General features: G+C 40.9%; 2 protein-coding genes across 2 annotated transcripts; one reads left to right on the top strand and one right to left on the bottom strand.

The window, feature by feature from the left end:
- Positions 1-28,330: 28,330 nt before the first annotated feature.
- Positions 28,331-58,377, bottom strand: tsc1b (TSC complex subunit 1b). Its single transcript, XM_074616772.1, has 22 exons — positions 58,273-58,377; positions 51,028-51,242; positions 50,677-50,780; positions 49,185-49,337; positions 47,546-47,690; positions 46,900-47,054; positions 46,725-46,798; positions 46,463-46,641; positions 45,814-45,932; positions 43,287-43,452; positions 43,058-43,179; positions 42,170-42,263; positions 41,050-41,157; positions 39,722-40,361; positions 38,303-38,346; positions 36,747-36,913; positions 35,381-35,563; positions 35,075-35,185; positions 33,088-33,210; positions 32,286-32,473; positions 32,009-32,182; positions 28,331-31,011 (listed from the first exon to the last, which is right to left on the bottom strand). Exons 2-22 carry the CDS (start codon positions 51,134-51,136, stop codon positions 30,315-30,317), a joined length of 3,855 nt encoding a protein of 1,284 aa, XP_074472873.1. The 5' UTR covers positions 51,137-51,242; positions 58,273-58,377; the 3' UTR covers positions 28,331-30,314.
- A 2,889-nt stretch (positions 58,378-61,266) lies between these two features.
- Positions 61,267-67,232, top strand: gfi1b (growth factor independent 1B transcription repressor). Its single transcript, XM_074618059.1, has 7 exons — positions 61,267-61,453; positions 61,805-61,905; positions 62,254-62,436; positions 62,542-62,795; positions 63,779-63,916; positions 64,490-64,655; positions 65,874-67,232. Exons 2-7 carry the CDS (start codon positions 61,812-61,814, stop codon positions 66,050-66,052), a joined length of 1,014 nt encoding a protein of 337 aa, XP_074474160.1. The 5' UTR covers positions 61,267-61,453; positions 61,805-61,811; the 3' UTR covers positions 66,053-67,232.
- Positions 67,233-72,089: the final 4,857 nt, after the last annotated feature.

Here is a 72,089-nt window from a genome sequence, read left to right as displayed (position 1 = left end):
AGAGTGAGCCGAGACTGGGAGGGAATTATGTAGACAGCAGCACACTCGCATATGTACACACACATACACAAGCAGATGCAGTCACATATATTTACACACACACACACACACACACACACGACTTCGCATTGCGGGTGAACCGGGGTCCTTCCGCTGTTTGACAGGAGGAAGCGTCTCCCCGGAGCAGCAGGTACGCGTGGCGACGGTGATGGTGATGATGATGATGGTTGTGGTTGTTAGCGTGCCGGAGTCTGTCCTCCTCCTGCTCCCCTGGTCCCTCCTGCTGCAGCCGCTCCTCATCAGTCGAGAGGAGAGCCCCGACCCTTCTAATGACTCCCATCGACACTGACGCCCGCCATAAGCAGCCGGGGCAGGAAGAAACAAGCGTGAAAGTGAGATCATTATTATTTTCATAATGTTTTGTGCTCTCAGTCGGACCCCTGGTGCATCGCCGCGCTGCCCGCAGAATCGTAATGAACTCGAGAACGAGGAGTGTTTTGTGGGCCGAAGGGAAGAAGTTTATTTCAAAGATGGCGTGCCTTTTTAAAGAGTCAGTGCACCCAAATTACAAAAACAATATATCTTCTCATATAGTGTTAGTGGTATCTAGCCATGCAGATAGTTCTGGCTTTTTTTGCCCACATTTTGAGACATCCATCTCTGAGATTTCTTCCAAAGGGACTATTACTTTGGTAGAAAGTAGTTCCAAAGAAAACCACTGCACTGGTTTGTGGATTCTGCAGAGTAAACAGGACTCTTTCAGGAAAGAGTAAGGCCGGACACTTAACCTAATAACTTTGAGTATCGAGCTTTGAAAAAGTGACAAGTTTTAAAAGTTGGTATTGAATGCTTAGTCAGATTTGTAAGCTTATTTAAGCTTTAAGGTTTTAAGATATCGGCCTCCAAGATTTCTGCCTCGACCCCAATATATTTGAGGTTAATGGAATTTATATACGTGGTGCTCAAAGCATTGAAATATGATGTAAGATTCAAACAGCAACATCTGTTTTCTAGGGCTGAGTATCAGCGCCAATACCACATCTGTTTCGGTACAGATACCAAAACAATGCTTTTGTGATCTTAGTTAGTTATTTAAACATGTTTAAATGCCTTTTTTTCATTTTATGAAATATGGTAACCTGCTCAATGCACCACTGACTACGTTTACATGCACACTAATATTCCACTATTATTCAGAATTCTGACAATATTCTGAATAATAGTGGAATATTAGATATTGATCATGTAAACAGCACATTTTGTTTGGATATTCTGAATTAGGCCTTATTCCCAATGGAGCATTTTCCGATTAAATCATGTGGGATTTGCTGATATTATTTGAGTTTTGGGAGCAATCTTTAGACATGTATACAGCGCATTCAGAATCCACATCTCAATTGGCGTTTTTACAGCAGTTTGCGACACACTGCCCCACGGCATGTTGCCTGTTCACGGCCAGCTCTGCACGTTGTACACAAACCAACTAGCCGACAGTTTGCAGACATGCATGCCCAAAAGAAAAGCCCACATTTCTGGAAGGAAGGAGTAACAACCCTACTTTTAAACATTATGAAAGACTCGGATATCAACAGGTTTTTGGATATGCGCAAATATTGCAATGTTGACCTTTTCAAGAAGGTTGAAGGAATAGGAAGAGGGAGGCTGTTTTTGCACGGTCGAACCAGTCCGCCATCAGTTACATTAATTGACTGAATGGAAGTATTAGTGGAATATTCAATTTCTTTAGCCATGTAAACAGATTAGTATATATTGTCTTTTTCGGAATAAGGGCAAAAAACTGAATATTTTGTGCATGTAAACATAGTCAGTGTTAAATAAAGAACATTTTCTGATCTACATCAGGAAACATATATAATAAATAATAAGTAAAAAAGCTAAGAATCTGTCTGCATTCAATGTCAACTTTTTATACTTGACACTTTTCCATATATGTTGTGTCAGACACAATTCAATTGGTACCAAAAAGTATTGAGGCTCAATACCCAGCGCTACTCCAGAAACTATGTCCTGATAATCCACAGAGCTCATAGTGGACACTTTTTTCCTTGGAACACAATGCTGTGAGCACCACATATAAAATTGTATTCACTTTCATTGTGTCGGGTTGGAGGTAGAAATCTCAGAGCCAGATATCTCAAAACTTGGGCAAATAAAACCAAAACTATCTTCATGGCTAGAGACAAACAGGAAAATATATTTTTCGTAGTTTAGGTGAACCGATTCTTTAACGCTCTGTCCTCTGGGCGGCATGCTTGTGTGTTTTCAGAAAGAGTGTGTGTGCACATTTGGTGCATGTATGAATATGTGTGTGTGAGTAGCACATCTCATTAGGCCCGCGCGGTGCTGTTGTCTGCGAGGGTACATAAGTCCACACCGCTCCGTCTCTGTGGGATGTTTATTAAATTAATAAAAAGTTGCTCAAGGCGAGCTGTACCGGGAAATGCCCAGGGCTCGGCTGTGATTGGCACTCTCCGCCGCCCTGCGTTCCCTCCAGGGTCCGCCTGCGTTTGCTTTAACTAACTGGCCGTGACTGAGGAGAGCAGGCTGCCATGAAGCCCCTCTCCTCTCCCCCCTCTGTACTCCCCTCTTCCTCCCATCCATCTCACCCCTCCTCTGTCTGACTGGGCCCTGTTCGCTTTAAATGGGGGTACAGGGAATGAGTGAGCCATTGCTTGTTTTCTTGCTACTGTTTATCTGCTCATTTGAAAAGTATCAATTAGCCAACTTGAAAATTTGACTGGGTAGGTCCTGGGCAGACATCATACAACGTATCCTCATACAACGGTTCGTATGATATCTTATTCCTTATTTTTCATGCGTTTTCCTACGAATGTCCAGAAACAAGTGACATATGTGTCAATTTCCACTCCAGTCTTTTCAAAATAAACTTCTGTCTTCACAGGAAACAACTTGGTTAGGTTTACACACAAAAACTACTTAGTTATGTTTAGGAAAAGATCGACACACTACACGAGAATCAAGCTGATTTTGGGCCAGATTCCCCCCTCCCGACAATCGTCAGCAAAGCCCCGATTTTTTGATGGTTCTAAAGATTATCGTTCCAGATATTCCTGTGGTGTGAGGTATGTTAAGAGTGTTTAATACATCCCCCGATCGCCAATTTCAAATCGTAAATATTAATCATGTTCAATATTTATGATCTGATATCCTGTTTTGTGTAGGGAACCCAAAGGATCGCCGATGCTAATGCATGAGCTAATGCAAAACGTGAAGCATAAAGGAGTAGTAAGATAGACCTCCTGCCCGTCATCCGCCATGTTTGTTACACTAAAGTCACGTTTGATCGCGAGAGATTTTTTGAGATTTGCAGTTTTTGAGAGTCGGGACTCTTGTTGTTCATAAATGAAATCTGTTAGTGTGGTGTTTGCTGTTTTGGCTAAATTGTTGCTCATCACACACTATAGGAACAAAACTGTTAAATTTAACATAACATGCTGTTATGTGTGGGGTCTCTCACATTTTCAAAATCTGTTAAGATTCGAAAAATCTTTTAGTGTAGGCCAGCCTTTAGTTAGGTTTAGGCACCAAAACTACTTAGTTAGGTTTAGGAAAAGATTGTGTTTTGGGTTAAAATAACTCCGGAAGTGGCGTAACTTAAGTACGGAAGTTATGTGGCAAATAAATCAACGTTGACTTCTGGTTTCACACGGGGTACGAACACCGATCTCCTGGGCAAAAGTCTGGTGTTTTTTGACCCACCCATCGACCACGACGTCCTCCCTATATGGTGTTTGTCGCTCTTTATGCTTCCTGTTTCACGATTACGTGGATATAGGAATGACATTCGTATACATCCCGTATTACTTTTTGTAAGTATAGCTACAAACAGTGTATGAGAACATCATGATGCTGTGTAAGGGCTACTACTCATTATCTTCAACTTCCTGTTTTAGATCCACATGCTTTTAATTTCTGAACAGATCTTTTTTTTAGAGCAGAATTATGTTCTGTTTCCATTTAACCCGATTTATAACTAGTAGCTTGGTCTGCCTGGTGATGTGACGTAAAACCCAACAGGGTGGCTGAGCAAGAGACAAACAAGACAAAAAAAGAGGGAACCAGACAGAGCAGAGGTCATGGAGAGGAAACAGTATTTATATAGAAAGAGAATAATCAGACAGACAGGCGGAGGAGACTCCTGAGGGGAGGATGAGTCTTGTTTGTTGGAGAAAAAATAAATAAAAAAATTAGTCATTATACAACCATTTCTTACTTCACACAAACACTTTATTTAGACTACCGGCATTATGTTCCAATTAAACACAAAAGAAAAGTCTGGCATTTCAAACTCTTCAGAGAATCTGCATATCGCCTTTCAGGAAGAAAAAAAAAAAACAAAGGGAAAAATTAAAATATATTATCATCTTTTAAAAATCCTTTTAAAAATAAACAAGACAAACACAAACAAAACACAACAAAAAAGCCCCACTCTGTCTCTTTCACTTTATATCTCTCTGTCTATCTCGCTCTCTCTAGCTCGGCTGGGCGACTCTCTGAGGAGGAGGAAGCTGAGAGAACTCATTTGCATATAAACTGTGAGAGGCAGGGATTGTCATCGGCGGCACATTAGACGCAAGGAGCGCGAAGGGAGAGGATTTTCATGTGCAAATTTCAGCCTCGCCAACTCCATGCATTATTATTTCATCAGCGCCTGAGAAGGAAACCCCTCCGATCCCCAAACCCTGCCATCATCCCCACGGACACTTCAAGATTCAGACCAAATCCCCCCGCCGCGCCTCTTCCCCAGAAGGCCCCACTACTGAGTAGCTGTTTACACCGGGGCCCGCGCCTCTGAGACGGCCGTGAGATCAGATGAGAGGGAACCGCAGGAAGAGGGAACAGATATACACCAGTTGTGACCAGCACTATTGGTGTTCCTTGCATTAATTGCTTGTAAACTGCGAGGCTGGAGGCTTGCTGGCTTTCAAGTTTAAAAAGGAGATTACAGCCAATTAGCAGGGCCTCTGAAAACCCTTTACCGCCTGGGGAATAGCGGCTGATCCCTAATGTGGGACAGCTGTGAGCAACAAAAGAACAGTCGCAGTCCTGCTTTTGAAAACACACTTGCAAGCAGAGCAAAACACACACATATTGTACGCACTCACGTATATAATCTCACATGCAAACACAAAAAAAGGACCTGATTGATAGCAATAGCTGCTAAGAAGCACTATTACGAGCATGAAAAATGAATGAGTACATAAATGCAAGCATTGCAAACAGACACAAACGTTCACAAAGTACGCACACGTTCCCAAAGTGACAAAACGGGAACAGACGGGGAGGTAAATATGTTTTAAAAGGTGAGGGGAAAACGTTTGTGGGTTGGGGAACGTATTTCATCCTTTTAAATCAATTTGTCAGGTTCTTCTTAGAGACGCGTTACCAAAAGAGCCGAGTGTTTCCCTGTAAACTGCCATCTTTAATTTCTTTGTCTGACATGCTCCGCTATACCACGACACACCAGAGACCGAGCATGAGGTGAGCAAAAGGTTCAAAGCCCAGATGGGAGCAGAGCCTGTGTACCCCTGAGCACGGTGGATTACCTCATTCACTCTCATGTCAAACAGAAGGCAGGAAGAGGAGGAACACAAGTCAAAAGATCTCCACAGGCTCCGTAATCTACCGCGATTTATGCCGAGCCCCGCGACTCCCACTTACGAGTCGCGCTCAATGATTTCCTTCTTCCTCTTTATCTTTCCTCCCCGCGTTTCATTCCACTTTCTGTCTGTTTTCTGCCTGTGTACCTTTCTGTCACGTTCGCTGTGCACCTGCACATCCTCGGCTACACCCCGCCATCTTCCTCCTCCTCCTCCTCCCTCGTACCCGCGAACACATTAGCAAAAACAGCTGTCTGCCAACTATTCCGACTTCAGGTAGACATTCAGATGCTCCACATGTACTGAACAGCTTCACCTAAAAAGCCTTGTGAATGTGTCTAAGATAGCTTTGTTAAGCAGTTACACCTGTTCTGGTATTAGAAAATGTTCGCTAAAGTACAGCGGATTGTTCTCCAAATTCCTTCACAGTCTTCATGCTGTGGAATTGTATTTATATAATCTGGTGGTGTTAAAACTTTTTAATTTAGTGGAAGCTAACAGGAACATCAATAAACAATGGTTTAGAGTAGGCTAATCTCGGAAATTGATGAAACTATGAAACTTCTTAAGGATGAAATAGCGCATATTTTTTTTCACTTAGCTCAGAGCTTGTAAAGACACTATCCTCAACAGAAAAAGTACAACATTGTTTGTTTGTTCAAATCAGTAGCTTTTGGCAGTGAGAGTCATCTTAGCCATGATATAAAGTACTATATCTTACTTTGTGTTCAATAGCTTACTGAAGACTGTGAAAGTCACAGGAACAGTTTTGGCGAATGATGCATACAGGTGGTGGTGCTCATATTGTTTTGTACTGAACTCAACAAAATGTTAAACCACCAGCAGCAGACTGAAACTACTACTGAACTAAAGACGGTCAGAAGCAGCGTGACGTTACAGCATTAAGGACAGTGATGCTTTAGCTTAGAAGAAAAACATGAATGAACTACATAGTTCAGTGCATCCCAGTCACACGGTAAGGTGTATGAATGACACGATAATGCGCAAGGCAAAAGCATGCAATAAAACAACTTTTCTTGCTTTGGGCGTGCCATTAGTACACCATGTAGTCTTTCCTGACTGCAATGTAAATGCATTCTCGTGAAAATGCTACGCTCAGAGCTAGTGATGTAGAATAAAAAGTGAGAAAGACTGCTTATGGCGGGCGGGCCAAACAAACACAGGACTTTCAACCAGTTTTTCAGTGACGTTTGTGACATGTTTTCCGTACTTATGTTGTTGTTTCCGTACGTACTTAGTTTACATACTTATTTTAAGGCCAACCATGACGTTTTTCCTAAACCTACTAAGTGGTTTTGTTGCCTAAACTTAAGTGAGTGGTTTTGTTGCCCCCTGCTAGTACTGCACCTTCATACATGCGTGTAATGTTCACTCCTCTGCGAGGCAAAAACGTGACGCTCACACGCAATCCTTTGTTGGACAGGTGGGTCTATTACATGCTTTGACATGATATCGGATTGTTCAGTGACTATCCTTTGATTCAATCATAATTTTCACCTCTCACCTCCACTTCTTCCGTTCTTACCTTTCACAATAAAAGCCCTAGACATATAATTTTCACAGGCGAGTATTTCACATTTTCGTGTCATTTATTCGTCAGATCCCCGGTGTGTAAACGCCTTGACAGATAGGATGCTCACTGTTTTCTGATTTGCCACCTTTGCTATGCATCTTCAGAGCTGCAATAATTTACGAGGTGGATGGCCATAAAAAACATTAAAAAAAAAATTCTTGTGAAAACTTTTTCAATCTTCAACCAATCTTTCCCTATAACCTTTACCAAGTGCTTTGAGTTGCCTGAACATATCAATAAAAACTTGTATTTCTCACGAGCAGATTTTGTGGGGAAACACAAAAAAACATTGTCATCAATCATTTTACTGATACATTCAGTATGAACACTTTGTGACTTTGCACATTCATTCAATAATAGGTATTCATATAATGTTGATAAAAACTGTAATCCGGGTAGCATTATGTATCTTTATATCATATAAACCTCATTTTTAGGAGACACGGTACAACAGAAGGTTCCTGTAAAGCATTTTGTGGTCTAACATATTTTGAGATACACCCAATAGTATGTCCAAGAAATTAAATATAGGCAGACAATACCATTTCTTTCCAACCACACACTTCAATCACCAATGTTTTTTTCATTTTGTGCCTTCATTCATTTTGTACGAGTAGTTGTCCCATCCTCTCGCTGTGCTCAGGGGAGTATTTGTTTATAGCGTGACCCTCTCAGGAAAGTCAACAGCTGTTTCCAGTCGGGCTTAGCGGCGACACCGCCATCCTTCAACATGATGGGTTTCGCCTTTTAATGCATCGCAGTTAACCACGTCCTAATTAGAACTAATGACTGGCTCGTTAAAGAGCTCTACAGCTAATTGGAATACTGAACTGCAAGCAGGGAAACGCCACAAGGAGGTCAGGAATTTTTAAAAAATAATATGAAAATTGTAAAACGGAGCGAGGCTGACCAGAGAAAGCTGCTAACCTTCTTATCAAACGGCATTTTTAATTAGAGATAATCAATATTCAAGGCAATGTATTTTACCACAGTTTATATATCCATCAAGGATCATGAATACTTAATGCTTTAAAAAAACATTTCAAACCCCAACACACCCAAATTTTTATTCCCCGAGTTTATGGCAATCTGGCAAATCAGATATTATTAATTATAAATTGAACCATTACAGCACGCTTCAGAAGCTCACGTTCACAAATTGCATCCACAACCGGGGTTGAACATGAATTTGCTCTCCTGGTATTTCTGAAGCTCGTATGCAAAGTCGCCGGGTCTGATTCACATGCAGGGTCCGTTCTGCACCCTGTAGTTTCATTTAGATCAAAAAGACTCAAATAGACAGAGAATCACAGGATATCCAGAATATCTGATCATCCCCCCCCCCACCTCACCTTGCCTCTGAGAATCTCAGCGGCTCCAGAGACGATCTCGTTAAATCAGAGATGTAAGAACCAGAGAGAGAAATATACAACGGAAACACTCCCTGCTATTGTCTGTGCTATAAGACACAGTGAATCCAGGTTAAGTGCTTCGACAGTCCTCCATGTTGGTCCGTTCAGGAGAACGGCGGACACAAGTGGAAGCTTTGACAGTCACACCACATTAGTGCAGTAACTGTAAAAAAGGCCTTCCTGGGATTTGTCCACTAAAAATACTCTTAGACCACGGGAAGATGGAGCCTCTCAGGAGCCTGATTTGAAACCTTGCAGCCTGAGGACAAAGCAAGCAAAGGCGGCAAAATAAATAAAGATGAAAAAAACATGCCCCCAAACCGCTCCTATTACAGACACAACATGGCAAACAGTGGAAAACAATAGAGTTATTTCAGCGCAGAGCGGGACGGAGAGCGATGGCATCTTGGGGCACAGGGCTGCAGGGCTAGGTGGGGGCCTCCCGGGCGGAGGTGGAGGGAAGGGTGCTCTAATGGGCTCGGGGAGGCTGGCTAGCCCTGCTGGAGGCCCACAGGAGGCCCTAGCCTGTGGTCTTGCCTTGGGCAGGCCTGCCACGGCAGCAGTCAGGTGGGCTGACAGACTGAGGGAGAGGAGGACCTCCCCATGTGGCCTGCCATCAACCCCCCACCCCACGTCCCCTCCCTCTGCACAGATGTTCGGGGTTTGGGGAGCAACAAGCTGTGCAGAAACAAACAAAGACGGAGATTTAACATCTTCGAGTTGCATCTGAGTAATATCTTTCACTGGATTCCTCTAATTGAGTCAGTCGGTGGTAGTTTTAAATTCAGACTAAAGCATGTGTCAACATCTCTGCTGCCAGATTAAAAGTTAAACGCTCGCTCATGCAGCATGGAGAAGTATGAGGTTTATTAATTAATGGTCATTTACAGGGTTGAATTAAACATCGACACGAGCCCTCTGCGTCCACACACATTAGCACAAAGTTTGTTTTTGCACCGTGTGTGTAAAAGAGAAGACTTCAATGTGAATCCGAGCATCAACACACACAAGGCTTTTCTTTCAGCTGTGTTGTGGAGCTGCTCTGTGCTTATACAGTCGACCTTTGGCCCCAGAGCTCCCCGAAGCCCCATCCATATAGCCCACTGTAGGAGGTAAAGATCAGGGCGGCCCGGCCTGGAGTCTCCCCTCCTGACCGGCGAGGCGTGTGAAGCCTCTGGCATGACTCTCAGCATGGGAAAAGTGCAGCTTTATCACCGCTGCTCAAACATTCATCACACAGCCTCTACTGCAGAGAGCTCCAAAGGGAGACAATAGCGCCTCCATCAACTCCCATCTGAAGTTGACGATTTAGGCAGAAGGTGGCAGAGAGGCAACTTCAAAGTTTTCCAGGGGCCCGGGTCGACGCACACATCACACCAAAGAAGAAGAAGGAGAGGAGAGGAGGGACAGCCGAGGAGGGGCAGCTCTCCCCAGTCAGAAGGGAGGTCATTATCAGGCCATGTTTACGCCGGCACAGAGCACACTGATGTGTGCTGCTGTTTTAACATTTGGAATATAGTACTGCAGCCATCACTGCAGGCAAAATAGTTTATGTTCCTGTGTTTGTCTGTGTATGCCTGTGTATGCCTGTGTATGCGTGTGTGTGTGTGTGTGTGTGTGTGTGTGTGTGTGTGTGTGTGTGTGTGCGCGCGCGGTTGTTCCAAAAGTCTACCGAGACGACACTTTAAAAGGTATTTGCATTATTTTCTGCATAGAGAGGTGGAGGTCAGTGTTTCCCCAGCGAATATCAACATCTTTGCACAAACAGCAAAATAAATACTTTATACAATAAGGCAGCAGGAGAATACACTGCTGGAGTATCAGATTTAACAAGTCATTTGGTTTGTTATGGGTCTTTTTTTTTCGGCAATAGACAATTTAGTTCCTGGTTCCAACAAATATCAAATTGATTCAAGAATTATGTTGACGGGAGCGCATTGATTTGTCCTATTTTCTCTTGTTTCTAACTATTAACATGCGTTGCTATAAAATTCTAGAAACAAGAAAAACTGCACTCAACTGAATGGCAGTATGTTTATAATTGTATTAAATTCTGAGATAAGATAAAATGAGCATTACATGCCTCATTTAATAAATACATGTTATCAGTTATTGTTCACTACTTCATCCTCCTACACACCCGCCTAACATGTGTGCATTAGACAATAACTATGAATATGAGACCGAAGTATGTGAGTACATTTTATTAACGAAAAAAACCCCGTAATATAATAATTACAAGATCCGTATAAGATCTGTTTTACATAATTATAAGATACCTACATACATTCCAATAACGAGAAGGAGTCTCTGCTTTATGTTTCTTTGGTGAATGTAATGCACTTTTGTACCAAAGTAGTTATTAAGATTACATTTTTTTTGGAGTGTAGAAGCAGACAATTAATTAATTCCCTCAGTCACATTCACTTGCCTGAAACATGACATTGTGAAAAGGTTTGTGCTCTTAAATTTAGGTTTCTCAACAAGTAGTATCAGGTGTGTTTATCCAACTATCCCATGCGCACTGACTAACAACTTGAAGAGGCTCTTCAGAGGCTAGAAAGGACCAATTTATTACATATTCAAAAGGTGACAAATGCCCTTAAAAAGCTTTTTACTTCAGGCAATTCCATTTACACAAAAACCATAAAAGTGGTGTTCATTTGTGGAGATTATCTTGCTGAACAAAACATGTAAGTATCATAAACGTGTGTTTGCCACAGAGCTTATTTTCTGCAATAATCCAAAACACAATGGAAAAATCCCATTAACTTTTTGCCGAGGGAACCCAGAGCGATGCTAACTTCCTGGTTGGCCTACAAAAATACGTCATTCCTGGAGCACCCTACATCCTCGACTACTGCAGGATCATTTGTTGATAGTAACCTTTCCCACTGAAGACAAAAGCCAGATGTTAGTAGGTGTTAGGGGGTATTTGTCCAGTGGGAAAGGGGCTCATGTGTGAAAAAGTGAAAGAAAAGTGAATGTTTTGGTCAAAGAACAATTGTCAACTTACGTACCATGTAATTCTATAAACTTCAATAGGCTATCAAACATCTTTTGGATGTGGGATAAATTGATCTTTCTTGACGACTTGAGCCCGATTTCAAGCATAAATGTTGGAACCCCTGACTAATTTTGCTATCGGGCTGATTTTGGAAAGGTCAGGTCGGCTGTATTGCAGTTTGAGCAGATCCGATATAAACTGCAGTGGACTTCAGTGCGAGTATGTGTGTCGTGATGGGTATATTAATTCATCCGTACAGTGTGTGACATTAAAAGTGGTATGTTTTGGCAGTGCAGAGAAGCCAATTACAATGTGTAGTGTGAGTTTACTTCACATAGAGGATTAATAAAAGTGTACAGTGTCTGCCCACCATTAGGATGAGTAAATTGCTCTGTTTTGCACTATATGGGCATTAAATAAAACAGTTGGAATCCTTTTAACAATCAAGAACAATAAATGTGCAGTTATTTTCTCTCGCTCGCAGAGATGTTTACAGACCTGCTGTGCCTCCTCTTGTATCTACACACCAGTTAACCCATATTTCATAAACATACAGTGTGACTGAAAATAGAAAAACAAAGTCAAACTATGCCATATCACTGGTGTCAAGTGAAGTATGATTGCACATTTGAATTGGAAATCTGGCAAAGTGACGATAACAACCTCGTGCACTCTCTCGGAAGGCGAGAAGAGGGTTAAATGAACAAAGCCTTGAAAAAGAGTCCAATCCTCCAGCTCCTGCCCCAATCCTCGCAGTTACCCCCACAAAGTACACAAGAAAAAAGAAAATAGTATCATGCATATCATTCATTAGCAGCAAATAAAAGAAATTCTCTCTAATAGTGCCCCCAAATCCCCGAGCTCCCAGCACCACGGAGCGGGGAACTAAAGAAATGGGGGGAGAGAGATGCAAAAGGAAGCCGTCTCCCTCAAGTGCTTGTTAGGCCCAAATTATTATGGCGATGAATAATTTTAAAAATAAATAAGAAAATAAATAAATAAAAAAAGAAACATTTATAGATCTAAGTATTATCAGAGGAGCCGCGGGTCTGTTGCCAAGCTCTCTGGGCCCGTTTGAAATCCGCCTTTGTTTTTCACTTTGATCTTTAACTGCTAACCTATCCATCGCTTCACCTGATCCCCTGTTAGCGCTTCTTCACCCACTTCCTCCCGTTAAACTTTTCTCGACGTGGCACGACACTGCCCGCACTAAGTGGTAATCATAACCGCATCAGCATCATCATCTTTCTCCTCGTTGTCGTCATTAACTTTCTGTTCTTTCACAACAATAATTAACATACTGCACAGGGAGCAAGATTAGGCGGAGAGATGCAGAGAGTAAATGAGGGAGTATAGAGGAACGCAGAGCAAAGAGAGACGAGGGAAGGAAGCCATGTTGGAGGAAGAAAGAGAGGAAGGAGACATGAGAGAGAGCTGCGACCAGCTCCTCTACTCTTGCTTCCTCTCATCTTATCGCAATTTCTCTAATTTACTTTCCTTTCCTTCCCTTTTGTCGGAAATAGAAACAGAATCTGGTTTATTGTTTCGTCTCTTTTCTTCTCATTTCCTTTCCTCTCATAATACTGTATATCGTTTCTCGTCTTATATGCCCTTTCCTCTCCTTCAATGTCATTTCCTCTCCTTTCCTCTGGTCTCCTTTACTTGCACCCTGTCTCTTCTTGTGTACTTTCCTCTCCTCACATTTTGTTTCCTCTTGTTTCCTCGTTATTTTCCTCATGTCCTTTCTCTCTTCTCATCTACTTTCCACCTCAGCTCTCTGTCTCCTATTCCTTGCCTTCCTCTTGCTTCCGCTCCTTGTTTCCTTCCTTTAGTCGTGATTTCTCTCATCAACGTTCGTCTCATCCCCTTTTCCGTTCCTTTTGTCTCATTTCCTATCTTCTTGTTTCCTCTCATTTCTTTTTCCTCTCATCTTCATCTACTTTGTGTTTTTTCTTCTCTCTTCTTGCTTCCTGTCCTCGTTTTCATTTTTCTCATCTCATTTTGTCTCCTACCATCGACTTCCCCCTTCTCTCCTCATTGTTTTTCTCATTTCCTATTTCCCTGCCCTCTTATCTCATTTCCTTTCCATTTTTACTTCCTCTTTTCTCATATCTCCACTCACCTACTTTTCTATCCAAATTTTCTCTTTCCTTTCCTAATTTTATCTCTTCTTTCCTATCCTATTGCTTTGCATGTCGTTTCCTTAATCTCATCAATTTCCTATCATCAACTTTACTCTCGCCTTGCTTTCTCTCCTCATCTCCTTTTGTCTCATCTTATTTTGTCTCTCCTGTTTCCTCCTCTCTCCTGTCCTCCTTTCCTCATCACACTGTCTTCTCTCACTGATCTCCTCCACTGATGTTTCCTCTACTTTCATCTTGCTCCCTTTTCTCTCATTTCCTACGCTTTCATCTCATTTCATCTCCTCTCATCTTTTTTCCTACCATCTTCTGTCTTTTTTCCTCTCTTATTTCATATAATACTTTATCTCCCCTTGTTTCCTCTTTCCTCTCCTCTGGTTTCCTTTCCTCTTGCCCTGTCTCATCTCATCGACCATTTTCTCTTCCTTTCCCCTTTTGTTTTCTCTTCGTTCATCTTTTCCTTTCTCCTTGTTTCCTCTTCCCTTCTACTTTCCTTACCTCTTTACTTGCTTCCTCTCCTCTCATCTACTTTCTTCTCCTTAAATTCCTTTCCTCGATTCTCATTTTTTTTGCTCTCATTTTAATTTCTCCTCTCTCCTCCCTTCTCTTCTCTTTTCCACTCATTTCTCCTCTCCTTGTTTCCTCCCCTCTCCTCCTTCCCATCATCCTCCTCCTGAGGTTTCTGACCTCCAGTGCAGGGACATCCCAACCCTGTGCTCTGTGCCCGGCCTCTGATTGATATTGTAATGAGACTTATCCCAACATCCCTTCCTCCTTGTACACTTCCCCCCACCTCCCCCTTCCCCACTCCTAGCTTTCCTGGTACCCTTCCTCGCCCCCTCTACCCCCTTTGCTCCCTGAGCCCCCGAGTGGCTCGCTTGATTCTGTTTCATCACACATCAAACGGGCCTGACGCTCTCCACGCAGGCAGGACCCAGGGACTGCAACATCTGCACGGGGAGGCATGCAGGGGTGTGAGGGGGGGGTATGACTCCGGCCTCTGAGGGGGGGAGGGAGGACACGCCGTGCTACGAGCAGATGTCACCGGGACCCGAACAGCAGGCTGGGGGGACGCCGCGGGGAAAGAGAGACGTAGTGAGGGACCCACCCCTGCAGCCCAGCCTGGGGAGTCTCTCCAAACACTCCACCTCTGCTCCCCTCTCCTCTCCTCACCTTGCAGCCCAGCTCCTCCTCCTGCTCCCCCTTTTGACAGTACAATTAGGTAATTAGTCACCTCAGCGCTAATAACCTAATCATTACTTGTCTGTGCGTGTTTTCTCTCTATTTCAAAATCCGTGTCCTCCACAGGCACTCCCTTGAGTCCTGACGTGGAGGTGGAGGGGCAGAGGAGGCGTACAATTACCTTTGTCTGGCTACTCCCCGTGGCACAGAGAGAGCCCAGGCTCTGATCCAGACCAAAGTAAAGGCCCTTTTTAATGGAGACAGAGAGCCTGCTCTTTGGAGGGGGTCAAGATTGCTCTCACATCCATTAACACCAGAGCTATTTCATCACTGCCACGTTCTGGCAGGCGGGAGTTGTAGAGGGACTGTGATCATCAGCCTCCGTTGAGCGCAGACGCTGACATTTCCCCAGTTAGTGAAAGTGGCAATCGGGAGCTTTCGCTGTCAATGAGTCATCAAAGGGCTTGTTTGAGAACAGCTGTTGACGTCAGTGCACTGCCAAAAGCATTAACCCTAGTTGAGAAGTGAAGTTTTTTTTTCTGAATTGCTGATGATCCTTTCATCTGCATGGGCAACATGCAGATCTCAAAGTTCACAGAAATGTTATCTGTCATCAAAAAGGGATCATCTTTTGACAGCATTTTTAGAAGACTTTGGAAAGACTGAGCAGAACAATGACTGTTATTAATGTGGTTTTTGCATGTTTCATACTTTACATAACTGTCCAACATTTTCCAAAGCATACATTTAGAAATGTATATATTTTTAATGTTTTTCATGTTCTAGGAAGCGACTGCATTTCAGTGCAGTATATCAACTTAGAACACCCCTTACTTTTTTCACTTATATGTTTACTTTTTTTAGTTATGTTCTCATCCTGCACTGTTTTCAAACCAGTTCATGCTCTCACATAGAGCTACTGTATTCACTTTATGCTTAAGACTTCGACTTCAGAGATAAGATACAAAAACAGGACTTACAGCAGCAGTGGGTAGAATTGGAGCAAATATGATTAAAAAAAGTTATTTTTATATAACGGTCACGGTCAAAATCATGTGCCTCTGTGTCCTCCGGTGTCCTCCGGTGTTCCTAACGGCATCTGCAAGATTTCACAGACCAGCGGAAAACAACCAATCAGAGCCGAGCTGGAGCCTGCCGACAATGAGCAGCTGTCAATCACTCGCGAACTGTGATCAAACGGGCAAACTAGGCAGCGCTGATGGAATATGAATCAATATTCTGTTACTGTAATGCCTATTTCTCACCTCATATGTTTTCAGAAACATCTTGTAGTGTACTTTTTAAGTGTAAAATGAGAAAGGCTCTGTGAAGAAGACCCGCCCCAGCTGTAGATTCAAACGGCTCATTCTAAGGTAACGAAAACATGATTACAATAGACAATAGATCCCCCTTAATGCTACACACTGTTTCTTTAAGACTTGACCTGGATGTACTAAATACCAAAAAAAGTAGCTCCACTTTTAGTTGTGCTACCTTGCCAAGAATACGCTAACAAAAATAAAAGCTGGCATGACATTCACTGGGATGGATTATGTTTCTATTTTGAGCAAATTTGAAGTCTGCACAAAATCAAATGGAACTCAGAAGGACAGAAAGACATTTTAAAAAGATGTAGTTTTGAAAACTGTCAGCAGTAAGTTAATGTAAAGTAGCAAATGGGCTTGCAGAAACATTACCACCGTCTTTCAGCTGACCTTTCCCAGATTTTTTAACTCGAGGCACCAACCACATCTACTTTTCCTTTTCGAATATTTTTTCAAATCTCCACAGACTACAAGTTTCCCTGCCGCACAGAAAAGCAGCTCATCTTTGCCATGAAACCACCGTCATCCATTCCTCATAATCAAGTCTCATGTTTTTGGTTTGTGGAGTTTGGATCCCCCGCTGGGCTCGCAGCGACAGCCGTCGTGTCATCCTCTTTATTATTCAGATTTCTTCGAGCCAAACAGCTGTTTTGCATGGCATATTGAATTAAGGCTTGTCGTGACTCCTGACATTCAGGTGGCAGATAGAAGCACTGAGGTCTTGAGTTATGGCGCAAAAAGAAACACATAAAGACAAGCTGCCGTTGAAAACTAACTGATATCGTAATCCCCAGTACACCGATGAAGAATTGCAACAGACTCTGCTTTTTAAATGTACTGTGGGGGTTGTTAGTGTGAAATCTTCACATAGTGTGCATCCTTACTTGTATATAAATTAAGTTTTACAATGAATAAAACATCTAGACTTCATATGCAGAGATTTTTAACTACGGAGACAAGCGTCAAAGCACAGAGAGAGAAAATTAATCGCTGCAGCCAGTAACAATATTTCTCCTCCGTAACAAACTGCTGCAAATGGATTTCACGAGCAAGTGCGTGGTAGGCAGCAGCCTTTATTAGACGGAGCTGAATGCATTGCTTTTGCTTGACGGCGAAGTCTGTGCACTTTATCACGGTCCGGGTAATGAGAGATAACTTCCCTGCGTCTGCGGGAAGCGAATCCGGCACCACAACCCCCATGCATTTTTTATCAGCTGCAATTACTCAGAGCTTGTTGATATTTCCCATTCGTTTCATTTGGGAACATTTGCATCAGATAACCAGAGGCCTGCTGTAGGGCTAACTGAGCCATGCTGCAGTAAATTATAGGTCTCCGACTGTCCGACAACATAACGGAGGATTTGCTAATGGCCAGACTGCAGCACGAGAGGTCAGCCGGTTCCTTTTGACGTTTGGTCTGCTGTCAACTCTCCTGGTTTATCCAGTTCAACTATTGCTGGGCCAAAACTTGTGAATGCTGTCTTGCTGCAAACTGTTCAGATCACTATCAACACCCAGGAGAATCTGTTTCTGGTCCTGTGTGTCTGCTTGTTTGGTAGCAGCTCAAAAGCTACTCAACAGATTGTCAAATTTGATGTAAAGTTTGGGCCAACAAAAGAACTGATTCGATTTTGGTTCATGGTGAGGCAGAAGAAACTTTTCTTTTCCCCCAAATTCCTTGGTTCAGTATGAACCTTCCTGTAAAGGCCACACATTTGGTACATGGACTGTAAAGCACTTTATAGCAAAGTGTTTCACAATGTGCCACTCATTCACACACACAGTCTCACACAGATAGATGGTGGTGAAGTGACCATCAGGCGCCGTTTGGGGTTCGGTGCCTTGCTCGAGGACACTGATGACATGTGGACAGGAGGAGCTGAGGATCAAATCACCAAACCCGAAATTAATGGACATCCCGCTCTACCTCCTTTATCAAATTTAAAACAAATTAAACCAGTATTTCTGTTTTTTTAATCAAATTCGGTTAATAATATACAGTAACTAGATGAGCACCAAAAATATCTTTAATTTGTTGCCAAACTAATTTAAGTACGGCTTTTTTGACATAAAACATTATCATTACTCTTAAATGCACTGTGCAACTGCATCGTAATTCACTCATCTACTCCGAGTGATTCTGCTAAATTTGCACCACAGCGACACTATACATACAGTCAACACATTTTCATCCCAACTCGTCACACACTGGCGCTTTGTCAAGCCCCTTGGCATCACTTAAGGTTTATGCAACAAAACCAGCAGTTCGGTTTAGGAAAAAACGACATGGTTGAGCTTAAAGCTATTCCGTTTGTAAAGTGAAAATGAAACTGAACGTTTTCAATACAGGACACGAACGAACAGCTGAATGAAACGTGAAAGTGTAACTTGACGCATGGGACACGAACAGCGGTCTCCTGCTTAAAAGTCTTGAGTTTGTTGGACGCATCCACCTACCCTCCCGCCTGCCCGATGTGTGTCTTTTTGCTCTTTGAAATACGTCACAACACACTCCCGGAGCACTTTCTCTGAGTGTATAATATTGCCACGGGTGGGGTTTACATTGTATTGTATTGTATTTGATCCCCAATTGTCAGCTTGTGTTACAAATCAAGTTCCCTTAAAATAGAGGTTCCCAACCCCAAAAGGGGTCGGGAGTAGTAAGTAGCAAGATTAACAGGAGAGGAAAGCAAAATCTTTCTGCTACACAAAATTAAGTATATTTTTAAGGCTTCCCTCTAATCTGTTTTTTTTCTTATAAATTACGGCATGATTTTACCTCTTCAGGCTTAAAAATTATTCAGACATGCAATTCATGAATATACTGTATATAACATTCGCAACCAGTGAAGAGTGGTCACAAGTCAAAAAGGTTAGGAACCACTGCCTCAGAGTAAAAAAAGGGCATTGCATTGTGTGGTGCTGTATTGACTGTTTCTGTGCACACTGCACATTCTCTCATCAATCATAATTAGCAGCAGTTCGGATCAATTAACGCTGCAGTCTTGAAGTAGAGATGAAGGGCTGAATATCAATATCTCCCTGACAGCACAGGGCTGATTGACAGGCGGACTTCTAACCCGATCGCGGTGCGGAGACCAGGGTGGCTGCTTCCAGGTGTCTCGGATTTGTTGTAATTGACAGGTGCAGAGAGACGTTCGGGGGTCCTGGTGGAGCTCTGCGCCGTTTATGCAGATTAACACGTCAAAAGTACAAATGAATAAATAAACTGGTAAGCACAAATCAGGCATTTAGCCTGAGGGGATGCCATCATTACCAGATTAAACAAAGTGACTAATCACAAAAACAATCCGCTTCAGAAGTGGAGGAAGTCAAAAGACGCCAAAGCTTGAGGGTAAAAAGCTAAGTCATCTTAATTATTCAGCTATAGGCAAACAAAGATAGGAATTCATAATGAATAGAGCGATGAAGGACAATATTTTTATTTTTCAACAGCTATTGTAGATTATGAAGCTGTGAGGTGACTGCTTTAATGAAAGAGAAAGCACTCGGCTTTCTGCAATCATTTACATGAGGACATATAGGAGAATCGGATGTTTTTGACGATGGAAATTGCAAAATTCAAACCAAAAATGAGCCTTGAGGACGGGATCACAGGGATGGCACAAATTCCCAAAGCAACCAGCCAGCGTGGGTACCTGAGGTAGAGGCCTCGTGGGAATACTTGGGGTCAGTCTAAAGAAGAAGGTGGGACAACGGATAACGAACAAACGAGCCCCACGCAGGGTGTTTTGACACTAAAAAGAAAATCCTTCTTTCTTTGAAACCCAAATGAGCGGATGCGAGGACCTCGTTCCAAACACATCCCCATGCCACTGCCCGTGAATCAAATCCTTAGATGTTTGAGTCTGAGCCAGAACTGTAGCTTTTATTTCATGGTGGTTTTTTTTCTTATATCACCGAGCTGACCTGAGCAGCCGTAACCTCAGCTTGAACTTCCTTCATGCCTGGACACAACTCAGCTGTAAACACATCGCTTCTCTTAAATTGGCCTGAAAGCGCCCCTGGTTTCCAGACTTCCCTCCACGCGCCGCAGACACCAGCCTCCTTTGACCTTCAGACCAAGCCGCGGCCCAAACCTCGGCTATTGATTTTTCTAACTATCTGTTTACTCCTCGTCTGCACACTTTCCCAGCTGCTTGGAGAGCATCGTTTGCCCCGAGGCGATCAGCAGGGCTCAGCTTGTTCCAGTCTTTGATCATCGTTCAGCCAGCGGATTAACATATGCACACTCTCTTCCTCCCTTTGTCGCTGAGCTTGATAATAAATCTACGGCCTTCCTCTCTCTCCCACTCTCTCTCTCTCTCTCTCCAATATGGGACGAGCCATGAATCAATCACCCCGCTTTACGCCTCGTGTCCGACATGGATGCAAATCACAGAAGGATCTGCGGGTAAAGCTCTGCTTATTAAAACCCGATGCCTGACTCATTACAACCCGCTCATGCACATGCATGTCGCCAAGATGAACAGCAGGTAGCACGCGTGAAATACAGCAACATTGGTGGAGCTAAAACACAGACAGATGAGATTAACCGATTTCTGCGACTCTTATCTCAACGGAGGCCAAAACTAAGCCTCACCCACTTTGCCAAAACTAAAAGAGAATCGAAAGCTAATGAAGTTAATTACCGCATCATTGTGGGAGGTTACAGCCTCGTCTAAAAGAGGCTTAATCTGAGGGAAACTGCGGTGCGGAGGCTCGCCTTCGTACCTGCCCTCGCTGTGCAGTAAGTGTACTAATTAAGGTTGGTTTGAGCCTACAACCACCCCAGTTAGCTCATTTAAAGGGCCAGGGCTTCTGGGGTTTAGAACAACACTCATAAGGACTCTGCAAGTAGGACACTGAGTAAATGTGTGTGAGACCGAGCAGGGAAAAAGAGAAAGTGTGTGCATTTCCAGGTAGACAGGTGACTTTTTTTTCTTAAAATGCAACCTATGTGGTTTCTCTAATGGCCACTGTTGAGACACGCCCTCGCTCCCCGTTGCCTCTCTTATTTATTACGACCTAATTATATCAGTGTGTCAGCCAACGTAACCAGCTCCTTGCCCTAAATGCCGCAATGCTCTCGTGGCTGAGCTCGTACTTGCAGACCTTATGTTTCCGAGCCGTGTACCATTTAACCACGGCTTCTCGAGGCACGCAGGGTTGTTTAGCCTGCACTTTTTTCCCCCCACTCAGTCCATCAAGAATGCAACGGACGAGACAGAGGAGCACATGCGGTGAATAAAAATACAGTAACAACATGAGCTGAGGACTGGCAGGAGGAGGAGGAGGAGGAGTGAATTTGGACGAGTTCCCCTCCTCATCATCAGCGTGTCGGCCTGAGCGGGCCTGCGAGGTGCCGGAGCTGGGGCCCTATTAAAAAACCGAAGCCCAGCTTGCCGGAAAAGATCCGTCCTCTCACCTCGGAAAACAACAACCCCGCTCGCCCCGACAGCGAGACAATCAACCGTGCGCTGCTCGGGGTGAGGCGGCGGTGACCCGGCGTGCCGAGATGAGGCCGGTTCTACACACTGATGAGAGCTTTCGCAGACATCAAACGGGGGTGCCGCAGACCTCCCCACGACCTGCCTGTGCTGCCTTGTCTCCTGCTCTCTGCTTTTATTTGAGGTTGATACGGGCAGACGGATCGGCAAATATCGATCATGGCGCGCTCTGTAAAATTCTCCCTCCAGGTTTGAGAGGTGATTACAGGCCCTGGACCCAGCTGATGCAGACTGAGTGTGTGTATGTGTGTGTACATTTAGGTTTTTCCTACCTCACCTGTCAGACAGGCCGAGGACAGCAGCCCCATATTCTTTGGTTCGAGTGTCTCCAATCATCTGCAGAAGAGAGACATCTTTTAAAAAAAAACACCCAGACAGACAGGCAGGCGGGCAGGCACACTGTACAACACAGAAAATAGGTTAGAAAGCGCGGAGAATAATGCATGTGAATCCCAATCATCGAAATTCAAATGATTTGGATGCATCCCCAACCAGCCCTCCTCTCCTTGTCTGCCTTCTGTCGAGGCCTCAGAACTCACCAATAGGATCGGAGGGAAACAGGCTGCAGATTCAGAGGGTTTGCATTAGGAATGGCCCGTTATTAATTAAGCTTGTGGGGAAGAGTTTTTTGACAGCGGCTCCCGAGGCGGCGAGCGGTGTGGATCTTGGCGCTGACCTGGCCCAGCAGGGGTAGGAGCTGTGTCTTTGAGGTGGTGGTGGCGGTGGGGGGAGCGGGGTAGAATGGGTGGTGGGCGGGAGAGAAAGAGGAGGAAGAAGGGGGTGGGGGGTGGTGGGGGCTGGCTCCATGCCGACAGCCAGGCCTGCCACGTCTGCGTGCCCGCTTTGAAGTGTCACCTTGAGGGAAGAGCCGATGGCCGGGAAGCCGGGAGGGCGGGAGCCGCGGAGAGGAGTGGCACGGTTGGCATTGCCAGACATGGCGCTTTAATATTGCATGGGCTCCCGTCCATCTCTGTACACACTCAGGACATTCCTTCTGCTTGATTTAGTTTGAAAGTAGATCTTTGTTTTTTTTTTGTTTTTTTCTTCTCTCCTTTCCCTTCCTCTCTCGCCATGCTGTGGCTCAACACCTGTGCTGGTTTTGTGCTCATTCTTGCCTGAACAAATGTCAAGCTCTGCAGTCAGAGGAACTTTAACAGCTCCCTGCATTATCAAAGTTGACAGTGTTGCATTTGGCCTGCTGAGTGATGTAAAGTTGATGCTTCTTATAAATACATTAAATAATTACACTGCAAAAAATATCAAAGCAGTTCCATATAAAATGTATTTGAAAAAAATGATAGAAATATTTAAAATGTTGTTTTTAAAATGTTTTTTTTTTTTTTTTTTAAACTCTGCTAGTGCAGTGAGAATATTTAAACATGTTTCCAATCTTAGAAAATTACCATTTATATCTTGAAACGTGTGTTGAAAATAGAAACTGAAAGAGCACTGTAGAATTAAAAGGCCATTGATTGACTGATTTGTATGCACACATTTTTTGTACTTGCTGGACTTTGAGTTTCACTTGCCTTAACTCTATTTCCCTCTGCCTTCATGCATATGGAAACAAGAAAGAATAAGACAGTTTTCTCCATGAGAATCAAGAAAAATGAAATCTTTTGGAAAATGTATGAGACGAGTTAATCTGCAGGGGAAACTGACAGACTTTCTTCACTTGTTTTAAGAAAATAACACTCTAAAAGGACTAAGATATTGACAGAACCGACTTGATGAGAAGCAGTTAATGATTATTTTTTGGCCTCAGAATGAAAATGCCGAGGTTGGTAAATCGATAATGATGTGTCTTATTGGCCGACTTCCTGCAAAATCTAAGAAACATTCACTCTGCTGCTGCTAATTGCTAATGCTGCTTTTCATCGCTTCCTCAAATGGAGTCTTCCTTTACGAAACCGTACCACTGGGGACTCGACTTAAAACTTTTAATATTTCTCTCCGGTCGTGCTGTGTTTGCCTGACCTGCTGCCAGCACAGTTACAGAGCGCGGCGGAGAATCAAACATGGCGTTAGTTTGAGGAGATGCATGAGAGGGAGTTTATCAACAGAGGCTGCAGGAAGGAGGTGTTTTGAAGTGAGGAAAAACGTATTTAAAAAAACACTCACACTGCACGCACTTTCTACCCACTTTAACAACCGTCCCAGTTCACAAATAGCAGTTTTAACTCCCCTGATTAGCACTGACATCTGCAGCCTTTCATCTCTCCCTCCATCTTGTTTTTTTAATCAGATTAACCCAAACGGGCATCCTTTAATGGCCTCTTTTTTTAGGAAAGCTGAAAGAGGAGAGATAATTAAAATAATTAAACCGCTGGGACCGGTCTGTGCGCGCTCATCTCCCGCTCTTTTCTTTTCTTCTTGCCTTTAAGTTTTGATTCTGCCTTGCTTACTGATTCAAGCAGCACAGAGAGAGAAAGGCTCATCATCCTCACTTAATTGCATTAAGTTGACTCTCGGAGGTCCAATTTTTCCCTCCAAAACCAACAGCCAATGTAGGATCTGATCTTTAGGTGCATGTCAGCTATCTAAATGTGGAAGTAGAGGGGGGAGGGCACGTTTCTAAACAGCCTTTATGGAGCATATTTATTTAGTCAGTGAGTGTATTTTGCATAAGGCCGAAGATAAAAAAAAAAAAAAAAAAACGGGGGGAAAAAAAGTATCCTCTTTAATGATTATTTATTCATGGACTTTTAAGCTTTTAATGAGGACAAATGAAGCCGTTTTCCAGAGTGTCAGTATGTAGTATGCTTACCAAAAATATTCTTGTTTAGCATTTTCTTTTGCACTGTGTGTCCGTGAGGAATAAACACTAACATTTAAATATAACTAGGAGTTTGGAGCAGTTTATCTTGATTTTGCATGAATACAAAATTCCCCACAAGTTCTGATCAGACTCGGTGATGATGATAATGATTTATTAATTTTCAGTAATGCTTGTAATTGAAGCTAAATTGATCAAATGTAATTAATGACCACTGCAATAAAATAAATGCTTTTCAAATATTGTTTTTCTAACTTCCTTCAAACTAAAACATACACAGCAACTTTATCAATCAATGACCTCCCGAACTTGACAAATGTATGCTCCTTTATATCAATTATTCACGCCTGTGTAATGCATCTTCATTCATATGAACACATGTGTCGTACGATTGTACCTCCCAACTTCTAAACTGACAACCCGAGTTATTAAAAAGTAGGCTATACCGCACCGTCTGAGTTAGGTTTTGCGCTATAGGTGTACATATCTTGAATATTATAATTACACGTCTTCAGATGAATTCAAACTTTACTTCCTGTCAAAAAGAATCTAATGAATTCTTGCATGAGGATTTTACCGAGAGCAAGAGCCCCGACATCCTCCTCGGAGTGCAGCCCCAACTTTACACAAGCTCGGATGTCTTCTTTCCCCCCCCTCATACACTTTCACTTCATTCAGATCATTTTCACAGGGCTTCATTTCAAGTTGGCACAAAAAAAAGGAAAGAATCCCTTTGCTTGAAATACTTAAGATTTATGTTTAAATTTTCATGGAATCTTTGAGAACATTGAGGAGCAATTTCACATTTGCACTGACATCTAATTTCTCAAGTAGAGTCTGAAAGCACAAATTGCCAAGGATTCCCTATGTGCCCAATTATCCTGCATCAATTTCCTTGACCCTGCGGAATGCTGGTAAATTAATCATACCACTTTTTTCCTTTTTTTTTTTTTTGGACTCTCTCTCGTGAAATACATATGCACACGTTTGATAAACTAATCATACTTGGTCGGTTATACTCACAAAAAATGATTCAGTCCTGGAAGCAGGAGGAGAGTTAACAGCAAGGCCCAGGGAATTGGGAGCTGATAAAACACACACACACACACAGTCACGCATGTACATACACAAACCACACACACCAAAACAAAAAATACAAAATGACAGGATGCCGTTAGTGAACACACTGTTAAGTTTCTGAATTTTATGTTTGTTTTCTACAATGTACATGTTTGTATAGAAAAATCAAATAAATTACTGAATTAATAAAACAGATTTCATTGTATAAATCAACGTGGATGCACTTTTGTTTAAGCATGAGTAATATTGCTGGTTTTGGGTTATTGTCTGCTGTCTTTACAGAGGGTGTTTTTAAACTGTGGTGTTACTATTTCCTTACAACCTCAACTAAATTGACATATTTAAAAAAAAAAAAAAAACATGGAGTGAGAAAAATAACACCTTCTTGTCAATATCATCAATTCTGCTGTCATATATTGACCAGCACGGTTAACAGCCTAAGCATCTGAATCATCTTCAATCATCAACTGTGTAACACCATATTTACCAGACTGCCTTACCTGTTGATCTCAACATCATGGCTGCGCAGTCTGGTGTTTTTGGAGCAACAGTGTCCTCTGGTGGAAACAGGACAACAAACAGAAGGATACAAGTAAATACAAACAACATGGAAACAGGGACTCTCCTACAGTATCTGTGAGAAGAAGAAAAAATAATCAGAAAGTTACTCACCTTCTTTTTTTTTAGGAAAGTCAGCAGAAATGATGAGATAATCTAGAAAGAAATCAAACAGTAAAGTTTAAATTGGATGACAAAACATTTTAAGCACAACTGTCTTATATATATATATGTTGGATTTGACAACATGTCAGTCTCAATACTCACCTCTGTATTTATTTACTGAAGGAATAACTTCACATTTCGGGTAAATACGCTTATTATCTTTCTTGCCAAGAGTTAGTTGTGAAGACAGTCCAGTAAATGTGAAGTTATGAACCATATGGAAGTTCACAGTTAGTTTATTTAGATGCGCGGATTAGCTGCGCGTTAATTAGTGGTCTTCAGGCAGCTGGTTGCCTAGGTACCTGGTTGCCTAGCCACCTGGTTGCCTAGGTAACCTTGGACAGGGCTAGCTGTTTCCAGTGTTAGATGATGCTAAGCTAAGCTAATGGTTGATATTCCTTCACGAACTGCATCACTGCAGCAATACTTCAGGAATAAATTATACAATTTTTACAAAGGTGTAACTGTACTGTCACATTTTGTACAAAGTCTGTATTTTTTCTACTGCTAGGTACCACTGTAGGCTACCATATCTACTAGCTTAGCCTACTGCTAATAGCAGTAGGCTAGATAGCATTTAGTGATGTTTCAGTTTTTAATAATTAGTGCCATAGATAGGACAGACTATCATTTGAAAAATGTTGATATTAGTGCCTAAATGATATCGGAGTTTTAGTACAGATATCAAACAATACACTTACTTTAAAGGGGACATATGGTGCTCATTTTCAGGTTCATACTTGTATTTTGTGTTTTACTAGAACATGTTTACATGCTGTAATGTTCAAGAAACCCTTTATTTTCCTCATACTGTCTGCCTAAATATACCTGTATTCACGCTCTGTCTGAAACACTCCATTTTAGTGCATTTCAACGGAATTGCGTTGCTAGGCAACGGCTTGGGTCCATGTTTACTTCCTGTCAGCTGATGTTATTTACATACACTGCAACAGGAAATAAACTGGGACACATTTAGAATGTTTATGTTTAAAACTGTGTAATGATCTATATATATTGTATATTTATGACATCACAAATGGACAGAAATCCTGACGGCTTGTTTCAAACCCACAATTTCTGAACACGGGCTGTGAGTGTTTCTCCGTATATTGAGCGTTTCGATAGTTTAACAGTATTTATATAGCACTTAAACTTGCTTTATAATATAAAAGACATGAAAATCTCACTTTTTACAATATGGGGACCTTTAAACAAAAATATGCTAAACTGCTTAATGCATCCCCTCTGACCCCATGCAAAGGCCCTCCAGCTAGTGTTAAATGCATGTGAGAAACACTTCTCCTGAATGAAATATAGCTATTCTAAATTAGAAAAGTGTATGGATTTAGATTGGGAAAAATCTAATCTAATAAACAAGCCTGATAATCTGGCCATGCATTAAAAAAAATGGAAATAGAAAATTGTGAAAAATGATAAGTCACAATTTCCCAGAGCCAAAAGTGCCCGACCAACAGTCCAAAACTAAAGTTATTCAGTTTACTATGGTATATGACAAGGAAAAGGAGCAAATCTTCACATTAAAGAGGATGCAAAGATGGGAATGACTAAAACGATAAATACCTTAGTTTACCAAATACCATAGTTTTCGGTCTATCGACTAATTGATTAATCACTTAATCGTGCTTTTGTGCCTTATATCACAGGGCTGATCACAAAAGAAAATCATCCTGTATGCCATTGTACACTCATTCATTCTCTTTTCATCTGTTTTTCTATCGAGCTGTAAAACCAACAAAACAGTTTAGAAGGACGGACTGACTCTTTTCAGTCTGCAAACATCTGAAAGTGTCCAGTCCCAAAAACAAACTCAACCTTCACTGGACATAATGAAAACAACACCTTGATGCCGCATTTCCACAGAGGTGCAACTGGAGGGGCTTACATTCAGCAGCAAAAAAAAAATGTCAAAACTCAGAATTGTAGTGCAAAACATTGAAGACGATCTTTATTGTTCACAGTTAAACACAAGCCACTGCTTTAAGAACTTCCTTTTTTTGCCGTTTTATCCCAGATTCTCCAGCTCTGGTCAGAGTCCTGGTTCCTTCAGTTTGTGCTGATTGTACCTTCTGTCTTGGTTTGCGGTAGTTACTACGGTTGGCATTTAAAGTGGATTGTTGAACATGCTTTAGATAGCGAGGCAAAAGGAAGTGACAGCAGGAGTTCCCGGTGGACAACAGGATATAGATGACTTTCAATACCAGAGTTTACTTCTAATACTCAGAAGAAACTCCACGTTTATCAGACCTGCAGAAGGGAACCTGATCGGACAAGATGCTTTTGGTTTCCCACGCTGTACCAGCAGAATGTACACGCAACATGAGAAAACAACACTTCTGTTTAGAGATGCTTGAATTCAGCCAGAACACAAATGTTTGCATCGCACTTCGAAATGATCAGCTGGTTGTCGTCTTGAACAGAAAAAAGGTGATTTTTATAGCTTGGGCTTGTGTCACTTGCCAGGTCTGATTCAAATTTAGGATATGTACTTCATGGCTGAATAAATAAAAAAAAAAAAAGATACAACAGAATGTGGAATTCATAAACAAGCATACAATTTCATCAGTTTCTAAATTTCACACACTTTCCTCATTGCATCTTTGCTGAAATACGAGAACCATCACGACTGCATCACCTACAAAACACATTCTCTCTCTGGCTTATTTTGGACAAAAACGCAATGGAGTTTTGTATGGAAATGTCAGGTTTCCCAATTCAGTCAACCTCCAAGATATCCCCAGAACAAATCAAACATCTCTACGTACTCGCCACCTCTGCCGCTCTGATGTAACACTCAACATGCACTCTGATATCAAAAACATATTTCGGTCCGCAGTCAACGCCAAAGCATGCCGAACAGATGATCCTTCTGGTGTTTTTTAATAACCAATTGGATTTTAAAGTGTCAGTACACCCAAACTACAAAAAAAATGGTATGTATGGTATTGACTACAGTTGTATTTGTCCATATTTTGAGATATTTATCTCTGGAAATTCCCGTCTCCACGGTCAACACAATGGAGGTGAAAGGAACTTTATTTGTGGTGCTCACAGCATTTACAAATAACATCTAAAAATGATAACAGCAACTTGTCTTTGCAGAAACTGTTCCTTAGTTTAGAGAGGTTTGTGGATTATCCAAAGGGACTATTTCTTCAGTAGAAAGCAGTTCCAATGAAATATCAGAAAAGGTTTGTGGATTATTTAAAGTAACTGTCACACAGAAGACAAGTGGCTGCTGAGCTTTTTTTCTTCTTTTAAATGTGATTTTTCAATGTTGTGAGTAACACAAACAAAATTCCATTCACTTCTTTATGTTGGCTGTGGAGGCAGAAATCACAAAATTTGGGCTAATTAAAGAGAAACTATCTGCATGGCTGATACAACTGGAGCCAAGTGGGATTTTTGTAGTTTGGGTGAACTAATGACTCACAGTGTCACGTGTAAGATATTGATAACGGTGTCACGTGTAAGTTATTAATAATAGTGTCACACGTAAGATATTGATAACGGTGTCACGTGTAAGTTATTAATAACAGTGTCACGAGTAAGTGACTGATAATTTCGATCACTGTCGGCATATCTTTGAGCGTCTTTGTCTCATAACCAAAATCATAAGACTAGCATCTCCACTGGTAACAACACATCGACTTTGTATCCCGGTCACCTTGTCAAAATTCTTAAGGGGAATGACTCAGTATAAAAAAAATGAAAAGGAAAAAAAAAAAATAAAGTAGAAAAACATTGTGGGAAATCCTGTTGTCCACTCAGAGGAATGGAACAAATAACACTGAATTCCAAAGAGTTGCTGACATGTTACTCTTCTGCTGATTTGTAGCTCTTCTCCATCGTTGAACTTCAGTCTCTCAATCTCCGCCCTGCGTCCCGGCTCAGTTCTGTGTCTCTAACTGTGCTCGTGATGTGTTTCGTTATAGTCCATGATCTTTAGCTGCTGCTGCCGGGGACGCCCTGAACCCGCCTGACCCCGCCCTCCACCTGACCCTGCCCCTGCCCCTGCCTTCCTGCGGGGGCTTACCTGGCTGGAGGCCCGCTGCTTGGGCTCAGAGGGGGGCTCCTTGGTGGGCACAGTGAGAGGAGCGGCGAGGGCGTGGGCGAGAGCTGGGGCGGGGAGGGGCGGAGTCGGGATGGGGGGAGGTGCTGGGCCGACGGGGACGATATAACCCGGGCAGGGCGGCTCCACGCACAACTCAGTCTTCAGGCCGTGGGCGAGGCCGGCCAGACGCGTCGGCGGTTGCTCCTCGTCGCACTGGCTCTCGCTCTTGTTGCGGAACAGCTCGCGCGCCCTCATGCCCAGGAAGCTCTTGGCGCTGGGGTAGGAGCCCACGGTGAGCGGCGCGTCGGAGGGGGGCACGGGTGCGAGCGAGTTGGAGTAGGGACAGGACGGGGAGGGCTCCACCAGCAGGGGCGGGGCCAGGTCCTGGCTGCCGTTGATGGAGTTGGCTGTTGTCTTGGAAGAGTTGCTCGGCTTTGGTTGCCGTGGCGATAAAGTGCTGCCGTTGCCCCGAGGGGAGTCGCGTGGTGGTCTACTGTCCACCTCCTCGTTGGTGTGATGTTTACTTTGTCCATCTGGCACCATGACACTGTGGAAGACAAAAATATTCAGAAAAACACTCAAGAACTCTGTTGATAGATCAGATGAATCAAGTCTTTATGTGAGTACCATTATCGATACAGTACCACTAACATTTACATAAACACACGCATTACATTTATTCACAGAGTAACCAGAGCTTTGGTTTATCAGGACTCGCTTGGTGCTTATTAGACACCTAAACCTGGTACAAGTTGCATTCTTCTATTATTGTCTTTATGACAAACATAAGATGTTTACTACTCTAAAGTTATTAAAAATAGCAGTCTGAAGCAGACATTCATTTGTGGATGGTAATGCTATCATTAATATAGTATAATAAAAAAAGAAGGGAAGCACTCGTTTTGATTAATTTAAACTGTACTATTAACTATTTGGGTCACATACAGTTCATGGTTTGTAATAAGGTAACGTTAGCACTCATTTAGTGGTTGCCTAGCAACATATAAAATAAAAAGAGGCAGCAAGATAGAGCACCGTCTGTGCTGCAGCACCTCTTTTCACCCTGTCTGAGCTCCTGCCCCTACAGTCAGACCTGATTTGTCAACTGCACCAAACTCTTTGGACTCCGCTCCAGCTCCGCTCTAACTAGCTTTGTTCGATGGCGTGTCAAACTATCTGCTAGGCAGATATTATGCAAATGTGTTACTTGGTGATATCAACACTTTATGGAAGAAAAGGCGGGACTTGAAGCAAGGCCTTTCAGGCAGTTCAGCAGCAGTGTTTCTGTGGGGGAGAGTAACTCCCTTTTGGCGTGGACTATTGGCTTTGTAACTTTGCAGACCTTTTACATGCACAAAAAAACAATATAACTCACTAAAGGAAAGGGAAAAAGCAGAAAAGCATACTAGGTCCTCTTTGAACTGCCATAAAGGTTGTAAACCAGTGCAGGACTAAGTTAAATCGTCTAGTAAATTTGTCAGTCTAGTCGTAACACAATGCTGTGCAAACTGAACAGCTACACTAAAAAGAGTGCTGAGCCTGACCTGGAGTCTGCACGAGTGTGTGGTTCAACTCTGCCCCCTGGTGGTGAACTGATGATGGTGCTGGCAGGAGCCTCCATCTCCACTCTGCTGTAGAGCTGCAGGAGTTCAGTCTGCAGCAGCTGAGTGATCCTCCTCTGAGCCTGATACCTGCTGTCTGAGGCCTGCAGCTCCGCCCTGCAAAGAGAGAGAGAGAGAGAGAGCGAGATGAGAAAAGTGAAGCGGGGAAAAGAGAAGATGAGAAGCTGGTTTTGAGAACTTGGGGGAGGTTCACACTCACTTTGCTTGACATTTCACATCCTCGAGGAACTTCTTCTGTTCGGCTATGAGGTGTTCCTTCTTGGAGAGGTGCGTCTCCAGCTCGCCGACTCTCTGCTGCGCTGCCTCCAGTTTCTGACCCTGAACCAGCAGGCTCTGCCTCAGCGTCTCCACCTCTTTCCCATAAGACACCTTCAGCATCTGGGCCTCCTGGGTGGTGGTGGGTCAGTGTTCACACAGGCACAAGGAGCAGGAAGGAACAAGAAATGAAAGAGATGGTGAAAAAGACACAGATGAAAGAAAGTTTTCAGCCATGTGGGAGCAGCTTGTTCTTTTCATGGTAGTTTTTTTGAGGAGTTTTTCAATGCGCATTACTATTTTTTCAATACAGTAAAAGCTATTTTCTACCATTATCTACAGTATCTGACTGTAATTTGACTCACAAAAAGAAAGTAACGCAGGTTTCTCTGTGTCATGAGGTGCATTCTAATCTTTGTACAATCGACTAACATTAAAATCTTATCTGTGTGTCTGGTAGATGGCAAAAGTGAAAATAAAAAAGAGAAAATGTGAAATTGTATACAATTAGAACCACCCTCTGACTACACTGAAGTCTATCCTCATACTTTGGATAACCATATGACCATGGCATATCTAGATAGATGATGTTACAGCGAAGCTAAAAACGCTTCAGTGAGACAGTTTGACTTGGCGCCCAACAAACCCAATTAGGTTCCCTTTTTTCACCTCAGTACGTCGTCTCTGCAGTTCTCTGCATCTGTCACACACACACACACACGCACACACACTTCCTTCCACCGTACCTTTGTATTATCGGCACCTGCGTGGTGCAACTCCTGCATGGACAGCTTATGTGCCTCCCCGAGGAGCAGCAGCTGCTTGTTCAGGAAGCTCATCTGCTGCTGGGTGCTCTCGCTGTTGCTCAGCTGAAGGACACACGAGACGAACAATGACGACGGAGGGCAAAACAGCAATTATGCTACAAATCAAACCTGTCCAGGAATATCTGGGAATGCATCAACAACAAGCCCGACGGAATTAATCATCTCTCCGAAACCCACTGAAGGTTCAACAAGCAGCGGCAAATGAGCCATCTAAACATTTCACAGTATACACGTCACTCTAAGGAGCTACTTTTGTCGGAAACTAATTTAACTTTATGACAGTGGTCAACTTCAAAGTAGGGCTGGCAATCGATTAAAAAAGCGAATCGCGATTAATCACATGATTGTCCATAGTTAATCGTGATTAATCGCACATTAATCCCATTTTTTAATCTGTTTAAAATGTACCTTAAAGGGAGATTTGTCAGGTATTTAATACTCTTATCAACATGGGAGTGGAAAAATATGCTTGCTTTATGCAAATATATGTATAGATTTATTATTAGAAATCAATTAACAACACAAAACAATGACACATATTGTCCAGAAACCCTCACAGGTACTGCATTTAGCATACAAAATATGCTCAAATCATAACATGGCAAACTCATTCCCAACAGGCAACAACAGCTGTCAGTGTGTCAGTGTGCTGACTTGACTATGACATGCCCCAAACTGCATGTGATTATCATAAAGTGGGCATGTCTGTAAAGGGGAGGCTCGTGGGTACTCATAGAACCCATTTTTATTCACATATCTTGAGGTCAAATGCTGGTCAGTTTTTCCTCGCAAAAAAATAGAGCAGGTTACATTAATTAGTGGCGTTAAAAAAAAAAGTCTATTATCACGTTATCGCGTTAACTTTGAGGATATTAAACCACACCGTCTATTCATTGTGACTGAATGTCATGAACAAGGACTGAACCAACTGCTCCTTGTTTGTCAGGATTTCGGCTCAGTCTGGGTTAGAGGAGGGAAGCAGACCTCAGACGAACCCCAGGAGGCAGAAAAACACCCAGACCCCCCGCGCCGATGACCCAAAAATAGAGAGGGAGAGACAACATCTCCAAGGCAACCGAGCCCTGGGACAGTCTGCAGTCTACAGAGAGGTGGCAGGACCAGGACGAGGGCATGCGCTGTTGTACCTAACCCCCTAAGTCTGACCCAACTGTCCGCCAGCCTGCTCTCTGTCCTGCCCAATTCCTCCATTTAGAAAAGCAGGAGGAAGCACATTGAAAATTTTGATTTACACTGGAGAAGCCTGAAGGGCAGCAACCAAACAGTCTTGCTGATTTAACATAAAGCAGTTAAAAGCTGTGTGAATAGCGCCCATATGGGTTTGTTAGCAGAGACATGTTTATCTCCTTTCCTGGAACTGAACACCTGCCCAGACATGAAAGATAAAAAGAAAGAGATATTCTTGTTTTTGGGAGGACGTCATATTGCACAAGAAATATCAGATGGAAGTTTGACTGATATTGTCCAGGACAGAAACACTAATTCAATTCAACTTATCAATGATATATCAGGTCTCTTTCCGTATAAAGCCATCGTGAATATATTTGTGCTGCCTTGGCCTGGTTCATTTCTATGCTGCATTTTAATTTCCTGTATTTCATTTTGGCCATCATATTATTGCACTGTATTTCTGGTCTATTATTATTTTTGTCTAATTAATTCTTTAAATATCATTCAATTCTAATTGTAATTGAAATTTTCACCTTCATGTAAAGCACTTTGAATTGTTTTAATAAAATGGCCTCGTCTTGCCTTTGTTTAAATGACAAACCCTGTTAGCTAATCAGATAGATGAGGCCGACAACATCACGTATTCCATGTCTGATCACCGACCTGAAACTGAGAAAATAACTAGTTCAATCAGACAGTGGCTCGGGTGTTTCTTTACCTTGATGGTCATCTGGTTGAGGAGGTGACCGGTGTGGCACACTTTGTTGTTGGCCCTCTGAAGCTCCGCCTCCAGTTCATCCATCCTTTTCTGACACTCCTGCACCTTGCTCTGGAGGCACAAAACACAACAAGATTAAAGAGAGTTACATTACATCATATAAAGATAACCACATATATTTGTACTGTATTATCATCGTATTGTATTTTATAAAACATATACAGTAATGTATACCTGTGTGTGCCAGCGTCTGAATCTTTGTGCATCTCTGAATCAGTGTGTGTGTGTGTGTGTGTGTGTGTGTACCTGGAGCTCCTGGTTCTTTGTGTAGTAGTCATCTCGTCCCTGCTGCAGCTGTCTGATCTGACTGTGCAGCCTGGTCACCACCGTCTCCCGGTCGTCCCACAGCTGTCTGTACCGCTGCTGCTCCACCTGCAGACTCTCCCTCAGAGACACGATGTCCACGCTCTGCAGGTTCAGCTGGCCCTTCTGAACAGACACACACAAGCACTGATTAAGTACAAAGTGTACAGGAGTTTCTAAATGTCTGCTAGAAAGAATAGATGCTTTAAGGCACTTTGAAGTAGTTTTGCAGACCAGCTGGTCTTTTAGTGAGGTACGACGGCGTATTGAAGGAGAAAAAAAAAAAAAAAGCCGGCGGAGAGGGGGTAATATTCTGAGAAAAAAACTCTGAACTTCCAAGATTACAGTCTTAAAACGTCCCTCTCCCTAGCAAACTCTAAGGACATAATTCACCATAATCTGCGGTGCAACACAGGCACTTATGTTATTTGCTTTTTCTGTGTTGTTTTCCCTTCACACTGACACAGTGACAGTAAAAGACAAACGTCTTTGTGTATTCAAAGATAGAAGTTGTTCGCCTCTACTTTCCTGATACTTCTATAATATTAATACTGTTCACAAGAACACATTAACAACATGAAAGAAAACATGTATATCTATCTTTCAGCACCTTCGCCTGACTCAGTTTTCCAAGTTTATTTCTCGTATATTTACGTTTTTATAATCACAGATTTGAGATATTTTCTCGTAAATTTGCCACTTCAATCTCAGAGAATGTTAGTTTTTTCTCATAAATGAATTACTTTAATCTCAAAAATTCTGAGTTTTTTCTCAGAATATTACCCCCCTCCCCCCCCAGCTCCGTAATATTTTTTTTGTTTACCTACAATGGCCCTAATACGCCGTTGTAGCGAGGGCAGGGATGGGCAAAAAATATATATTTTTTCCTGTGCAACATTTTCAACTGATTGCTGCGTGAATGGGTCAGTGTTCCTCTTCTTTATTTACATTTTATTCCAGAAGACAAAACAGCCTTCATGGCTTCTTTGTAACCATCACTTGTTGAAAACCGATCTGTCTGGGTGGCTCTCAGCTGCCAACAAAACAACTTCAGTCACATTGTTGCGTGCTGCAGATGATTCTCCACTGATTTGACAGCTGGAGTTATGAAATGCCTCAGTGGTCAGCGACTATCTCTGAGGAATTTAGGTGCGTGTTCTCCTCTCATTGTGTTCAGAATGCAAACAAGACACCAGTGAGCCTCCAGTTTACGGGACAGACCTTTAAATGTCCCGCGGTGCTGCATCTCAACAAGCAACTCTACATTACCGCTTTGTTAATCTGTGATAAGGAGCATGTGCAAACTTGCCATGGCGTTGTTCTGCTCTTCCAGCGCAGTGGCGTTGATGATGCGTCGGAGGAGGCGTCGGTTGCGGACGGCGTGCTGCTCCCTCTTGTAGCGCTCGTACAGCAGCTGGTTGTGCAGCAGGAGCAGCTGGCTGCGCAGCGTGTGAAGCTCGTCCAGCGGAGCCGAGCCTGGGGAGGCAGTGGTAATAATAATGTAATTAACACGGTCACACGCCTGACACACATACACACTGGTAGAAATGAGCTTAATTATTATTGGAGGGTAGAACACCAGAATAGTGCAGGTAATGCAATGAGAATATAATAGAAAAAATGACTGTATATAAATACAATGCTGTGATTTCGCCAAGCCAGAGAGGCCGACGGGATTCTGGTGAAAATGTCCTTCAGTCACTATAAACAATATAAGTTATGTTTCTGACTTTACAAAGGGAACAATGAGAAGAAACTAGAAACAATACAAAGTATTACAAATATTATAAGTATTTTAAAAGAGCATAGACCTCCGCTAGCTTTCTATAATAACCTTTCAGCATATTGTAATTCATGTGTTCTGAGAGAAAACTAGACTTCTGCATCTCCTCATGGCTCTGTTTTCAGGCTTTAGAAAATCTAGCCCGTGACGGAAGACTGGGAGTCTGTGACCAATCACAGGTCATTTCACTGAGAGAGTGTTCCTATTGGTTGTGCTCCGGCTGGTGGACGATGCTTGGTATTTCCTCAGTAGATGTCAACATAGCTGCCGGGTCACAAACTTTCTCATTTTACAGCTAAACAGTACACTACAAGATGTTTCTGTGGTCTGTGAAATCTTGCAGATGCCATTAGGAGCATAGGAGGACACAAAAGGTCATCCACTGATGTCAGGATATAGTGACCGTTTTATAAAAATAAACTTTTTTTTAAATCATATTTGCTCCATTTCTACGCACTAAAGCTTTCTACGTGTTATTTTCATGACAGAATGTTTTAAAAAAATATATAATCTGGATCATGACGCGCATCAAAACTAAACAATTATTATGGAGGACGGAACATGCAAAAATCAAACATAGATAAATAAATGACTCAATAAATAAATAAATTTCATTGAATGTAGAAAAAATATTATTGTTGTTTTTGGATGCAATCAAAATGACATGACTCCTATAAGTTAACCACGGGAGATGATTAAATTCCAGAGCTGCAATTACAAGTTGGTAGGGAGCTTTAACAAAAACACTGTGTTTCTATTTTGTTTTGAGCTGCAGCTAGAGAAGATTAGATTATTGCTCTGGTCGACTGAATGCATACAGGGAGGTAAATAAAGGGCGAAGAAACCTCTCAGCGGCCAACTTTCAAATTTCTGAGTTCATCAGGGCACTGCATGAATGTGGGAACTTTGTGTGTTTTGATAAACTTCCACTGAACAAATTCCCTGTCTGGCTGGATAACGTTTTAACATGCCGTTCATGTCTCAGAGCTCGTGACGAATCACTAGTCATGCCTGAATAATGCTCCATCTGCAGTCTTCATAATAGCTTCTTTTATCAGTGTACGGAAGTGCCAGTGTTTTACCTCCAAAGTGCGTCCAGTCAGCTGACTTACTGGGCAACGGTAATCTGGAAAAAGGAGAGAATGAAAAAACATTTCAGAAGAATGACTTCTCTGGGATGTTTCTGTCCTGTGTAATTCATGTCAGGGTGTGTAATGATATGATTCAGTAAACAGAAGCACAACCAATAGCCATTTACATACTGTATGTGTATAGGTGTTTTGGAAAAGCAAGAGTTTCTGGTATTGGGAACGGGGAAAAATAATTATTCTGTTGCTAAATTCACCAACATTTCATTGATGTTGGTTGTAAATCCAAAACCTACTACATCTCGAACCAGGTTTTCCCTGTTTACCGCAACTACTGTGAGTAGGGCTGTCAAAGCTAACGCAATAATAACGCGTTAACGCAAATTTGTTTTAAAACCACTAATTTCTTTAACCCATTAACACAACTTGTGATTTTTAGGTTGTAGCAGGCTAGGTTTTAAAGCGAGAGTGAAGATACTGGTATCATATGAAACTATATGAAACCTAAGGAATCCATTGGTACCAACCATATCATACTAGATCTCTCCACACAAAAAAAAAAAAAAAAAAAATCACACTTATGCGCCCCTTTAACTCTTGTGTTTACCAGAGATGTGCTAATAAGTTTCTTGGAACTAAGTCATTCAGCATGAAAAAAGCATAAAAAATTACTAATCGATTATAGAAATCTTAGTCGACTAAGAGTTGAGCAGCCCTAGATTTTTTTACAATATTTTATTTATAAGATGTCGTGATGTATCAATAGAATTAATGCGGTTATAGTTATCGGCACATTAATGTTGTCCATATTGCCCACCCCCTACAAGTGACCATATCATTCTAAATTGCCGTTTTGGTCAGTTGTCTGAGCCGTACTAAACTCTCTGTTTCCACTGATTTTATTCCCTCCATCAGGCCGCGCTTGGCTCTGATGAAGACAGACGTCGGGGAGATGGGCGACTGAAATGAGCAAAGCCAGACTGTTCTGTGCCCAGCGTTGACTTTGCTGACACGGTTGTACTATTGGCTCGGAGGACCGGCTCGCTGTGTGTGTGTGTGTGCGTGTGGAGAAAGAAAAGGGACGACGGATTCTGAACAATGTCATACTTGTTCTCAACTGGGTGTTTCCTTTCGGCCGCAGTAATAGACTGGAAACAACCCAGGCGGGCTCTTGCACATCAGAACTCCTCACCCCTGAGTTTCCTCAGTATGATGAGCAACATACTTTTTCATACCAACAACACGCTCACAAAACTAGACGAATACCTTTTCTACATGTCTTCATTTTTAACAGAAAAGATTGTTAATATATATCTGCTTTAAAACTATCATTGCTATCGAATAATACCTCAAATGTTTGATCAATGTTTGAGCAATTGACATTAATAAAAGCCAAAAAACCTCTAAGCTTACCTCTTGAGAACTTTGTCGTGGGTGTCGCTCCCCTGCTGAACAAGGCGATCCAGCACCTCCAGTGGGGAAGCAGACACGACCCCTTCCTCCTCCCCATCCTCCAGCCCCTCCTCCTGCTGCAACAGCCGCTCCATCGCCGCCTTGTGCACCGCCTCCGACGTCTTCTGGCCCACGAAGAGCGAGGCCGCCCTGGGCAGAGCCAGGTCGAAGAACGCCTCGTAGGGCATCGGGGCCGGGGTCTTGCTGCTGCACGGGCTCGGGGAGAACATCCCGAACTTGGACACCTCGTCGTCCGGGGCAGAGGGGCTCCGGTGCAGGTGGTGGTCGATGGGGGTGAACCCCGACTGGAAGGACCAGGACTGCTCGAGGCCGAGGGCTGAACTCCTGCTGTCTCCTCCTCCCCCTCTCTCACTCCCAACACTGCTGGTATTCACAGTGGTCTCCCCTTTGTCTGGCGTCGATACAACATGGTGGGTGTCCCTGACGGGCCCTCCAGTCTGGGTGTTGGTGAGGGTCTTTTCTTGTGCCTGACAGCCAGTCAGAGTCTCAGTGGTGTGATAGAAAGGGGAGTCGAAGCCCCTCAGACCCGACAGCTCCTGCTTATCCTCGGTGATCTTCAGCAGCTCCTCTGTGAAGGCAGCTGCAGCAGAAACAACATATGGATGATTGTGGTGGACTTAAACCTGCTTGTATGTTCTGAATGTCAATGTCTGTGCTTAAATATTTCTGCAGTCAAAATAAATGTGAAGTGCCTGCCATCCCACACAGAAAAAAACAAGGTTTCTGGGCTTCTGTTTTTTTCCCCAAAGAGAAGGGAAATGTTTAAGTCTAAGCAGATAGCTTTGGCAGCAGAGCGTTTGCCATTTGGCAGATGCTTTTATCCAAAGTGCTTCACAGTACTGTAGGTGCATTTATTTTTAGTACAAGTGGCTCAAGTGGGATTTAAACCGATAACAGTGCGGAGCTCGCTGAACACACACTGGGATACAAGCAGGGATGTGTTAGCATTCTGGATATTTTAGTGAAAGTGCATGAGCTCAGGTTCATTTATCTGAACAGGTAAATGACTTCACGTATTTAAAAGATGTGATCCAACGACAAACCTTTTGGGTTCAGTCGAAACAAAATACTGCACTGATTGACTCTGCTATGAAACGTGAGATTTTGATATGTTGTTAATTGCAAGAAAGGCTCGTGTACAGCACGATTTGGTTTTGGTGGATTATTTTTCTTGAAGAAGGCCTCAACAATGTGGCCTGTGTTTTCCATGCTGAGTCACACACCGACTGGATCTGCTTCTTTGATCTACACACCGAGCCCGTACTCACCCTCTTCCCTCTCTTTCTCTGTTCTCAGCTGAAGCTCCAGCTCCTGTTTCTTCATGAAGACCGACAGCTCTGTCAAAGTCATGGAGACGTTCTCGGCGGCTCCAGCGTCTGATGAGGAAGTGTATGTGTCACAAGTGTGGGTATTGATGTCAGAAGAATAACGTCTCCAAAAAGCCAAAACATCAAAGCAAGAAATACACCTCTGATATAGTTATTTTTAGGAAAGTTTGCAGATTGTTAAGATTAATGATCCAAATGACTTAACATTTGGCATCACATATAGAAGTCGGGCCAAGTTGAAATTACATTCAGTCTAATTGAGTCCGGGTACAGATTCTGTTGTATTGCTGCAGGTCTAATTTTTGTATTTTTTTTTAGGTTTTATGTCATTCTGTTGCTTCCCAGTGGTGTTCCTTATGTATTAAAATCTGAACATTCAAATTTCGGTCAAAGTATGTATGTTTTAGTGTCAAAATGCTATTTTACCACGCCCTTCTAAAAACGTTTTCCCACGTGACCTGACATAGGTTTCTGCATGACGACGCTACTATATATACAGTATATATATATACAGTTAGTGTATTAACTTTTACTCAGCTAGTGCTAGCATTCACATTATTCATAACCTTATTGATTAGCTCACTTTGGTAACCTACGTCACTGCTTTTATGCTAGCGGCTGAGTGGGCGTTTCCACTTGAAAATCCCGGAAAAAAGAACGCAGATGGAGCCACTCTTTAAACACCCGAGTGGATCAAAGCGGACTCCGTCTGCTCTGATCATGTGGTCCGTATCATAATCATCACGGGAGAAAAATGTGTTTTTGAGGCAGACAGAGAGAGTGAGCTGTGTAGTGCGGTAAAAATTACATACATTAAGGCACCTTTTAACCACGACTGTGAGTTAATTGGTGGCTCATGGTGTTCTCTCTCTATCAGGGTCTGTGCAGGTCAACCACATATTGGCTCAGGTCTGATTATCCTCGGGTCTGACTGCCCTCGGGTCCCTTCCGGATTGAATTATTTATCATGCTTTTCCACGGGATCATTTTAGATGTGATTGAAAATTGAGGACCTTTACTTTGAAATTAACAGTGATAAAATGACAGTGGTGAGGCTAACCTCTGTTTGTGGCTGCTTCTGCGCTCTTCTCTGGATCTTTCACTGGCTCCTGTCTCACCAGGGCTGGCTTACTGCTTTCTCCTTGTCGCCGTTCCTGAAAAGTCACACAGTTTATAGTTTTAATTCAGTCTGGATAACAAATCAGAGGTTCGCCCCAGCTCTTCTCCTTCTCGACGTTGTAACATGGGATTAAAGGCTGATTAGAGACTCTTATTCTTTGCCTAGTTCTACATTTTATACACCAGAATAAAGAACATTTATGAGACAAAAAGCTCCAAAAAATCTGACTCCTGCTGAAAACCAATAATATGACTATAATGATTAAAAAATGTTTATCCTGTTGCTCCACTTATGAGGGCAAAATTAAAGCACATTTGATAAATTAATTTGCGTCCTGCTGTCGAGGGAATGAGTTTTGAAGATGATGCAAGTTAAGATAATTTGATAAGGCTGACATATTTGTCACGAGTGAATTAAGCAACATAAGATGAACAGCATCCTGAATAATTAAAAAGGTGCAATTAATAACATTTTTAACATTAACATTTTTTAAATGATTGATTCACAATCATAACAATTTTTTTCAGGAAAAGCCATACTTTTATTCGGCACCTTTCTAAAGGCTCTGTAGATGTATTATAAGACCTTTAAGCTATTGTAAAATTCAGAAAAACAGAATACAGGTGATGATAATTTCAATCCACCCATTGGCTTTTTGCATTTAAAAAAAGAATGGAAAAAGTATATTTGGGGATTTTTGTCTTTTAGTGAATGTATAAATAAAATCCACAAACAGACAACTGCCGTTCCTAAACTCACTGACAGGAAGAAAATTGTAAACAAGGAATGTTATAATGACAATGTTAAAATGGAGGGGAGAGAGCATACCTTTCTTGGTGGACTGGACTGGACTGTGTTGGCTGGTAAGGAGATTATGGGGAAGTCATCTGACAGGGAGGGAGGTGGGGAAGAGGTGGCTGGAGTGCTGGAGGCAGGCGTTCCTTTTCCTCCTGCTCGGGTCAAAAACAAATCAGCGGTCAGCGGAAAAGAAAATTCCAGAGCATCGTAAAAAAAAACACTTCAGTAAACCGCCATTATAATGATGTTAAGTGTTGACCTGATGTGCTGTGGAAGCGGTTGGGAAGGTGTGAAGCACTGTGGGAGAGCTCGAAGTTGGGCGACATGCCCCTGGAGGAAGGGGGCGTGGCCATGCCGCACAACGAGGAGGGGCTCCACAGAGGGTCCTTCCCTCCGCAGGAAGAGTTGAGTTCACAGGTGGAGTTCTGCAAAGACGGAGGCCAAAATGATTACAGCTCTGACAGAGAAAACATCATAACATAGAAAACAGCCACTGGGTTATACAACTTTTCTTTCTTTCTCTTTCTTTCTTTCTTTCTTTCTTTCAGGGAGTTAGATTATTGTCTGTACGTAATATGAAATTACAGCCAGACAAAATCTCTCAAACCACAGCCTGTTGTTTTTACACTTTGGATTAAACACAGATTGATACAATTAGATGCAACATATTAATTACTGTAGCTAGGCTAGCTCTTTCCACCTGTTTCCAGTCTTTATTCTAAATTAAAACAATCTGCTGCTGGCTGGGATTTCATATTGAACAGACACATTTCCCAAAATGGCATACTATTCCTTTAAGCCTGACTTTCTGCTCTGCAAAATCTAGAGTCTAAACCTCGTTATGCACATGTGGTTCTCAACTTGTGAAATACATGTGCATTCATGTCTTCTAGGTCAGTTCACCCAAATTACCAAAAGCATATTATTTCATCACTCCTAGTGGTGTCTGCTCATGCAGATACTTCTGCTTTTATGTGTCAAAGTCCTGAGATAATTGCCTCTGAAACCTTTCCTCCAATGCATGGGAGATAAAAGCACTTTTGTTGGTGCTGCCCAAAACTACTCCTACACACTGGTAATCTTGCAAGTTAAAAGACACATTCCTTGTATGTTGATAGTGACCCAGAAACCACAAATGTATTCCCACCCTGATAATTTGACACTCAAACTTCAACATATTTTACAGATGAGTTTCAAAGCATCTACTGTATGCTGGAAGGAAGTTGTGGTACTTAAAACTGTTACTGAGAAATATTACAAAATCAATTCCACCTTGTAGGCTGAGGGGCAGAATTGGGGCGTAGTTACAGGGTTTAGGATATATATTTGTTATAACAGAGAATGGCCAACTCATTGGAGACAAAAAAAACATCTCTGCTAATATAATACAAATTTGCACACTTTTTTTAATTATGATATAAAGCAATCTTGGAGGAAAAAAGCAGAGCCACTATTTCACACAGCGAATGCCATATACTTATGAGTGTGGCTGTTGTTTAGGCATATACTAACTAAACCGATCATGAGACGAGATGAGTCAAGATTTCTTCATTCTTTAGTCAGGAGTCACTCAATAAGAGATCCAGATTTGAGCCCTTTTGGCAGATTGAACATCCAACTTGCTGAATCCCTGACCTCTGACCTCACTCCAGAGAAGGCCAGGAAAGTGCAAGATCAAATTACTGCATTGTTACTGTTATTGCTGTAATTATTATAACCGAGGAATACTACCATCTTATTATTACACCGCTTTGCTGAATACTCGATTCTGATTGGTCAATCAGGGCGTTCTACGATCTGTTATTTTTTTTTATAGCAGAACGTTGCTATGTATAACAGACCGTTTCTATGGGCGCAGTTCTGACGTTGGACTCTGGGGGACCGTTTTTGTGTCAAATTATTGATTTCTTAAGTAAGTAGCCGTGTAATAAGTGTGATAATGTACAGCTAGCCGGTCATTGTTGTGAAATAAACCCTGACAGGGCGATGCAAGACTCCGACACGACATTGGTGCCGCATCGCTCGATTGGGGTTTATTCCATAACAATGACCGGCTCGTACATTATCCCTGATTTATACTACATCTAAAAATGTATAATGTTATTACATTAATGTTATTAATGTTAATAGTTGAGATTCAAGCATTTATTTGCAAATACTAACTTTCTGAAATACTTGCCTTTCAACGTTATTTTACCTAGTGGTGACAGTGACTAATAATAAGTCGAAATGCTGTGTTTCCTAAAATGGCGGGTCTCCCATGTTTTCCAAATTTTCCGTCTGTCTGGGTCGGAAGGAGTGTAACGCAGAGACAAATCCTCAAACAGACCCCAGGGGAGCAGAAAAAACACCCGGACCCCTCCCTCGTGTGGCTGGCCCAATAATAGAGAGGGAGAGACGGCATCTCCATGGCAACCAGCCCTCGGGAGTGTCTACAGAGAGGTGGGAGGACGACGAGGGGGGCATGCGTTGTAATTCCTGAAGCTTGACCCGCCTGTCTGCCAGCCTGCTGACTTTGATGACTCAAAAAACTGTCCACTCGCTTCCTCTCCGCGTCTTGAAAAACATGGAGTCGTTGCTCTGATTGAGGGCGTTGTGTTGTTTTTGGAGGAAAGCCCTGAATTCACTCCATCTGACAGGTGACATATGGAATGTAAACACGACGAGAGCTGGCAGCAAACAGAGGCTTAACGACGTGGTGCTCTGGTACTACCCTCTGATCGGTTACTCACCAATCTTGTGTTTTGAACCGAGACAGCTTCTGACCGTGTTATGGATGATCTCACCTGCCGTCTGGAGGTCTGTGGGCTGCGGGAGGAGGACTGCGTCCCTGAGAAGGGGGGCAAGGACAGGGGCGGGGGTAGCGGCTGCCGTGGAGTTGAGAATGGGGTCGAAGAAGAGCTTCCTGTTGTCAAGAAGACAAATAGTCTGATCAATGTTCAAATGGATGCACCTACCAACCCACGGCCTCTCTCTGCTCTATTGGGACACCACTGTTTGGTGTTTGTCCTTTAAACCAGTTAGAAAACACTGTGCTTAATATCAAAAACATAACACTGAAAGGGACTCACTGAAAAAGGCATAATTGTCTCAGGCTGTATAAATAACATTTTCATTATTGATTCACATTAGTTTTTCTTTAAAATACAAAGTGAGTTATTTCTGATAAAATAAAGACACAAACAGAAAAAGAGATGAGCATGATGATGATGATACTGCACTAAGCACACATCATATTTTGTTCAACAGGAAGAAAAGATGATTGGATTTTGATATAAAAATACAAAGATATTGATTTTTTTGTAATTTCTTTGCATATACTGTTCTGTTAAATAGGTGCACAATATGACCGGGGATGTGATCTAAATGGGTTAAAAAGACATTTTTCATTTTTTTCACAGCTTTTAGTGTCCTATGTGTGAAGTGTTTTCTGACCGTAGCTGCTGTGGAGGTCTGTGTAGGGGCTGGAAGTGCAGTCTTGTGGTCGCAGGTGGAATTGGGGGTAGAAATTCTCAGGCATGTTGGCGTAGCCCTCCTCACAGGAGGCCTCCTTGGGGTCCAGAGACACTTTGGCACATTCGATGACGATATCGTGGATTTCATACTTTTTCCACCTACAGCGAAGCACAGCACCATTAGTCAAAGAAGATTAAACAGTAAATTGTTCCTCTGCCAGGCGGAGCACTAGTAGACTCACCTGGTGGGGTCCAGCTCGTGGTCCTTGGTTCCCGTCACCAGCTCCGGGTGAATACGAACGTGTTCAAGCATCGGCTGAATGGAGGGTTGAACGTAAAATCTTTATTAGTAATCATTTGGTTACAAAAACTCTAATGAAGAGCAACAAAGTACATCAGCAGGGACAACATCCTCACCTTCACTACTTCCTCAAAAGTTTCCATGTTCTCCTTCATGCTGTAATGGGAACGCAGGTAGGAAACAAAGTTGCAAGGGTACATGCCGTAGAGACGGTGGAAGAGTGAGTAGACGCTGGCGTGCAGGTGGATTAGGTAAACCTCTGACACGTGCCCTGAACGTGTCAAAAATATCAAAGAAAAAAAGAAAAAAAAAACTTGAAACAGATTAACAAATTCAACATAAACAGCAAGATAACGGCAAACCCCGTTACAGTTTTTTGTTGTTTGTTTTTGGCCTATTTTGTCCCCCCAGACTTCCTCCCCTTTCACCAAATTTGGAATTTCACGCTCCAGTTAACTGCCTACATGGCTGCGAGTGCAAACATCTTTTCAGAAGCCTATGAGGTGTTGATAGATGAGATTTAAATAAAACAGTAAATACAATATTCAAATTGCCAAAAATGTTGCCTTTTTTTACAGGGCTGGGCAATACTTCTCACAATATTAAAAGGGATATTTTCTGATATTGATATATTGTACATTATTATCCTTTGCTGCGCTAGAAGTTAAGTCTCGGAGTAGTTACCACCCCAAGGGCTAGCTGGGGCCGACCCATTCATTCATATATACATGTTCCACCGACATGACAGGAACAAACTCCTACCGGGATTCTTCAGGTTCCAAGACGCTAGGCGGCCGAAGATGTCGAAATACTCCCACAGGTGTTGTTTCCCCGCTTGAGGGATCATGGGTAGCAGAGTGATCAGCACCAGCACTCCAGTTATCAGCACCACTACGTCTGTATCCGTCTGCCAGGAAATTAAGACACAAGTATTCAAGTTTATGACAAAGTCAGAGATTAAAAGATTCAAATAAAGAACCATTTATTTAGTTTAGGTTTCAAAGCTGACACCAGCTTAGACAATGCTTCAAGAATCTCAAAATCTGTAAGGACGGAGACCAACTGGGATTCAATATTCGATATGACTATTGCGCTGCCAAGTTTACAGGAGAAGCTGGAGACGAGGAACTAATTGAATGAATGCGTGTGCCAAAGAGCATGGCAATCCATCTAATATTTGTCAAGACATTTCAGTCTGGACCAGAGCAGTAGACCGACCATCATCACATCCCTAGAGCCCCGCCGCTCACACGGCTACAAACTTAATATAATAGAGTTTAATCAACAAATGTTTGAGCAGCAACGTTGTACAACATTTGAGTAGACAAACATGTGTCTTGTGTTTCTTTGAGGAGCCTTTACTGACAAAGCTAATCAAGAACATACTCCATCAAACCTGTAAGGAATTGGTTTCAGTTCAACAAAACACTTTCAGTGCTTGCTAGTATTAAATCTTTGGTCTGTGGGGACTACTGCTACAATAGTTTTACAAAAGAGGCTTGAAAGTCACCTTCATATGGAGGACGGAACCTGCCAAAATAAAAAATAACTGAATAAATAAATAGATGACTCGATAAATAAATAAATAAATAAATGTCATTAAATGTAGCAAAACATAATATAAAAAATAAATGTAGCCATTAATTAACAACCCCATGATGACAGGTGTTGCGTGACAGCCCCCCTCATTTGCATAATGAGGAAGAAATGCAAAAAGTAATTTGAAAAGAAATGTATAAAGAAAAGAATACAGAAATAAATAAGTTTCGGGAAATAAATAAGGGGTGAAGTGCAAAGGGAAAATCATGCATAAATAAATAAATATATTCATTTAAAAATAAATATTAAATTTTTTTTAAAAATGTTTAAAAAATAATGCAAAAATAAATAAATATTAAAAAAAATAATAATAAATAAATAAATACATAATGAAAATAAATACAGAAATAAATAAAAGGGATAATTAAACAGAAGAGTAAATGAATAAGGGAATTAATACGAAGATAAATAAATGAAGAAGCAAATTCAAATAGAAATATCAATTTATATCACATTTTATCAATTAATTAATGGCTAAATTTATGTCTAATATTATTTTTGCTATAATTAATGACATTTATTAATTTATTGTGTCATTTATTTTTGATTTTGGCAGGTTCCATCCTCCATACCTTCAGGGATCAGTGCATATTAAATTAATCCAAACAAATATATACTGTTTGATGTAGTACCAAAACCTTAAAAAAAAATTGTCTTTGAGAAAGAGTCTGACCAAATATCACATATTCTATGTGATTGTAAAAGCAGCTGGATGAGATCTCTAAACCTCATCAGTTCACACACCTCCAAGTGCCTTGACTAGGAGATTTCTTTGTTCACTGAGTCCCTACTGGGTCGTTACCTTGAGGCATTTGAGCAGCGAGAGCAGCAGAGGGTATCGAGCGATCTTGTGGATCCAGGACGGCTGCTTGCGGATTACATGGCCGAGCAGGGTGAGGGTGGGCAGCCGGCAGGCCTGTTTGGTCATACACTCATTCATCTTGTCCAGAAGGTGCTGTGAGGGAGGAAGGGAGGGACAGCAGGGTTAGCTCTGTATTTAACACAATGAGATGGCTAGAGTTTTTCTTATTATTAATTTATAAGGAAAGGAAACTTTCCTTAAGGATACTTTATTTAATTGTGCTTTTTCCATATCTATTTATAGATATGCTGTATCGTGCAGAGCATTTGAAGTTACACAAAACATCAAACAACAGCTACAAATCACCACTGTGATTCTACTCTGACCTCTCTCACCGAAGATGGTGTGAGCATTTTGATTAGATGCAAATAAAATCATAGAAGACTGCAGAAATAATGATGATGACCTCAAAGCCCTACAGAACAAATCCACGTCTTAGTTTGCTATGGCAATATGCAAATACAGAAAACAACAACAACATGGAAGTAATTGATGGCATTTGTAAGAGCTGCGGGCAAGATCTCCAACACAATAATTAATGCCTACGTTCTTACAGATTCAACATTTTGAGTGACCTGTCCTCTGTGATATATATATATACAGTATCAATAGTGTTTTCATTTCAAATTACAAACCCTCAAATAAAATCCTCAGTTTGAATACAGTGATTCAGTTTATTAAACGAGTTGGTCTTTTATTAATCAACTTTCTTTGTTGAAAATAATTCGTCAGTGCCTCCCTTTGTGAGCGGCGAGAGCAAACACTTTTTTGACCCCTGTGAAAATGTTGTTTTTGAAAGGCTAAACGCCAACAAACACGGACTGAAGCAGAATATTTTGTTAGATTAAAAACATGTTTTGAATTTTGGAAATTTACATTTACATTACATGTATCTTTTTTTCAATAAAGTTTGACTTTTGGACTTAACAACGCCCTGGAGTTCTTGGAAATGTTTGGATCACACAAGACGGAAACAATCCTACGCAGCCACCACTCAAATCTAATTCAACAAATAGTATAATACTAATAATATTAGTGTAGTTTGATCTTTATCTGCAACTGTGCTCAAATACCGGGTTCAAACAGACTGTTGCCTACTAAGTAGCAAAAGAAATATAGTTTTAAATAGTTTTATATACAGACTTTTGTATAAATGATCTAGTAAGTGTGTTATTATGATTGACTGAGTTAGCAGATGTATACAAATCAGCTGCCCAGACTTGATTGCTGGGCCTGTCTCTCTCTTAAACTAAAGAAATTCAAACCCTGAATCAATGATCAAAATACACACAGAGAGGAAAACAGAAAAACAAGTAGAGCAGATCTTCTAATCCTGGCGATTCAACTGGAATGAATTGATTTCACCACTACATTTTGTCGTTTTAAATCCTGGTGCGACCGGGCATTAAGCTTCTGTAGGGGCGTTTCTCACCTTATCGTGTGGCTCTCTGACTGAGGAGAGGATATGCATGGCCTGGGCAGAGTTGGTTTCCAAGAAGTAGTCCACCAGCCCGTTGAGCAGCATGGACCCTCGCTCTTTAAAGAAAGGATCATTTCAATGAGTTTTAAAGAAATGGTAGTAGGCATACTAAAATCAGCAAATTCCACCAAAGAACGTCTGTTAAAACAGATGGTAAAGAGGACATTAATAAAGCAATCTGGGGTGATCCTGACACACTGGCCGAACTGACAAGTAAAGTTGCAGTTTCTCAAAGCTCCCCAGAAAGCTGAACACACATAGAACATAAACCATGTTGACGTTAAACAAGCCAAGCTGCCCTACCGGTGCTGAGCTGCTCGTTGATGAGGCCTCTGATCTCTTCTAGCTGCTGGAGGTCGGAGGTCTCAAGGAGAGGGAGGAGGTCCCCCACGTTGGGCTGCTCCCTGGCCATGGCGGTGGCAGTGCTGGAGGTGGAGGTAGCGTCTCTCTCGCGGTGTCCGTCCCTGCCTGCCTGGAGGACTCCTGGGGCCACCCACCAATACAGTCTCCAGGCACCTCTACATCGCACCAAGACCAATTCATGAACATTTCCCAGAATTAGTTAGAGCTGTGATCTAGGATTAGCGGTCACATGACAATACCAACTCGGCACTGGGAAGCAGGGTTTGTGCTACAGGCATATCTTAAAAATGGGAAAAACAAATCGAATGGAAATGTGATGTAACATAAAGAATAATGTCTCTAAATGATAAGATGGACCCCATTTTTGAGATATGATGGACTTGTGATGACATCCCTTCATTTCAATTCTGTGAGGTCATCTCATTAGACAACTAAGTGTGATATCACAGACTATATGTCCCCATTTTTCAGCAGTTTATAGTTGTAATTACAAAATATAAATAATAACACACATCAACACAATGGTTTTGGAAATAATTTGCTACAAATTATAAAATTGTGCTGAGACTAAAATGCGCCATGAAACCAGCCAAGCTAAAGCGACATCTGATTACAAAGCACCTGGAATATCAGAGCAAAACAGTTTCTGTTTATCACTATCAAACAGGTCTGGAGTATTTAGGTTGAAAAATGTTAGAACACAAATAGTTCCAACTAAGAGTACAAACGGTAGTAAGCACAATTCTTAAATCAAACATTTCCAATAACTCACAACATGTTTTTATCTAACTGCTTCAATCCATATTTGTTGGCATTTAGCCTTTCAAAAACAACATTTTCACTGCGGTCAAAAGACTCTCTCTACTCTCCCACTTGCCGCACACAAAGGGAGGCACACATTGACGAGTTAAAGTCATCATGACATCAGAAAATATGCGGGGGAGGGCTCAGCTTTTCTTAGGTAAAAGTACACTGTTCACTGTTCTACATCACCACATAACATGTGAATCACAACACACTTAACTAGCTAGTTCACATGAGTTAAACATATTCACAGCCTCACAAACAAAAATAGGCCTAAACTTCCACACTTATACAAATGTAGAACAAATCAAGAAAAACTTCAGAGAATGCATTAAGCAAACAGATAAGGCGGAAAACTCCCAAGATATAATTAAGAGAGTGTGATGGATCCAAATATAATATGACCTGCATCTTATGTGACCATGTTACTATTCATTATATCCCAACAGAAATTTACTTTAAAAACACCACCTTGCCTAATGTGTTTACCATTAGTAGTCTATTTATGTTGTCTGTGATACATTTAGGGCTCGACGCTGAGTCAGGCATTCAAAGTAAAGGACGCCAGCAGAGCCTTGCAAATCCATCTGAAAAACAGGCATAAATAAGCCTGATAGGCAGGTCATTATGGTCCGGGTGTCTGCACCCAGAAGCTTATTCCTCAACAGAAATAATGAATCAGCAGCAGACATCTCATCAGCTCTTAAGATCTCCTTTCAACACTTAGGCCAAAACATTCAACATGCTAGAGGATTATTCCTACCACCTATTCCATTTGCGCTGAATATTGAATCTCTCAGCTAGAGCTGCAACAAAATCGATTAATCGCTTTAATCGAAACTATTAACCCTCTGAGACCCGCAGGATCGTGGGAAATCCCGACTGACTTCACTGTCTTTCAGAGGCTGCAGCAGGTTTAGAGCTAGAGTGGTGGTAGAGATATCAGATGAAACTAGAAAAACCTAATGAATCCATTGGCACCAACCGTGGCATGCTTGCTTGTCGGGAAGGAGGCTAAATAATGCTACAAAGTTAGGCTAAATTTTGGCGAGGAAAAACTGGCAACGCCATTTTCAAAGGGGTCCCTTGACCTCTGACCTCAAGATATGTGAATGAAAATGGGTTCTATGGGTACCCACAAGTCTCGTGGATCCAATGAGCCCAACGTATGTAATGTATTCATGTGTGATGATGTTAGTCGCCATAGTAGCCATTTCATTGTAGTGAGACCATTTTTTCTAAACTTGACCTCACTGTATAAAATAACCTGTGGTGACCTCTAGGATAATCAGAGCCTCATGAAACTTTATAACCACAAACTAGAGACCTAGTCTGTAAAGGGAAGACTCGTGGGTACCCATAGAACCCATTTTCATTCACACATCTTGAGGTCAGAGGTCAAGGGACCCCTTTGAAAATCACAATGCCAGTTTTCCTCGCCAAAATTTAGCCTGAATTTGTAGCATTATTTAGCCTCCTCCGTGACAAGCTAGCATGGATTCCTTAAGTTTTCTAGTTTCACATGATATCAATACCTTCACTTTAGCTCTAATGCTCAACCTGCTACAGCCTCTGAAAGACCGTAAAGTTGGTTGGGATCGCCCGTGATCCCGCCGGTCTCAGAAAGTTAATCAACAATGAAAATAATCGTTAGTTACAGCCCTACTCTCAACACAGTCACGTGCTACCAAAACCAAGACAACAGGAGCTAATTTGGAAAATGAGAGGAAGAAGAAATTAATCAGTTAACAGTGTATTTGATCTTATTCCCAATAAAGTCATATGTCACATAAAAACACTGCCCTCTGTAAAGAAACTTGACAACATTAATGTCCTTGAGCCTCTCTCGTTCATAATAAATCAAAACGAGATGATGAACGCTCAAATACGCTCCCTGTTTGTTGATTCACAGAAGAGGTCACAGCGCAATTGTCTCCCTGTTATCAATTAACTGCTCAGTCATGGGGTTGGGAGCCGAGGTATAGGAGCGAGCGTTTTGCAGGGACAGTCTGGTGGCACAAACGCGAACCACGCTCAGTGTGATCTCAGGCAGCTCAGGAGGACACAAAGAACCTTTATGCGGCCCGAGCACTTCCATGTACACGCTGGAAATTACATTTGGCTGTGTGAGCAAACTGTTACCAACAGCCTCCTTCTCTCCTGGGTGACTATATTTTAAAGCAGTTTCATAAAAAGACACAAACATGCTGCTCAGTCCATTTGAAGGAATGATTTTCATCAACCTGACTGCCCTGTTCATTTAGAAAACCGCAGATTTCCTTTCATCTCCTTGCTGCAGGAGATGAGAGGGAATGGGAATATTGAAGTGGTTTACTGGACTAAACAGGGCTTTGGGCAACAACTAAAAATGATATATTAATTACTATTTTGACTTATCAATAAACTTTTTCTACAATAAGTCTACAATATATCAGAAAATAGAGTAGTAGTAAGTCCTTACACCTGAGAAGCTGGAACCAGACATTGTTTTGATTGACCTCAATTACTTTTCTGTCGGTCAACTAATCGATTAATTGACGAATCATTTCAGCAATAATACGATTATGAGCATAGACTGTATATAAAGATGGATGACACGTCTCCACTTCCTTCCACTGTACAAAAATGAAGCTAAAATATCCCGGATATGGGAGCCATCTTGAGATTTTTTACATAATTTGGAGCCAGAGTCTGCGCAGTAGCGATCAGGTGGTAGAGCCGCGGTATCGAGGTCAACCGCCCGAACCAATCGAGCACGGCCGCAGTTTGTCAGCGAGAGAGACTCACAGCTGTCAGTCATGACGTCTCAGCCCCTTCTTATAGCATCAAATAATTATTTATTATGAATTATTTGGGGTATTATATGTAATGTATTCATATTTATATGTGGTCTATATATTGTGCTGTTAGTTGCTGTTGGGTTTACTTAGCGGGATGTTTGATTTGTTGTTGATTAATGTGTCTGGATAATTCAATAAGGGATTGGTCATGTCAAATGGCCAGACACGAGGACAAAACTATTCATTCATTCATTCATGTCTTATAGCTGCACAACTGATGGGAAAACTACAGCATAGGGCTGTTCAATATGCAAAACAATTTATATCAGAGTCTCTGCTAATATTTATCAAACTATCACTATAAAATCTGTTGATATTTATCTTATTAGGCTGACATGACAAAGGGAAGTCAAACTGGAAGAATTGAACAGAATAATTAAAAACAAAAATCCCACAAACACTATAAAAACAAACGAGTAACAGTGGGCGGGTGGGTATCATCACAATTTCTCACTGCTAAAGAACAAAAACAAGCAGTATGAAGACATTTTAAGGCTCTGGGAGCTTGTGGTTAACTGCATTAATCAGAAAACAGTCTATATTCCCTGAAAATCCCACAGACCCTCACTCATCCCAACCCACTGGAGCTGCTTTACCAACCTCAGGACCCTCAATTTAGATCAGGAGATATCCATCTTATTTTAGACTATGTCTCATTTTAACAAAGTTCTTGTAAGGCTGCTTCCGGGTTTAGACTTTAAATACTGAAATTAAATAAGGGTTTTGTAGAAAAACATGGTATATATTCATCAAACAGAGGTATTGAAAAGAAGTACAAACACTTAGGTCATTTTAGACTTATCGACCCACTATTCCTACAATCAGTAGAGTTAAATGTTACTACTTTTAGTCCCCCAAAGTATACATATATAAATGTTTTAGTATTTCCATAATTGTAATACTATCTGTATAAATATAGCTGAATAAATAAAATATATGTAAATACTAAATCATTTCAGAGTCATTGTTTTTTGGTTTCTGGTCAGACATTGAACTCTTGACCTTCTGACAGTGACATGATAATAGGAGGGAAGCAGGTGTAATTCAGTGTAATTGCAGCCGAAAGATAAAGCAAAGAAGTATGATGCAGAAAACTGCAAGAGATATTTTTACTGTCATGATGCATTGTTTTTATAGTGTTTGTGGGATTTTTTGGTTTCAATTCTTCTGTTCAATTCTTCCAGTTTGACTTCCCTTTGTCATGTCAGCCTAATGAGATAGCTATCAACTGATTTTATAGTGATAGTTTGATAAATATTAGAGGAGACTGTGATATAAATTATTTTGCATATTGCATATGCTGTAGTTTTCCCATCAGTCGTGCAGCTATAAGATATGAATGAATGAATGAATAGTTTTGTTCTCGTGTCTGGAACTCTACTTATTGTAGGAATAGTGGGTCGATAAGTCTAAAATGACCTAATTGTTTGTAGAATTGAAATGTTTGTTGAATATATAACATGTTTTTCTACAAAACCCTTATTTAATTTCAGTATTTAAAGTCTAAACCCAGAAGCAGCCTTACAAGAACTTTGCCAAAATGAGACGTACTCTAAAATAGGATGGATATCTCCTGATCTGAATTGAGGGTCCTGAGGTTGGTAAAGCAGCTCCAGAGTGAGGGTCTGTGGGATTTCCAGGGAATATAGACTGGTTTCTGATTAATGCAGTTAACCACAAGCTCCCAGAGCCTTAAAATGTCTTCATACTGCTTGTTTTTGTTCTTTAGCAGTGGGAAATTGTGACAATACCACCCATCCACTGTTACTAATTTGTTTTTATAGTGTTTGTGGGATTTTTTTTAATTCTTCCAGTTTGACTTCCCTTTGTAATGTCAGCCTAATGAGATAGATATCAACTGATTTTATAGTGATAGTTTGATAAATATTAGAGGAGACTGTGATATAAATTATTTTGCATATTGACCAGCCCTATGCTGTAGTTTTCCCATCAGTCGTGCAGCTATAAGATATGAATGAATGAATGAATAGTTTTGTTCTCGTGTCTGGAACTCTACTTATTGTAGGAATAGTGGGTCGATAAGTCTAAAATGACCTAATTGTTTGTAGAATTGAAATGTTTGTTGAATATATAACATGTTTTTCTACAAAACCCTTATTTAATTTCAGTATTTAAAGTCTAAACCCAGAAGCAGCCTTACAAGAACTTTGCCAAAATGAGACGTACTCTAAAATAGGATGGACATCTCCTGATCTGAATTGAGGGTCCTGAGGTTGGTAAAGCAGCTCCAGAGTGAGGGTCTGTGGGATTTCCAGGGAATATAGACTGGTTTCTGATTAATGCAGTTAACCACAAGCTCCCAGAGCCTTAAAATGTCTTCATACTGCTCGTTTTTGTTCTTTAGCAGTGAGAAATTGTGACAATACCACCCATCCACTGTTACTAATTTGTTTTTATAGTGTTTGTGGGATTTTTTTTAATTCTTCCAGTTTGACTTCCTTTTGTCATGTCAGCCTAATGAGATAGATATCAACTGATTTTATAGTGATAGTTTGATAAATATTAGAGGAGACTGTGATATAAATTGTTTTGCATATTGACCAGCCCTATGCTGTAGTTTTCCCATCAGTCGTGCAGCTATAAGATATGAATGAATGAATAGTCTTGTTCTTGTGCCTGACCAATCCCTTATGGAATTATCCAGACACATTAATCAACAAATCAAACATCCCGCTAAGTCAACCCAACAGCAACTAACAGCACAATATATTGACCTCATATAAATATAAATACCTTACATATAAAACCCCAAATAATTATTTGATGCTATAAAAAAGGGGCTGAGACGTCATGACAGTAAAACATATCTCTTGCAGCTTCCTTTGCTTTATCTTTCGGCATTGAATTACACCTGCTCATGTCACTCATTAATAACCTGTTAGCACGTGTGTTTTCATTCATTCATCATCAGGCTCTCCTGTCACCATGGAGACGAAATGGTTCACTAGTTCCCCCTAGTTTGACCTCCTCTGTCACATTTTGATGTGATTATGATGCAAGCAAAATAAGCGAATGAAAAAAACACAAATGTGTTATACTGACATGCATATAATGAGAGCCAGAGGTTGTCTGAGGTCGGTGAGGCTTGAAAGCAGCAGAGCTTTGCTGCTGTATGTTGGACTGACTGACCACTGGCTGCTGCTGCTCTCTTGTCGTAAACAACTCGCAGAGAGAACAATGGGGCAGGGTTGGGTTTACTTTATCCCATTATAAAGGCATATTTAATCTTGCAAAGCGATAACCTCTTTCAAATTACACAGAAAACGCATATATAACCACGAATAAATGTTAAAAACATCTCAACGTCTACTAAAATCCATCATTTCCAAAAACAAGTCAGTCCAAACCGATGAAGAGCTACCGCTAGCTATAGCCACCTAGCTGGATTAATAACGCCTGTCAGCCGGGTTAAATTGGAGGTAAAGCAAGTCGAACACTTAGTTAACAATACAACAAGTCATAATAGTTCATAAGAGTGTGATAAAACACAGAAAACACGTAAATAATCGGAGCTGTTTACCTGTTAGAGTAGCTGCGCTCCACAGGGCGCCGCCATCTTGAACACCTCACAGCCCATCCCACCGCTGTGTCCTTCCGCCGTCAAGGCTGCATGCACAAAATAATCCCCCGCAAGTTAGAGCCACAATAGTCACAACGCCAACTTTTAACAACTTATTCACATAAGTGTAAAAAAAATAAATGTGTGCAATTACATTTAATGACTCAGATGTAGTATTTTTTTTATCTGTGTCCCCTGAGAAAAGTGATTCGGCTCTGTTGCAAGGCTAAGATTGTTTTTCCCATCTCCTCATTGGTGGAAGGATGAAATGTGTGTAATGCGGTTTCGCGTGACCCACATGTAAAGAGCGCACGCGCAATTTTTTTTCACAGGTAGAGTGGGGGATCAGTATGGAAGCTCATTAACGCCAGAAAAGCTATACAAATAATAAAATAAAATGAAATGTTAGGATGGCAACATTTTTAATTTGTTATGTAGGCCTAATGTGTTCTTTCTTTATGTTACCCGGTATATATGCCTACTTTTATCTGTATATAAGCCTATTGAAAATCATTAAAAAAAAAATACAAAATGTGCTTACTCATCAGATGGGCAAGTTCACAATAAAGCTTCATGTGAAGCCTTGGTCAGATATAATTTTCAATGTCATTTAAAAAGGACTTTTATTTGACGATATCCACTGGAGGTCAGAACACAATAATGAATAATAAGTTATATAATATAATATAATATAATATAAAATATTAAAAGCAAGATACTATAAAATTATATTTTAAAAGCAATAATATTCTAAAAGCAGCTGTAACAAGAAGTAAGTACCTGGATTGTTAGTTTATGATATTACCTTAATAGATAGATAGATAGATAGATAGATAGATAGATAGATAGATAGATAGATAGATAGATAGATAGATAGATAGATAGATAGATAGATAGACAGATAGATAGATAGATAGATAGATAGATAGATAGATAGATAGATAGATAGATAGTAACTTTATTGATCCCCAGGGAAATTCAAGTTTCCAGCATCACAGTTCCATAATGCAAAACATGTTAGTAAAAAGGCAGTAAAAAATGTAGTAGTGCAAAGTACAAAAAAATATACCAGATATAAAAAATACAAGGAGATGAAGAAAACTGTTAAAGCTGAATATAGTGCAGGGTAACAGCTGTGATACAGGATTATTAAAAAGGTGAATATAGTGCAGAAGAGACTGTTAAAAATTAATATAGTGCAGGGTAACTCCAATAGCTTAGTCTATGAAAGTGCACCGTGTGCATTATTATCTGTCCTGCAGACCATCCTTTATATTTTGTATTCTATGGATATATTTCTCTGGTGTTGACATGTACATTTTATTTACTGTTCCTGTGCATTGCCTGGATAACCTGCTGCTGTAACACAATCATTTCCCAATTTGGAATCAATAAAGTACATCTATCTTTCTATCTATCTATCTATCTATCTATCTATCTATCTATCTATCTATCTATCTGTCTATCTGTCTATCTATCTATCTGTCTGTCTGTCTGTCTATCTATCTATCTATCTATCTATCTATCTATTAAGCTAATATAATAAACTAACAATCCAGGTACTTACTTCTTGTTACAGCTGCTTTTAGAATATTATTGCTTTTAAAATATTATGTGATATTATATTATATTATATTGCTTTTAATATATTATATTATATTATATTATATAACGTATTATTAATTATTGTATTCTGACATCCAGTGGATATTGTCAAATAAAAGTCCTTTTTAAATGACATTGAAAAATATATCTGACCAAGGCTCCATATGAAGCTTTATTGTGAACTTGCCCATCTGACAAGTAAGCACATTTTATTTTATATATATATATATATTTTTATGATTTTCAATAGGCTTATATACAGATAAGAGTAGGCCTATATACCGGGTAACATAAAGAAAGCACAAATTAGGCCTACATAACATAATTCTAAAAGGCTTAATGAATAAGTTCAGTTAAATAGTGTTGAGACATAGTCACAGAACTGATTCAGAGATATTTTATGGATGAATAAATACAATTATTAGAAATTAAATATTATAAATATATCATATTTCAATCTGTTATCAACGTCCATGAAAAATCTCAAGTTCCAATGCAAGTGTCAAGATTTAAGTTACACATATTGTCCACAAGATGACGCACTTGCACTTCTTCCCTCATATAAATCCTCCTCGTCCTCAAATGTTTCTTGACTCTTCGACTTGATGTTCTTTAACATGGTTTGACAACTTCTTTCTGAAAACCTTTCCCCCCCAAAACATTGGGAAAAAAGCTACCTTACTCTGTTATTTCTCCCTATCTTGTCATTCTGTGCATGCGTGACTCTAAATCCTCCTGTGAATAAATCTGCCATGTCTGAATAACCAAATGCTTTAATAAATAAAGACAGAGTCAACAGCAGTGTTATTATTCTCCCAGACTGGTTTGGTGTGTGTATCTTTGGAGGTGCTACACAGTCTCATATATGATCTTTTGGTCATTTAAATCTTACACAACACAGTCATACACACATTACCTCGAGTATAAATCCTGTAAATCAAACATTGTGAGGTGGAAATATTTGGTTCGATTTTCTTTGATTGGAAACTTGTCTTTATGATTTTTTCTATTTTATTTTTTTAAGTAATTTAAATTGATATGTTTGTTTTTTAATTTAAATTTAAATTTAACTCTAATATCAGCACAAATAAGCAGTTGAATGCAAACAAACCATTTAATAGAATATTTATTAACTTTAATTTTAGCATTCAACCCTATAATTATGATTATTATTATCCCCTGGAGCAGTGGGTGGTTTGTGTACTAACTGTTCCAGTGACAGCAAAGGCCTCGTGTGTTTCTTTTTTCTTTTTTTTTTACGCAAATTCCCAACAGCAGGTCGGCCTTTTCATTGGTTGAAACCACAGTCAGATTCCCCTGCGAAATTATCTGATTGAAAATCAGGGAGGGGAGAAAAAGAGAGAGCAACAAGTGTGATGTTTTTTTTACACTGCTTTGCTTTTCTGACTTTTTAGGAAAGGATTTGGCGACAAGTTGTTTTTCCTCCTCTGCGCTTCACACCCAAAGAACAGGGACATTATTATTATTATTATTATTATTAATCTATTTATTACTGCGGGAGCCTGCTCGCTTAACGGTGAGTACCTGTAAAATAACTTCAGCTAGAAACTTTTGACGACTTGTAAAACTTTTTCACAATAAATATAATCATTCAAACCTTGAAAATATCTAAAGTGGGCTAATTAAACTTTATTTTTGAAGGCCTGTTGACCAAGTAGAAAGAAATAATCATTCCTATTTAATAAATTAAATTATAACAGAGTAATCCACCTGCAATTAAAGACTGAAAAGATGTTAATTAAATATAAAAGTAACTGAAATAATACAAAATTAAATATTTAAACGCTTATAATGACTGTTTTTGCATGCTTTATTTATAATATAAGACTCATTGTGTCGCTAAAGGTTTTTTTTTTTGGTGTTGTAGGATCAACATGCCTCGGTCATTTCTGGTGAAAAATAAAAGGTGCACGTCCTATAATGTTCACCGATCATACGAAGACGAGCCGAAGGCCCCCATATTTACAGGTAAGACTCGAATAAAATATGTTAATATCTGAATATGTGTGTGGGAACAATTAAATTAGTACCTTATTTCGTTATTTTACAGCAGCTTGAAAAAAATTGCATGCTATTAATGAACTCATACCTGGAGTATGAGTTCATTAATTATATAATAATATAATAATATATAATATAATAATTAAAAAAATAATTATCATTCAACATTTCAATAGAATAAATAATAATAATTTAAACAGAATTGTCCTCCGAGAGGAACTGCAGAGTTTTGTTGTTACAGAATATTTACTTTCTGTATAATCACACAGTCTTTTGATTGAATCAATCACACTTTTATTTGTTATTGATTTGCAGAAGACCCATCAGAGGTCCAGAGCACAGACTCTGAAGACATGAGGCCTCAGTCGGAGGGCCAGTCTTCCCCTGCAGAAGACAGCTCCTTTGAGAAGGAGGAGGTAGAGCTTGAAAGCCCTTTACCTGCTCAACCAGAGCCTGCCAGACCCCAAGTGGCTCCCACACAGCCATACTACCTAAATGGTGAGCTGCCAGTGCATTTATCTCCAAATTTTTCCTGCCATACCTCTAACTTTCAATCAGATAGGTGACTTTTTTGTGTGTGTATCTGTATTTGTGAACCCTCAGAGCCTCACATGGCCGGATTCCCTCCTTACTACAAGCCGGCCTACACCTGGGAGCCAGTGCCTTCCTACAAGATCCGTCAGATGAGTTTCAGCCCCACAGTGCTGCAGCACGCCAGCAATCTTTATAACACGCACATCAGCCGTAGCCCACAGCCTCAACAGCCTCAACAGCCTCAGCAGCCTCAGCAGCCTCTGGACTGCAGCACGCACTACTCCCCCACCTCCAACACCTACCACTGTATCACCTGTGAAAAGGTACACACCACATACTAGCCTCACCTCTGCACATACTGTAGAACTTGAATTATCAGCCTGGTACTTCTGGTACTATTTTAGCCCAAACCGCAATCTTTTCCTAAAGCTAACAAAGTCGTTTTTGCCACGTAACGTCCATACTAAAGTTTCGGTAATTTCTGTGTTATTTAAACTCAAACTGCAATCTTTTCCTAAACCTAATTAAGTAGTTTTGTTGCCTAAACCTAACCAAGTCTATCTTTTCCCTAAACTTAATTATGTAGTTTTGTTGCCTAAACCTAACCAAGTCTATCTTTTCCTAAACCTAACTAAGTAGTTTTGTTGTCTAAACCTAACCAAGTCTATCTTTTCCTAAACCTAACTAAGTAGTTTTGTTGCCTAAATGTAACCAAGTCGATCTTTTCCGAAACTTAATTAAGTAGTTTTGTTGCCTAAACCTAACCAATTTGATCTTTTCCGAAAGTTAACTAAGCCGTTTTGTTGCCTAAACCTAACCAAGTCTATCTTTTCCTAAACCTAACTAAGTCGTTTTGTTGCCTAAACCTAACCAAGTCTATCTTTTCCAAAACTTAATTAAATAGTTTTGTTGCCTAAATGTAACCAAGTCAATCTTTTCCTAAACCTAACTAGTAAGTAAGTAGTTTTATTTTGAAAACACTGGAGCGGAAATTGACACGCCCGTCACGTGTTGCTGGACGTTGGTAGGAAAACACACGAAAAATACATTGCTGAAAGTCATCCTGAGCGTCACAAAAAAAAAGGGAAATTCGTGTCTATGTACACAAATTAAATAGATTAAATCTTGTGCCGTGACACTGTGTTGAAACTAAGTATCTGTAAATTCAATAAATGTTTTTGTTGTGAAGCTTCTCATCAAGCCTCTTCATCAAGGCTAAATGAAAATGTAAAATAGTATCTGTTATCAACTGGAAATTCAGTTGAATTTGTCAGCCACCTCCATTAATTCACTAACTCTGTTTCAGGTGTTCTCAACGCCCCACGGACTGGAGGTTCACGTCAGGAGGTCGCACAGTGGAACGAGACCTTTTGGCTGCAGCATCTGCAGGAAAACCTTCGGCCACGCCGTCAGTCTGGAGCAACACATGAACGTCCACTCTCAGGTACATCAGTGACTCCAAAACGCTGCACATTATAAGCCTCTTTAATGTAATGGGCTCCTCCAGTAGTCAGTATAGACAACAAGGTCCCACAGCAGTTAGTGAAATAGTCACAAAATTAAATTTGATTTTTTATTTGATTCTCTGATTGATACTTCCGTTTTCAGTCTGAGTAGTAATCACGATGAACTTTGAACCTTTAGCGAGTCACTCAGAAACAGGTAGCGAGCTACTGGTTGCTCGCAAGCTACTTGTTGGAGCTTCCCGGTCTACAGTATTGTTTTATAGTAGGGCGGCCAAATATGAAACTGTCCATGGCTCCTCTCGCTGTAATCACCTGCTTTCCAGGTGCAGCATGCGGGAATTGTTTCCAGGAGTGATATAACTACTGATAAATCAGAAAAAGAAACTTAAAAATGGATGGACTGTTCCTTTAAAAATAGATAATAAAGTTTCCCTGTTGCTTTAAAACTGTCAGTTACCTAACCTAGTTCTGAAAAAAAAGCAAAATTTTGTTAATCAAGGCCAAAAATGAAGTTGAAGTTTAATTTTTCTGATTCATTTGCCTTTTATCAGGAAAAAAGCTTCGAGTGCAAGATGTGTGGCAAAACATTCAAGCGCTCCTCCACTCTCTCCACGCACCTGCTCATCCACTCGGACACGAGGCCTTACCCCTGCCAGTACTGCGGCAAGAGGTTCCACCAGAAGTCTGACATGAAGAAACACACCTACATTCACACCGGTAAATCTACAGCAAGAGTCTCCAACCTTTTTTACCTCTGAGAGCTAATTTGGCAAAATGAAAGTGTGTGAGAGCTACTCATAGCACCAAGAGGTATATCGCCTACTTTTATGGTCCTTTAATAATGTTCCAGCCACCGCAGTCATCCCATCTATTTCAGTCCTTCAATCCAAGGGCTTTTTCGTGTTTCATTAGGATGTGCACCACTAAACGAAGCCTCTGTTGCTGTGTTGGTCTTCTTCGTCACTTTGGTAAACAGAGCCTGGTGTTGACCGTTGTTTTCAGATAACTGCTCTGTTCGTAGACTGCTACCAGCCGGAAAGTAACATGAAAAAGTGCGATGGACTCTGGTGAAGTGGCGATTGATGTTAGATCTTTCACCGACTGATACGCTTGCATCGCAAATGAGACACACGCATTTATCATTCAGCTTCGAGAAAAATAACTCAGTTACCCATTCCTCATGAAAATCCTGTATTTTTGGCCTTTTATTGGCTTTATTGGCTCTGAGGACATTGTCAAATCTGGTGTGTGCTTGCTAGTCTGCTAACATCGCCTTGTTGCAGCGTCACTGCAGCGTAACTTGTTTTATTAACAGCTGATTGGCAAATAAGAATTTTGTGTCAAAAGTGGTTGGGATGTCTGTGAATTTGATTGGATAGAAATGTAAACAGGTTTACAAAGCGATTTTGTGTTTTCAAATGTATGTACATATTCTTTGAACCTTTAGCGAGTCACTCAGAAACAGGGCGCGAGCTACTGGTTGCTCGCAAGCTACTTGTTGGAGCTTCCTGGTCTACAGTATTATTTTACAGTAGGGCGGTATATGAAACTGTCCGCGGCTCCTCTCGCTGTAATCACCTGCTTTCCAGGTGCAGCATGCGGGAAATTATTTCCAGGAGTAATATAACTACTGATAAATCAGAAAAAGAAACTTAAACAAATGTCCTGTGGATTTGCATATCTGGTTTTCCTGCTTCGCGCACAGCTCTGTAAAAGGAGCTCTATGCTGCCGCCATTTCGCTGCAAATAAATGTTTGACAAATCTGAACAATGGCATGATTCTTCACCCATGCAAAGCTTATTGGGGGAAAACATACAAGCACCATTAATGGTGCGGATGACAAACCTGATTTTCCAGAAGCAGTGGGAAAGACAACTACTTTACATATATTATTTGGAAATTCTTTTTTTGAATTTTTATCTTTTATTTTGTAGGTGAAAAGCCCCACAAATGCCAAGTGTGTGGCAAAGCGTTCAGCCAAAGCTCCAACCTGATCACCCACAGCAGGAAACACACGGGCTTCAAACCGTTCGGATGTGACATTTGTTCCAAGGGCTTCCAACGTAAGGTGGATCTCCGCAGGCACCACGAGAGCCAGCACGGCATGAAGTGAGGAGGAAGCCGTTGTAAATATGTGTCCGTTAAATTTCTATTAAAAGAATAAGCTGATATTAAATTCTGATTAAAGGTGATTTAACTTCAGGAAAAAAATGTCATCTGTATAATGAAGAAATTGATGAAATGTATTTGTTAATATATTGGAAGTGATGTTTCAAATATGTGTGGATGAATGGGAGGTTCAAAATATGCCTTTGGCTTATTTTTACTGTCATATAATTTATTTAAAGTATGTTTGAGCAATGTATATTATATTGGCTGGAGTCTGTGCGTGAGTTGCTAAATGCTTTCAGTTGAAATAAAGGGTGAAAAGTTGTAAAATCTTTTTATTCTTATAGAATACAGACATGCAAAGTGAAATATGTTATAAAATCATTTGTACCCTTAAGGCAAAATACATGCAGACTGTTTGTCTAAGATGACACGATGAGCAAACACGCTTTTACTCCCTGTTCATCTCTTTCTGTGTGTTTTTCTCAGTCACTCTCCTGTTGGAGCAGGATGTAGAATAACTATGTCACTGTGGCCTCAGGTGAAAATCTCTTACGGGACCCGAGATAGTGTGTAATGGAGTAATGCTGCATTCAAATAACACACCTGGAACACCATGCAAATCCGAGGGCCAGAGAGCTATTCATTCCTGAGAATCGACAGCAGTCGAAGGAAATGTTAGCAGCCGTTATTAAGTGAGATATTTCATTCTGTTTGATGCTCAGCACCTTCCTTGTTATTACTTGAGGAGGCGAAATCAACTCTATAATCTCAGTTAAAAAAAAATCACAATTGCACACTGTCAAATAGACCATAATGAACTTTGGCCACACACCCTCGCATACATGTAGTGTAGCTGCTTGGCCTTTACAGTGCATTGAGTCGAATGGGATACAGGGATTAATAAGAGGCTGTGGAAAAGGGATTGATTACTTAGTCAACCGTTGCCACACCCAGCCAGCCTGTTGGATTAACTTCAACAAACAAGTGTCGGCTCTAACGAAGACTCACCACCTTCCTCAAACACAAAACCTGTTAGGAACATTAAGCTGCTCGAGGCAAATCAGATCATCACCTGTGTCTTTTAAATCTGACACAAACTGGATGAAGTGTTGCCAGTAGTTGTACAAATGGTTGTTTTTCTATAGATAAATTACGCCAACTGCTGATGTAACATAATGATGGCAACCCGTTTCTTCAGCTGAATGGATCCTAAATGGGATGTAAAAACTTCTTTGATATATATAGAGTACTAACTGACTGCTTCTGGTTTCTTAAATATATTCCTGACCTGCTCACTGGCTATTGCCCAATCAGATACTTCCTATCATCACACATGTGTCCCCTAAATGTACCAAGAACTAAAACTAAATCAGGCGGAGGTGCATTTGGTCACTAAGGTGCCGTTCTCTGGAACAAACTGCCTGATGACCTGAGATCTGCTGCCACTGTATCTTCTTTTACAAAGCAGTCTTAAAACATTGCTTTTCTCTCAGGCTTTTGGTAGTGTGTGTGTGGGTGTGTTTTACTCACATTGTGGGGACATAAGTCTGTTTACACAGTCACATTGTGGGGACTCGCCTTGTAAGTCCCCATAACGTAAATCCTTACATTTTAGGGTGAAGACTTGGTTTAAGGTTAGGTTTATCTTAAAGGTGCTAAATGCGAGATTGGGAGCATTTAGCGGTTAGCTGCTAACAGTGCTTACAGCGCTAACAGTGAAAGTAATGGCAACAATGCTAAAAGAGCTAACAGTGTTAACCTGAGGGGGAACCGGAGGGTGGGCGCTACACTTCTGCAACAACCCCGTCGGTGGGGACGGCGTTATCAGCTGTAATATCCGTAAGAGTGCAGTGCAGAGCAGTTCGCCAGTAAGGCACGCTCACATGCACAAACATGCACCAAAAAGCACTGCAAGTAGACATTACTCCACTATATGTTTATACAGCAAATAGTTGTTTGCTGTTATGTCAATGCTCTGGATATTGTATAGAGAACCTTTAAGGTTAGGATTAGGATTAGGCAAGTAGCAGTTATGGTTGGGTTAGGGTAAATCTCCAGGAAATGAATGTAAGTCAATGCAATGTCCTCTAAAGTGATGGAAACACGACTGTGCGTGTTGTTGTCCATGTGTGAGTGCAGTAGGAGTAGGACAGGGTTTATAAAAACAGCATTTTATGTATGTGTGTGTGTTGTATGGTTGGCTGAAAGGTCATTTTATGTAAGTGGAGTATTTTATATGTGTGTTTTCTATCTCATTTGTTTAATATGTTTTCTATGTTTTACTGTAAAGCACATTGACTTTACCTTTGTATGAAATGTGCTATTGATTGATTTGATTGATTGATAGAATTTAAAGATGGGATCATAATTTCACCAAATGGGTATTCACCGTTGTTGTGCCACGGGGAGTCACTGCTGCAGAAATCAGTGTCTACACAGGGAACAGTGGAGACGTGAGGGCTTACGGTCTGGCAAACAAATCTGAGGTCTTTATGCAAAATGTGTTGATATTACCAGGGCAACGGTGGTCCGTTGCGATCCACTGCAGTTAGACCTGCTGCTGCACCCGCCGCCGCTGCATCCTGGTTAAGAGGAGACAGAGCAAATCAAAATCCTGCTGAGGTAACCAACAGAAAAGAGGAACATCTTGGGTGGGACTTAACAAACAGGACATGGGTCCTGAAAGGGGAGTGGCGGTGGTGCGCAGGTGGCCTGGGGAATAACGGGAGAAAATTATAGAAAGCATTAAAGTCTGCATGCACCTGTAACATTCCTTCACAGGTGTATGGGTGTGATAAGATTTACGTGGAGTAATTTTGATTTTTTTTTGAATTTTAACAGAAAATAGCAGATGAGAACTGTGTTTGCTGGAGCTGCTTGTGTGGTTATCATTTGCATGTGTGCTGCCTGAGGCGTTGTGGTATCCTGGAAGTTGCAAATTTACTTTATGGTTTTTCGAACTGCTGAGTTCTCCCTGAGCTCCACCTGAGAACAGTCTCAGAGTTGTTTTTCAGAAGCTGCATGAAAAGGTGCATTGAAAATATTTATATAAGTATTGTTTGCATTGTAACAGGTCTGCAAGTTGCTGCCTGAACAGTAGAGCAACAGCACAATGTGATACCAGAAACAGACTCATTATTGACAACCACACTGATCTATCAAATCTGTTCCATCCAGCAAAGACCAACCAACAAATTAAAAAAAACCAAGACTCAAACATCAGCGTTGTGCCTCAAAACCAGCACATCCCGATCCAAATGCTCTCTCTCACAGACACACACACACACACAAACACACACATACCTGATTAACAGATAGAGCACACAGCTAAAATTTGTCTTGCAAATTTGCTCTATGCAAATGAACCCCGGCCAGTACTGTGGAAACGCTGCAGGATGGAAGGATAGCCTGAGGCTTCAATGACACATTCATGGAAGATAAAGCGGGAGATCCCCAAGAAGGGCCGCTCTCTCCGTGAGATCAAGGAACTGCCACGGGAGTGTGAGTCATTATTTACTGTTGTATCCGCCACTAAATAAACCTTTTGTCACAACTTGTATCTTCATCTGTTTTGGACATACATTCCCCTCCCAAAAAAAATCACTTTTACAGTTGTAGGACCCAGATTTGTTCTTAGTTTATACATCTAATCTGATTCCATGTCAACTGTTTCAGCAGTTTAGGATTCAAATGATTTGTCTTTTATGTTCCTTAGCGTTTATTTCAACTACTGAAAACACAAACCTTGCAGGCTGTTTACATACACCGTTTGTAGCTATACGAAAAGTGATGCACTGTAATTTGTATAAAGCCCAATTCGTATCTAACGTAATTGTAAACCAGTAAGCAGTTTTGTTGCCTAAACCTAACCAAGTCGACCGTTTCCCAAACATAACTAAATATTTTTTTTTTTAAAAAGACTGTTGTGGACATTGACACATGCGTCACGTGTTGCTGGAAATTTGTAGGAAAACACGCGAAAAATGAGAATAAACTTTTCGTAAGAAAATCCTACCTGTTGTATGAGGATACATTGAATTTTTCTTCTCCTTTGAAGATTGAATTTAACAGAGCAACATGTTATATGCTTTCCATAAAATCAGGGCAAACATGTAAAATGACAAAATTTGAGACCAACTGGTTCCACATGATACAAAGAAAGACGGTTTGCAAATTATATTTTTCAAAGCCTTACAGGAGCACAGGAAAGAGGAAAAGAAAGATGAAGCGACAAATAAGTAGGCCGACAAGTCTGTACGAGAGGCGTTACTATGAACATTTCATAAAAACAGTACCAGACCAACTAAAGCTGCTGTTAGTGTTTTTCCAGAATATACTAAAAAATACTACATTTTACACATGAGTGTAGTATAATTTATGTGTGATATAATAAAAAACAATTGAGAAACAAAACTAACTAACCCCTAATTCTAACCCTAACCCTGGCATTTGAAAGTGATTATAAAAAGATGATCCGAAGATATGAGTGATGAGTGTAAGTTAGTTAGTTAGTTAGTTAATCTTTATTGGAAAAAAAAGCATACAACACAAACAACAATACATACTGTATATTAAAATAGAAACCAAATGCAAGGACTTGGAACGTCTGTTAAAGCTAGTGTTAACAATCTTATGAAACTAGCAAGAGTGTGCTAGATTTTAAATCATATCCTGGTAAGAGGAGATCCATCCAATCATTTCATTGGGCCCGAATGAAATGATTGGACGGGTTTATTACAATCCTGCGACAGCCACAGATACCAGATTTGCTTCTTTTCAGAGCATTTGATTTATTGATTGCTGTCGGGATGTAAAGAGAATTTCAACAAATATAACACAAATGTTTTTGAAGAAGAAGACCAACTCTAGATTTAATCAAAAGAGAGAAGCTTGAAAAGTTTTGCTGTTGAAGAACCAGAACATGCATACACATTTTATTAATAAAAAAAAGAAGCAAAAAACAAAACAAAACAAAAGGTATCAATTAAAAGTAGGCCCTGAAGCCAGAATTATAACCACAAGGAAGCCATAGAATTGTGTTGTCTTTGTAAAGTCAGTGTTGAACGACATGCCAGTGATCCATCGCGCTGTTTTTAAAACAGACAGAATAAAACTGTCAGCAGATTTCCTCTGCATGACTGGCCACAGGAAGATGCTGTATGATCACATCCGCTGCTGTCACACAGTGTGGGGGTGAGATACTATTTTATTGCACTGTGTGGTGGTCCAGCACCTCCTGCAATCCCATAGATAAGTGTGGCGATGACGTGCACAGAAGACCACACCTAGTAAGTGTCATACAAGAGTGATGAGGAAAAAAAGACCAATATTTCCTGTGGTTACTTTTCATGGGATTTAATCATCTATGTGCCTTCAAGTTACAACCAGTCTGTTATCATGATAAAAAGAGCCCAAACACTCCAATGCAGGACACAGAAAAAAAAACTTGCCAACTTAGAAAATGTTCATGAACATCCCTTGATGTGGTTACAAATGGGAGTCTCAGAAATCACTTTAAAGTTTTAATTGTGCTGTTTAATGACCTTTGGACTCTTTGTCAACTCTCCACGCAGTAAAGGCCATATTTACATTCATGCCTCGCAAAATGCATTTGCATTTGTTGCAAAAGATTAATTTATCAACACGCCTGCCTGACGGTTCAAAAAAGTGCATCAGCAGTGGTGAGCGCTGATACTGGCTGGGGCGTCCTGGGTACCTTGCGCTCTTGGCTGCAAGCCATGTGGTGAGTGGGTGAGTGGTATCCAAGGAACCACATGCCATCCTCTTCACTCTGCCCCTAATGTGACCTTGTCAAAAAAATTCTGATAAAAGCAAACAATGGTAAAAATAGACAACTTGATACAATAAATAATAATTTATTATTTTGGATTTGTTAATTTTGTTTGCGCGGTAACGTAAAGCTGAAATCTTTAACTTTTAGCGAAGTCATTCAGTATGAAAAAAGCATTAAAAATGACTGACTGACTAAAGAAATTTTAGTCGGCTAAGACCCAAACGACCGATTAGTCGACTAAAAG

The sequence above is a fragment of the Sebastes fasciatus genome, chromosome 19 (genome assembly GCF_043250625.1).
Source record: "Sebastes fasciatus isolate fSebFas1 chromosome 19, fSebFas1.pri, whole genome shotgun sequence".
In the NCBI taxonomy this organism is placed as follows: domain Eukaryota; kingdom Metazoa; phylum Chordata; class Actinopteri; order Perciformes; family Sebastidae; genus Sebastes; species Sebastes fasciatus.
Note: the sequence above shows the minus strand (reverse complement) of the source record. Positions and strands in the feature narration are given on the sequence as shown.

What these genes read in the sequence shown, in the direction of transcription:
- gfi1b (XM_074618059.1), top strand. Translation starts at nt 61,812, where the DNA reads ATGCCTCGGTCATTTCTGGTGAAAAATAAAAGGTGCACGTCCTATAAT. An exon ending in GAAGGCCCCCATATTTACAG is followed by an intron (nt 61,906 to 62,253) that starts GTAAGACTCGAA and finishes ATTGATTTGCAG; the next exon opens with AAGACCCATCAGAGGTCCAG. An exon ending in ACATGAACGTCCACTCTCAG is followed by an intron (nt 63,917 to 64,489) that starts GTACATCAGTGA and finishes GCCTTTTATCAG; the next exon opens with GAAAAAAGCTTCGAGTGCAA.
- tsc1b (XM_074616772.1), bottom strand. Translation starts at nt 51,136, where the DNA reads ATGGCCAGGGAGCAGCCCAACGTGGGGGACCTCCTCCCTCTCCTTGAG. An exon ending in CACAGACCTCCAGACGGCAG is followed by an intron (nt 43,453 to 45,813) that starts GTGAGATCATCC and finishes CCGTCTTTGCAG; the next exon opens with AACTCCACCTGTGAACTCAA. An exon ending in CAGGTGCCGATAATACAAAG is followed by an intron (nt 32,474 to 33,087) that starts GTACGGTGGAAG and finishes ACCACCACCCAG; the next exon opens with GAGGCCCAGATGCTGAAGGT.